This window comes from Xenopus laevis, chromosome 2L (genome assembly GCF_017654675.1).
Source record: "Xenopus laevis strain J_2021 chromosome 2L, Xenopus_laevis_v10.1, whole genome shotgun sequence".
NCBI lineage: Eukaryota > Metazoa > Chordata > Amphibia > Anura > Pipidae > Xenopus > Xenopus laevis.
In genome coordinates this window covers 9,872,737-9,933,684 of record NC_054373.1, presented here as the reverse complement: position 1 = coordinate 9,933,684, position 60,948 = coordinate 9,872,737, and the positions used below count along the sequence as shown (strand labels likewise).

Here is a 60,948-nt window from a genome sequence, read left to right as displayed (position 1 = left end):
TTTTTCGTTCGAATCGTTCGAATCGAAGTCGAAGGTCGTAGTCGAAGGTCGAAGTAGCCCATTCGATGGTCGAAGTACCCAAAAAATACTTCGAAATTCAAAGTATTTTTCATTCGAATCCTTCACTCGAGCTTAGTGAATCGGCCCCTTGACTCCAAATAGGTTGTAGGAGGTCCCCCATAGGCTAAAACAGCAATTCGGCAAATTTTATATGGCGAATGGTCAAATTCGAATTTTTAAAGAGAAAGTACATAATAAATTTTGATATTGGAATTTATGAATTTTTTTCAAATTCAAATCGAATTTGGACTATTCCCTAGTCGGTGTACACAAAAAATAGCTTGAAATTCTAATTTTTTTACATTTTTCGAAAATTCACCTCAACCTAGTCCCACTCAACACTCCTTGGTGGAGCCTGTGCTTCTCAGATAAATAGCCCTGAGTATCTAACACTCCTTGAGTGACCTATGAAAGTGAGTTAGCCTATCACTAACTAGACCTTACCTATCTAGGCTCCACTTCACTCTTCCTGCCTGCTCAGGTAAGGGGACTGGCAAAATGGACCCTGAGCACATCTGCTCAGCTTATATATTATGACACAGTGCCACCTAGTGGCTAAACTCAGGAAAGATAGGTTTATGCTGTGAAGAAGAGTCTAGCTCCTGTCAGAGCCGTTTTTGGGTAAGGAGCTGCCTGATGGCATGGCAACTGGTGTTTGGGCTATCTGTGCATCAATCAAGGAGAATCCTAATTTGAAAAAATGGGCAGGCAGTTTTGACCCGGGCAACCCCTTCTGAATACCGGGCTTTCTAGGTTAAAACAGGACTAGTGGCAACCATTTTCACATAATATGTATAATGTAATTTTTTCACCACACAGTGACGTGCAGTGATATTTCTTACCTTCATCTGTAAATATATCCATTCTAAGAATACAGTCACGTTCCCATATACCCCAGGTATATTGGCCTGACCACAATCAAATCCCCAGCTGGCATCTCCAACAAGCCACCAACGAGCGTTTGTGAAGGTTACTAAAGGTCCTCCATTATCTCCCTATTGATATAAATCAGATAATGCAGAAACTATGTTATTGTGCAAGTATTTGTTTTTTAATTTTTGAACTTGTAAAGAGGCACCATTTATTTTATATTTCCCAGTGGACAAAAAGTGGCAGTACTTAGAAGACTCCACAAGCAAGCCCTCTAATTAGAGGTGGATTGAATAACTGCCATAGCCTATTAAATATTCTATGCTTTCTAAGCTTCAGGATCACATTGAGCAGAAAGTCTTATACCTCAAATAACTAAAACTTTTTATTCAAATTAGTAAACAATTAGCCTCTCGATTGTGCATTGTATCAAGCAGTTAAAACATTACTCTGTCTAGAACATGTTATCTGTAAATACAGACAAGGTTTAAAGCACAAAAAACATTTTACCTTTTTCTCTATCATGCACCTTAAAGTTAAGGTAAGTTATATTTATTGAGTCAGAGGGTACCAATTTGTTATGAATCACTAGGTGAATACATTTTTTTGGGGTGGTTCCCTGGCCACGGTATATTCTGTGGGAGCACTGTGCCATAATTTCTCAATGTGTCCACACCCAGGGCACAAATGAGCATTCACCCCCAAATCTCACCCCAACTGGCCTTCAGGTTGGGTACCCTTAGCTCAAAAAAGGTTACATAAATATAGTATATAGAAACATTGGGGTAACAGTCACCCTGCTATAGTTCCAGGGGTACCCAGGGCACAGATAAACACTCACCCCAAATCTCCCCCTAACTGGCCTTCAGGCTGGGCCCCCTTAGCTCATAACAAGGTTAGAGAGATATAGAAACATTGGGGTAACATTCACCCTGCTATAGTTCCAGGGGTACCTGGGGCAGGAAATGCTGCTATAAAAATCTTATACTGATAATTCTTAGAGCCCTTTTGTTAAAGGAATTGTTCAGTGTGAAAATAAAAACTGGGTAAATGGATAGCCTGTGCAAAATAAAAAATGTATCTAATATAGTTAGTTAGGCAAACATGTAATATATAAAGCCTGGGGTGACTGGATGTGTAACATAATAGCCAGAACACTACTTCCTGCTTTGCAGCTCTCTTGGTATCCACTGACCAGGAAGCAACCAATCAGTGATTGAGTGATGGGGGGGGCACATGGGGCATAACTGTTGCTTTTGAATCTGAGCTGAATGCTGAGGATCAATTACAAACTCACTGAACAGTTATGTCCCATGTGGCCCCCCTTATAGTCGCTGACTAACTCAGAGTTAGAGAGCTGAAAAGCAGGAAGTAGTGTTCTGGCTATTATGTTAGACATCCAGTCACTCCAGCCTTTATACATTACATTTTTGGCTAACTAACTATATTAGATACATTTTTTAATTTGCACAGCCTATCTATTTACCCAGTTTTTATTTTTACACTGAACAATTCCTTTAAGATGTGTACTAATGGGTGGCTCTCATGTCATGTGACATGATCTTTGTCTGCTAATGCAGAAGTGCTAATTAGGTTAGGCTAGAAGCAAGACAAGCATGGTGCCTGTGTGCAGTTTCTCCTCTGTCTAAAACAAAGCTGGAAGCCCACGTGAGATTGAACTACACTACAGCAACAGAGGACAATTCTGACATTTCCAGCTGAAAATCAGAAAATGATTATTTCTGTCAATAGAATAAAATGAAATATGTTACATAATGATTATTTCTTACATGATGTATGATACGCCCCTAATAAATATAAATATGTTATAGTTTATTGCAAACTGGGATGAATTTACCTGGCAAGTATCTCTTACTTCTGAAAGATAACCAGCACATAGCATTGAAGATGTTATTCTTCCATTATGTAAATTACTATAATTACATTTGTTTGAGTCAACTACTAGTACTTGTGCATATCTCAGGTATGTAGACGTGCTACCTGTAATTAAAAAAATAAGTAAACACAGCATATTTGACAAGTTTAGGAGACAATACCTGTAAATGATAAAGATATTAGACGTCACTGAGGGGTTCTGTGACCATATAAAGGCGCAAGGCTGGAGGCTGAGTTATACAGGGAAATCTGAGTATCACTCATGTATTATAAGGGATAATGTACCCCCTACTGTAAATGATAAGGATATTAGAAGTCACTGAGGGGTTGTTCTGTGACCATATAAAGACACAAGGCTGCAGGCTGAGTTATACAGGGAACTCTGAGTATCACTCATGTATTATAAGGGATAATGTACCCCCTACTGTAAATGATAAGGATATTAGAAGTCACTGAGGGGTTGTTCTGTGACCATATAAAGACACAAGGCTGCAGGCTGAGTTATACAGGGAACTCTGAGTATCACTCATGTATTATAAGGGATAATGTACCCCCTACTGTAAATGATAAGGATATTAGAAGTCACTGAGGGGTTGTTCTGTGACCATATAAAGGCACAAGGCTGCAGGCTGAGTTATACAGGGAACTCTGAGTATCACTCATGTATTATAAGGGATAATGTACCCCCTACTGTAAATGATAAGGATATTAGATGTCACTGAGGGGTTGTTCTGTGACCATATAAAGGCACAAGGCTGCAGGCTGAGTTATACAGGGAACTCTGAGTATCACTCATGTATTATAAGGGATAATGTACCCCCTACTGTAAATGATAAGGATATTAGAAGTCACTGAGGGGTTGTTTTGTGACCATATAAAGGCGCAAGGCTGGAGGCTGAGTTATACAGGGAAATCTGAGTATCACTCATGTATTATAAGGGATAATGTACCCCCTACTGTAAATGATAAGGATATTAGAAGTCACTGAGGGGTTGTTCTGTGACCATATAAAGGCACAAGGCTGCAGGCTGAGTTATACAGGGAACTCTGAGTATCAGTCATGTATTATAAGGGATAATGTACCCCCTATTGTAAATGATAAGGATATTAGATGTCACTGAGGGGTTCTGTGACCATATAAAGGCGCAAGGCTGGAGGCTGAGTTATACAGGGAAATCTGAGTATCACTCATGTATTATAAGGGATAATGTACCCCCTACTGTAAATGATAAGGATATTAGAAGTCACTGAGGGGTTGTTCTGGGACCATATAAAGGCACAAGGCTGCAGGCTGAGTTATACAGGGAACTCTGAGTATCGCTCATGTATTATAAGGGATAATGTACCCCCTACTGTAAATGATAAGGATATTAGAAGTCACTGAGGGGTTCTGTGACCATGTAAAGGCGCAAGGCTGGAGGCTAAGTTAACTACAAATATATCCAAGATATATGCCCCAAGGCTCAATTTATAGTTAAAATATACATTTTTATTTCAATTTACATAAAAAATGGTACATACTGACCCATGAAATAAAACTTTGGAAATTAATTTTAACTGTGGGATAGACAGATTACCCGAAGCATGGATTCTAGAATGGCCTATTTTCACCCTTATCATAGAAACTGCTGTCCCTGTCTCAATGAGTCATGGAACATAGAGTAACTGACTTCACTAAGGTTATATTTATATACTTATTTTGTTGGCACCTTTTTTGTAAAATGCCTGCAAAAGTAAACTCGAACACCACTGTCAAAATTGCAAATGTTAAGAGATCTGCACTCTACAAGTAAAGTCTTTAACACACAGCGAGTCATTTACTGTGACCCTAGATGCAACTGAAAAAAAGGGTACAAAAGCAAAATTGCCTGCCCTAAGGCCCATCTATGTTCCCTAACTTAAAGGCATTCTGTCATTATTTTTATGATTAATATTTATTTCTAAATTACATTGTTTATACTGCAAATAATTCACTCTACAATATAAAATTTAATTCCTGAACCAACAAGTGTATTTTTTTAGTTGTAATATTGGTGTGTAGGTGCATCTCAGGTCATTTTGCCTGGTCATGTGCTTTCAGAAAGAACCAGCACTTTAGGATGGAACTGCTTTCTGGCAGGCTGTTGTTTCTCCTACTCAATGTAACTGAATGTGTCTCAGTGAGACCTGGATTTTACTATTGAGTGCTGTTCTTAGATCTACCAGGCAGCTGTTATCTTGTGTTAGGGAGCTGTTATCTGGTTACCTTCCCATTGTTCTGTTGTTAGGCTGCTGGGGGGGGAAAGGGAGGGGGTGATATCAATTCAACTTGCAGTAAAGCAGTAAAAAGTGACTGAAGTTTATTAGAGCACAAGTCACATGACTGGGGGCAGCTAGGAAACTGACAATATGTCTAGCCCCATGTCACATTTTCAAAATTAAATATAAAAAATCTGTTTGCTCTTTTAGAAAAAGGATTTCAGTGCAGAATTCTGCTGGAGCAGCACTATTAACTGATGCATTTTGAAAAAATAGATATCGGATAACTTTGACGTAGTTGGCCAGCTTAAATATATTGCAATATATGGACAAACAAGCCCTGTTTTGCTTAAAGGGTAAGGCATTTTTTAGTAGCAGTATGCACAAAATGTCTCAATGTCTTAAATATATTGATAATGGGTTGAGTGCAGAGGACACTTGCATTTGTCTATATATATATATATATATATATATATATATATATATATATATATATATATACATTCAAAGTCCTAACGCACACCATCCATGAGAGACTCCAATGATTAGTCACATACCTGGGTACTACGCTGAAAATAGCTGCATTATCCAATTTCCACTGACAAAAGGTGCACACCAGGATTTTTCAGTTTAAAACTCCATATTTATTAAATAGATTTAAAACAGGAACCGGCCAACGTTTCGGTCTTTTTCTAAGACCTTTATCAAGACCCTGTTCACAGTAAAACATCAGTGTTTAAATACCTAAACACATGACACTCACCCCTTTGTGCACGCCCACATGATTATGTGAAAAAAGGAAACACCTGCACCAAAAAAGAGCAGAGAAGAATTAAGCACATTGTGGCAAGTATGTACAGATTGCATGAACACTTCAATATAAGCAGAGAATAAATACATTGAGGATATAGATTTTTGCAACTTTGTATCCAAACCGTTAGCGTTGCTCAAGGAAGCATAAGTAGGAGCAGTATTCATTTAAGCCTAAAGGGGCTATAGTGTTTAATTTGCTTATCCAGAACACTTCCCGCTGAAGTAATATTTTAGACCTGTCACCCCCACGTTTCAGGGGTGGAATATGGTCAATAGCTATATACTTAAAAGTGGGTAATCTGTGATTCAGTTCCAAAAAATGCTTTGCAACAGGTTTGTTGGTGGTCCCGTCCCTAAATGCTGTACTGATGGCGGACCGATGCCCATCCATTCGTAATCTTAGGGTCTGGTCTGTCTTCCCCACATAAGCAAGACCGCAGGGACAGGTGATTAAATAAACCACATGCGTGGTAGTGCAGGTAATGTGATGTCTAATAGACAGGCGCTTGCCTGTTTGGGGAAAGATGTGCCAGGAGACATATATCTGCATGACGTACAGCATGGACAGCGAAAGCAGCCAAGCTTTAGATCACGTAACCAACCACCAGGGTTCTTTGTATAGCAGTCAATTGGGTCACTCTTAACAAGCAAATCCCACGAGGCTGGGATTGCCGCGGTCAGGAAGGCTTTGGAGGAATCTAACTCCTATGTAGGCCCTCCCATTCCTTTTGTGCTTGAATTGTTGGAGTTAGCATTAACTTTGAACTACTTTAAATTTGAAAGCAATTTCTATCTACAGGTGGCCGGAACGGCGCCCTCATATGCCAATCTGTATATGCACTTATACGAGCAAAAAATACTTATCCCCCGTTTTGGGGACAAAATGCTGTTTTTTCATCGTTATATCGATGATATGATCATCCTGTGGGGTGGATCTGCAGAGGAGTTTATGGGTATGATTAATTATTTAAATTCACTGGACAGTCCAGTTAGATTCACATGCGAAATTAACTCAAAGAAATTACATTTCCTTGATATTGAGTTATCTTTGAATGATCATGGCCTTACCTATACCCTCTTCAGAAAGCCCACCGATAAAAATGTGCTGTTACACTATGGAAGCTGCCATTCGCCCACCATGAAGCGATCCCTTCCCATCTCTCAATTTTGTAGGGTGATTCGTAATAACTCCTCAGAACAACAAACTGAATTACAGCTACGTGAGATGTGGGCTCGCTTCAAAGATCGCGGCTATCCAGACAAGGTACTGGACAAGGCCCTTGCGATAGCAAGTAATAGGTCTAGTGGTGTAAGTGAGACTAAGAAAACTAATTCGAGGCTGGTTTTCACTACCACTTACAATCCAAGCACCAGTATAGTCAACAAGGGGGTGAGGGACCATTGGAAAATTATAGAGGCAGACTCTGATTTACGTAGACTGACTTCTAGTCCCCCAATAATGTGTTATAAAAGAGGCACGAATCTTAGGGATTTGCTTGTTAAGAGTGACCCAATTGACTGCTATACAAAGAACCCTGGTGGTTGGTTACGTGATCTAAAGCTTGGCTGCTTTCGCTGTCCATGCTGTACATCATGCAGATATATGTCTCCTGGCACATCTTTCCTTCATCCCCAAACAGGCAAGCGCCTGTCTATTAGACATCACATTACCTGCACTACCACGCATGTGGTTTATTTAATCACCTGTCCCTGCGGTCTTGCTTATGTGGGGAAGACAGACCAGACCCTAAGATTACGAATGGATGGGCATCGGTCCGCCATCAGTACAGCATTTAGGGACGGGACCACCAACAAACCTGTTGCAAAGCATTTTTTGGAACTGAATCACAGATTACCCACTTTTAAGTATATAGCTATTGACCATATTCCGCCCCTGAAACGTGGGGGTGACAGGTCTAAAATATTACTTCAGCGGGAAGCGTTCTGGATACGCAAATTAAACACTATTGCTCCTTTAGGCTTAAATGAATACTGCTCCTACTTATGCTTCCTTGAGCAACGCTAATGGTTTGGATACAAAGTTGCAAAAATCTATATCCTCAATGTATTTATTCTCTGCTTATATTGAAGTGTTCATGCAATCTGTACATACTTGCCACAATGTGCTTAATTCTTCTCTGCTCTTTTTTTGGTGCAGGTGTTTCCTTTTTTCACATAATCATGTGGGCGTGCACAAAGGGGTGAGTGTCATGTTTTTAGGTATTTAAACACTGATGTTTTACTGTGAACAGGGTCTTGATAAAGGTCTTAGAAAAAGACCGAAACGTTGGCCGGTTCCTGTTTTAAATCTATTTAATAAATATGGAGTTTTAAACTGAAAAATCCTGGTGTGCACCTTTTGTCAGTGGAAATTATATATATACTGTATATATAGGGCCAAGCTTTAATTAAACCAAAATACATCAACAAATTTCTTATTTTGCTAGTTATCTGCTGAACTAAGCCCATTGATGGGAGTTATTGGTTTCCCATTAATCTTGTTCAGTTATTGGTCTCCTGTGAGTGGTTATTTATGTTAGGAGATTGGTAGATTCCTAGATCTCACTAGATGGTTGCACTGCACAAAAACATTCCCAGAACCATGCTCTCCTCGCTAGCTGATTAGAATAGGTTGGTCAGGTACCTGCAGGCAATCACCACAATAGGTTATCTAACACAGCTAATCTAAAACTGCTAGAGTAAAGCTAAAGATTAGGGATGTCGCGGACTGTTCGCCGGCGAACTTGTTCGCGCGAACATCGACCGTTCGCGTCCGCCGAATGTTCGCGAACGTAACGCAACGTTCGCCAATTTGGGTTCGCCTTAGCTGACGCTTTATTTTGCCATTTCTCCCCCAGACCAGCAGATACATGGCAGCCAATCAGGAAGCTTTCCCTCCTGGACCACCCCCACACCCCCTGGACCACTCCCCTTCCATATATAAACTGAAGCCCTGCAGCGTTTTTTCATTCTGCCTGTGTGTGCTTGGAAGAGCTAGTGTAGGGAGAGAACTGTTAGTGATTTGAGGGACAGTTGATAGTAACTTTGCTGGCTAGTAATCTACTTGATACTGCTCTGTTATTGGAGGGACAGAAGTCTGCAGGGATTTGAGGGACATTTTAGGTTAGGTAGCTTTGCTGGCTAGTAATCTACCTTCTACTGCAGTGCTCTGTATGTAGCTGCTGTGGGCAGCTGTCTGTCCTGCTGCTGATCTCTCATCTGCATCTGTTCTTCAAACCACTGCCACCTAGCTGTGTGAGCTTTTTCACATTCTGTCTAAATAGCAATAATAATACCGTCTCCAGAAACACCACCTGAGTGACGTAGTGTGATTTCTGCCCTTTACAGCACAAAACGCAGCGCTGTGTCAACAATGGATTTTTTAGAAACATATTTGCCCTTGATCCCCCTCTGGCATGCCACTGTCCAGGTCGTTGCACCCTTTAAACAACTTTAAAATCATTTTTCTGGCCAGAAATGTCTTTTCTAGCTTTTAAAATTCGCCTTCCCATTGAAGTCTATGGGGTTCGCAACGTTCGCGAACCGTTCGCATTTTTGTCCGGACGTTCGCGAACATGTTCGCGAACATTTTTTCCGATGTTCGCTACATCCCTACTAAAGATAGCCATACAGTGAAATATCCGCTTGTTTGTTGAGGTCACCAAATAAGCTAGTCTTTTCCCGATATGCCCACCTTCAGATCACAACACAGATGCTGACTTTGGTCTGAAGGTTCCAAAGTCTGCCTCGGTATGGCCACCTTGTGAATGACCACCTTAAGTTACCACCATATAATTACAGTTTTTAGACATAGAATAATGATTTTTAAATTGATTTAGGAAATCTGAGGATTATTAAAGTGAAATAATTTTTTCTTACTTGCCTCGTTGGTCCTACCCCAACCAGATATCCAACATGTGGTGTCAGCACCCCAATACATTCCATAGTTGGGTAAGCACACTGGTTGAGTGTAATCTGCAAAAAAAATAAGCTAAAATGATATGGTTTGCATTTTCTTTTTCTGCTAAGCAGTGCCAGCATTTACTATTAAGATTTAGAGCTATTATACAGGCACATATATATTAAATAGTAGGAGAAAGAGGCAGATGAATGGACTGTGAGGGTGAATAGATCAGTTTCCATGGGCAGAGATGAGGCTGCAGTGCTTGAGGACTGGGCAAAGCCACAAGCAGCAGTGAGGAAGACTCAGCACAGGTAAGTACCTTGGTGTTCTGTGAGTGAATGTGGAAGGGGCTGTTACTGAATGTAGGGATAACTCTAAGTAAAGTGTAGTTAGACAGGAAGATGAAGATGTTAAGAAGCCAGTCATAAGAGAGAGAGTGAAACCTGTTGGGGGAAAAGTGACAAATATGAATGTTCTGTTAATGCAATTGAACCTGTGAGTAACATTATGATGTTAAGGGAACACAGTACTGGGGCCCCTGGGAGCCCTACATCAGTAAGATACTTCTCAGGGGAAAGTTTGCCTGTGAGTGGAGAGGCACCATAGAACAGGCAGTCAGCAGCTCTGTAATGCCTGCATCTAGGATAGGTTGGTGTGTCCTTGATACATGCACAATGGAGTTGCATTTTTAGTGTTGGTACTGAGCAGTCAAATGCCAAACAAAACTTTTGCAATGGCCATATTGGTGCTTCCATTATTGGAAAAAATACCAGCCTTCTATATTTTTATTTTTCCTATTGATAACTTTGGCATGAAGCAACATTTTGACCGGCCAGGTAGCAACCCTATTGACACACAGGAACAATGAAAATCTGATATGAGTCTTCTTGCTGCTCCTTTGTGTGAAGGCCTACATAGTGCATTCCCTTTGGTGTCCATCTTGCTGCACCCAGCACCAGGAAGTATACAGGCAGAGGAAGCAAGTTGCCATTTTGCTATTCCAAGCTCAAAAGAAGGCTACTATTACTGTAAAAGACACTGGCATTTTTAAGGGGACAGGGCACTGTATAATATTAAAGGTCTATAACTAAGGTGATGGTACTACTGGATAGCACTGAGTTGATGAAACTAATAAAGCTTGCAGAAGAACAAGAAATAAAGAGAAGAAATGAGAAAATATAAAAGGAAGTCTTACAATATGTTTTAATAACTATACTTTTGCCAGTGCCTAAAACGAGAAACGGCTACCTAGAGGTAGAGAAAATACGCTCTGAACGGAAAACTCTAGAGAAACTAATTTCTATAACCCAAAAGCAAATTGGACCTCTTTCTGAGGTGTATACTAACAGGAGGAGGTTTGAGGAATTACAAAGAGTTTACATGTCTAAATAGCCAGTTTATTCTTTTTCATCCTTCTCTGACAGAGATAAGGTCGATAAGCTGCTATCCAAAAGGACTTCAGGTGCTCAGATAAATGCACATGAGATAAATTATGTGGATGGCAAAACTAAAAAAAGAAAACTCTTGTCTTTTTGGAGAAAGAATTTAATTTTCTCTTTTCCAAACTACATGACTACAACTTCAACTTCAATCCTCCCCAGCAGTCTGTCAGGCAAATGTGTCTGTCCAGAAAACTGGGACTTCTGCCCCTGTGCAGAGTGCTTCATTTGCCTTTGGCCAGGAGAAAGGAAAGTTTAATAAAACAGAATGTGTGTGTGCAGGTGGGTGCGAGTGTTAGTGTGAAAGGAGAAGCCACTTTTATGCAGTGTGTAAGGGATTGTTTTTAAAGTATATTTCTAATAAATGATGTTATACTATTTTAGATTTATATCTTTCTGTAGGGACCCATAGGGTTAATTCCCTTCCGGTCGGAGCCTTATGGTGCAGAAACCCTGTTTGGGACTAACTACAGGGTTTCCTAAGGGGCAGAGCCCTTGTGTTGGTGCACCATGGCTGATCCCAAAGGAAGCCACAAGGTGTCGCTGTGCACCACTATGAAAGGAGATTGCCATGTGCTCACAGCCATTACTGCTGGAGGATTTCTGCTGACTGTACTTCACTAAGGAGATAGTGATTTCAACTGCCACTATGTAGAAGCAGGAGGCCTCTGAGGCTGGGGAAGGCGACCCCATGCCTGGGAGCAAGACCAGGAAGGTCGAAAGCTCCAGATCTCCAAAACTGAACTGTGTGTGCTCATGCTATAAGCAGTGCTGGGAGCTCTAGTTCAGCAATGGATTTATAGAAGCTGCATTTATGGGTAGGGATGGGCAAATTTGACCCCTTTCGTTTCGGCAAAAATTCGCCGGCAGCAAAATGTCGCGGACGCCCATTAAAGTCTATGTGCGTCAAAAAATTTTAGTCGCGTGGCAAATTTTTTTTTTGACACCACAAGTCTATGGGTGGGTCTATGGGTGTCATTTCTGCGGTGAAACAAGGTGAAACAATTAGCCCATCCCTATTTATGGGATAAAGATTCTCATGACTGTGGATGTCTGTTTCCACTCTGTGTGAGCCTGCCAGCTCTATGTGTGAGCCCTCGGGTGAGTCTGCCTGGGGAGAATAGAGGAAAGGGTAAGGATCCAGTGGGGGTTCTATGGTGTCACAGACTTTTTGTGTGCCTGCCATGAGGGAGCCAGTACCTAACCGGAGGGAAAGATATTTTGGGCAGCTAGCGCTGCCTGGGACCAATTGTGCTCATTTGGGAATAAGGGGACTGAGACTTTGATGTGCCAATGAGTAGTGCGGGACTTTGCCTGGCATGGAGGGCCAGGATGGGACTAGCACAGGGAGCCTTTGCTATTTAAACAGCAAGCGACTGCCTCCTATGTTTTTTTATATCACTTGTCTCTCTCTGCAGGGAAAAAACTCTGTCAGGGGAAATTTAAAACATATGCTTTTCAACAACTTTTCCAAGGGGTATAAAGTTACAAAATACTTGATTTCATTGCAAATAATAATACTGTGCGTTTGTGCCAACGTGATTGTATGCATAACTGATTTTGCCAAACAAATTTAATTGCCTTTTATGAGAAGGTGAGCAACAACCTTAACTCTGGGATGGCAGTGAGTGTGATCTACTTAGACTTTGCTAAAGTATTTGATACAGTGCCACACAGAAGCTTACTGTTTAAATTATGAAATGTTGGCCTGGAATAAAGTATTTGTACCTGGATAGAGAATTCAATGGGTTTTAAAGAAAATTTTTACATGCGACAATTTATTACGCAGGTGACACTCCAAATCTATTAAGGTCAACGGGTGTTTTTTCTTATGGTGATTTGTCTCTGCGACTTTTTTTGTCACTGCAAATTTTTCCGCAGTGAACTTTTCTGCAGTTTCGTAAAGCAAATCCATGACCGGCAAAGAAATTCACTCATTACTAATGGTAAATGGAACATTTTCTAATCAGAGTGGAGTACTACAGGGCTCTGTACTTTTTAACTTGTTTATTAATGACCTGGAGGAGGGCATTGAAAGAACTATTAAAAGTTTCTATTTTTGCTGATGATACACAATTGTTGATAAATGCAGGTTATGCACTTTGGGAAAAATAATATAAATGCAAGTTATATACTAAATGGCAGTGTGTTGGGAGTTTCCTTAAATGAGAAGGATCTTGGGGTTTTGGTAGATAACAAGTTGTCTAATTCTGGGCAGTGTCATTCTGTGGCTACTAAAGCAAATAAAGTTCTGTCTTGTATAAAAAAGGGCATTAACTCAAGGGATGAAAACATAATTATACCTCTTTATAGGTCCCTGGTGAGGCCTCATCTGGAGTATGGGGGCAGTTTTGGACTCCAGTCCTTAAGAGGGATATAAATGAGCTGGAGAGAGTGCAGAGACTAAGTGCAACTAAACTGGTTAGAGGGAGGGAAGAGTTAAATTATGAGGGGAGACTGACAAGGTTGGGGCTGTTCTCTGGAAAAAAAGCGCTTGCGAGGGGACATGATTAGACTTTACAAGTACATTAGAGGACATTATAGACAAATAACAGGGGACCTTTTTGTTTTCCTCATAAAAAGGATCATTGCACCAGAGGAAAACTTCACAGGATGTTAGTTATCCAACATAAAGGTTTGTTAATTTGGTTTGGTCTTTTATTTTGAAATAAAGAAAAATTCCTATATATTAGGCACCTGTCTAGCACCAACTCCTATTATTGAAGGGAATTGAGAGCTGAGCTATTTCTTCAAATCCTTGCATTCTGATTTGTTTATTTTAAGTTTCCATGTAAACCAGCACAGTTTAACGGTATATCTACAAGTAACCCACTTGTATGTGTGTCTGTGTATATATATATATATATATATATATATATATATATATATATATATATATATATATATATATATATATATAAATTTGATCTTGCTGTTGGGTTTGGCATTGTTTGAACTGCAGAGATTGGTTCTTGCCAATCATTTCGGTGCCGAAGAATTCTTACTATCAAATGTTATTTCATCTTGGAGCTTCATTATGGCTATGTCATTATCATAAGACTTATAAACAGGGTGTGTAAATATTGTTTGCACCAACAAGCCACTGGTGTCACTGTAACTTGGCAGGGTCAATGTCCCAGAGAAAACCTTCCAGTCTGAAGCAGTTGGACCTAATAGAAAAATAGGAAATTATATAATGCTTGCATTGCAAAATTATATCACAAACAATAAATACATTTTAATGAAAAATGTAACCCACAACAGTGGGCCAAAATACATCAGCACCAAGTACAGTCCCACTGCCCCTCACATTTAGTATCATAGAGGTAATACAGTTGAGGGGACCACTCTGTGATTGAATAACCACTCAAATGATCCCATTGCTACTGGTGGCTCAGATTATAAACAAATAGCCAGACATCACTAAGCAATACTATCTAATTCAAAAGGACTTTGGCAATACTGAAACCAAGAATTCTCTGTCATCCCATTGACATTACAAAATCCCTATTTGTTTCAACTTGAGGTCCACTTTCTGACTCAACCCAACCAATTCAATTTTTCTGGTTAAAGTTATCCTAGTCAAAGTACAAGTGGGTATTTTTGCTTTTTACTGTATGTTGGGCTATTAAAGGAAAACTCCAGGTTTGCAAAAAGCTACACTGTATTTGCATAAAGGAAGAATTATTTGCATTAAGGAATCATTTTTATTACAGGTATAGAATCAGTTATCTGGAAACCCATCATCCAGAAATCTGCGAATTACAGAAAGGCCATCTCCCATAGACTCCATTTTATCCAAATAATCCAAAGTTTTAAACATGATTTCATTTTTCTATGTAAAAATAAAACAGTAGCTTGTACTATTATTAATCCTTATTGGAAGCAAAACCAGCCTATTGGGTTTATTTAATGTTTACATGATTTTCTAGTAAACTTAAGGTATGAAGATTGAAATTATGGAAAGATCCATTATCAGGAAAGCTCCAGGTCCTGAGCATTCTAGAGAAGAGGTCCCGTACGTGTATTTTATTAATTCCATTAATGACATATTGCATTAGCTATAACAGGGCCCGTTTACTAAAGTTTGTAAAAATTGTCTATATCCCATCACCCATTATCGCTGACAATATATTGTTCTTTTGTTTGGCTCCTGGGGGGGAAAAGGGAGGGGGGTGATATCACTCCAACTTGCAGTACAGCAGTAAAGAGTGATTGAAGTTTATCAGAGCACAAGTCACATGACTTGGGGCAGCTGGGAAATTGACAATATGTCTAGTCCCATGTCAGATTTCAAAATTGAATATAAAAAAAATCTGTTTGCTCTTTTGAGAAATGGATTTCAGTGCAGAATTCTGCTGGAGCAGCACTATTAACTGATTCATTTTGAAAAAAATAGTTTTCCCCATGACAGTATCCCTTTAAGTATGCTGCCATGGCAGCTGGGTTGTCTGGGGAATGCCTGCCAGAGTGGGGCAATGGGACAGTGCTAATGCCTCTCTGGGTCCCAGGAGGTAAGGTTGAGTGAGGCCATTTGATCCTACTTGCCCATCCAGGTGCAGTGCATATGTGTGGCCGGCATGGTGGTGGCCCGTTCACTTAGTAGAGTAATTGGTTAGGCAAGCATTCCCGTTGGGTTAATGTTATACTACAGTTACATGTTGTTTATATTGATGTTGTTAATAAAGCTTCACTGAGGAAGGGCCATTTGGGTATGAACTACCTTGCAATAAAAGTTGGGATTACCCTGTTTGAAGCACAATAATGTACTGTTGATCCATTTTAATAAAGCTGCTACCTTTAAACTCCATCCTAGGCTCCAAGAGTTGTAATCATTATGTTGGGCTTAACGCTGCCCAGGTCATTCTATTTTGGTAATGTCAGATTGCCATTATTTAAATAATGTAATAGTACTTTGAGGTGTGTGAGCCAATAGGCAGTAGTGCATTTATACAACCAGTTTTGGGTGTTCTTAACAATATTTGTGCTTACAAATCAGAACAACTTACCCATCTACACAATGAGCTGCAGTTACTATCCATTTTGGTGAAATGATGGACCCGCCACAAAATTCTCCTTTTCTGTGCTGTAGATTCACTTGCCAGGGCCAGTTTCCCAATGAAGCAATGGATCCTCCTGTTATTCGGCTGGTTACACTTTTATATGCAACACCACAATCTGCAGGTAAATTAATAATAAAAAAAATCACATCAACCCAATCCTATCTAAACTCACCCAAACTCCTTCTCAGGTCTGTCAAAAGGGGTTGTAAACCCAAAATACACAATTATAGATGTAAGAAAACGCCAATGAGAATTCTACTGATGAAAAACGTAATTATAAATACAAAAGAACTGACAAATAAGAATACTGATTCCCAGTATCATGGAAGCCATCTTGCCGTTATCTCACATATAGAGATAATCATGTCATTTTTTTCTTCATTATATGACACTGGAATCAAACATGGGGATAAAGGACAGACTTGTTAAGTGCTGGGAAACTGGGCTTAAAGTTTCCAACTTCAGTTTCAGGAACAAAGAACATGGAGCCAGATTTAAACAGATCAACTGGGATTCTCATTGGAGGATTTTTTGCATTTTAAAGCAGTCGCTGGCTGTGGAGATTTGGGGACATTTTTGGAAAATATTTATTGTGCAATATTGCTAAAATAATACAACCCTGATGTTGCTGGACTACAGCTCCCAGCACGCCTCAGCCTTTATTATATGTTACATTATTCTGGGATTTGTAGTCCAGCAACAACTGAGTAAAGTTTGGTTGGGCAGTGCAGTACAGAGCAGTAGAGTTTGCTAACGCTTTAAGAGTAAAAAAAAGGTTGCTTTGTCTAGGGGAGGCACATAGGTGTCCATTAATCTTTCAGATGTGTTAGTTAGGTAGCACAGGTGGGTGAATGTTGCAAAGGAGGCCTGTATGCAGGGTTGGACTGGGTCTGTGGGACATGCTGCCTGTATGGCTGCAGAGAGGTATGAATTGCAGCGCATAGCCCTGGATGCAAGTGTTGAGTGAATGGGCACTAAGGGACAATATTTTGTGCCCCTTGCACTTACTCTTCACATAACAAGTCTATATCCCCAGGTACTGCCGACTCCCTCCTATTTAGGGAGGTACCTATTTCATGATCAGGTGAAAATAAATCATATGAGTGAAACTTTGTATTTTTAAATTGCCCAGTGTAGGTTTGGGTTATCTTGGCTGTATTCTATGGTATTCATTCAAATCTGAATCTAGCAAAAAAACAAAAAACAAATCAAATGCTGGATTCAATGCATCCCTAAATATGCAATGAATGTCCATTGAAGTTTTAACACTTACCTATACATCTTAAAGACACCACATAGCCAAATAAACACGAATTGCTGAAAATAAAGGCAGACCATTTTTTTTATTATAATTCATTAGCTATAGAAGAACTTGGACAGCTTGCAAGTCACATTAAATGCAGAACGCACGTTTACTTTCAGTTAATAGTGACTATTGGGTTAATGCTCATTTAGAAATATTAAGGGTTAAAGGGCACTTTATGCACAGTATGTATCTAACACCACACTGCAAGGTGTAGGATCAGAATTCTGAACAACGGCAAACGGTAACAAAACAACAGGCGCAATTACTATAAGCATTAAAGAAATTTGCAAATATTACACAATAGAACACAATGCTTGGGACCTGGGACTTTCTGGATTGTTTCATGTTTAAAATCTACTCAGATGTATTTAAACATTAAGTGGTATAACAAATGAATGGCTGAATCAGCATTCTGGGTAAGGATTGTTTGGATAATATATCCCTTGTGTATCTATATTAATTCATCCATGTTTAATTGATCCTAAGAACAAGTTGAAAAATTGGGATTTTCTATTTAAGTACCTTAAATGACAAGTCAAGTCAACTGCAATGGATGGTAGTAATGTGTTAGGCACCCCCAGTTAATATAATCACTTACCTTAGAAATGAATATGTGTGTTAGATATTGCTATAGGAGGAGGCATAATAAAGTTTAGATAAATACCTGTATTCCATGCCTGTATAAAATTTGCTGGTCAGCAATCCTGTCTTCAGTTTGAAATATCCATTAGGGGCAAATCTGAATAACAGTGTATTATATCCTTTATAGGATTGCCTGAAGAAGAGACCAAACAAACGTGTCTGGATTAATGGAACACTGGTAGATATACAGGGGGATCAGTGAATTGCTGGAATCTACGGTGGACAATACAATAGGTAGACACTATGGACAATTAAAAGGAAATAAAAGGAAGGATTCCGCCCAGGGTGTAGTCTTCAGAGAGTTAGGTCTCCTAAGTACAGACACTAGGGAGCATGTTTACTAACATAGAGAGATAAATATCTGGAGAGATTCCTGGAGATGTTTACCCATAGCAACCAATCAGATTCTTGCTTTTGTTTTATTATTTATAGATGGCAGTTTAAATCTAATTGCTGATTGGTTGCCATGGGCAACATCTCCAGTAATCTCTCAAGATATTTATCTCTAATGTTAGTAAAAATGCCCCTAGATGCCTTAGCCAGACAGGGCTAGATAGTATGGGTAGCTGGTTCCCCAACAAGAAGGCAGAGGCTAAGTAGCCATGGTTCTACCACAGATATGGGGCAAAGTGTGAAAGAGGGACAGTGTGGACAAACCAGGCCAGAGGTGAAGAAATTCCTACCCGGAAAGGTCAGGGGGAGCACTGGCGAGGTGTTAAGCTGGCTGAAGCAGGGAGGTGGCACAAAAGAAAAGTCCTGGCTGGGGCTAAATGGAGGGTTTTAGACTGTATGACGGACAGCTTGACCAGAAGGTGATGCTAGGAAATCCTTAGCTGGGTTCGCAAGTCCAGTAAAATGCTGGAATCGTACTTGGTAAAACCTGCATGAAGGAACATTTGACCAGATTGTGATGATGATATGGAGCAGGGATTCCCAACCTTTTGAACCCATGAGCAACATTCAGAAGTAAAAGGAGTTGGGGAGCAACACTAGCATGAAAAATGTTCTTGGGGTGCCAAATAAGTGCTGGGATTGGCCATTTGGTAGCCCCATGTGGATTGTCAGCCTACATTGAGGCTCTGTTTGGCATTACACCTGTATTTTATACAACCAAAGCTTGCCTCCAAGCCTGGAATTCAATATAAGCACCTGCTTTGAAGCCACTGGGAGCAACATCCAAGAGGTTGGAGAACAACATGTTGCTATTGGTTGGGGATCACTGGTATGGAGAGTGAGTACTGTATGCTTCTTAACTAATAAAACATTTTTGGTTCAAGTTTATTGGTGTACTGTGCCTTTAAGTGTTGGACAGGGCCCTTACAAGCTGAGGTTTCCTTGTCTAAGTTACCAGTAAAGCCCTAACTTTTATAAATGAGCAAAAAAATATGAATACCCTTTAAAATAACTTGTGTTAAGGTATTTCACTAGAACGTTAATTAACAGGGGCATGTTTCTTTTTAATTGTCCATAGTGTCTGCCTATTGTATTGTTCATCATGGATTCCAGTATTGTTCCTTTAAGCAAGTAATATATTTTTCTGTTAGCCATGCAACCTGTGGATTTTATATTTTAAATCTATTTAAATGTATGATCTGTTCACTTTAAATTCTGCACTCAATGGTATCATTTCCTAAATGAAAAATGCATTGTGCAAATTTTTTCCTAACCCCCTCCTTATATATAAAAGTGTGTTTCCAAAGTTCATGAAAAATGTAAAGTAATTTAAAATGTTGATGATAGAAGTACAAAGCTACACAAAGCTACATAAGTGGCAAAAATGTTCACTAATATTGTAATATGATCACCCAAGCAAACAACCATGAGATTTGCATCATGGATCAAAATTTGGATGGGTACTACTTCTCACAGCTGGGCTGTTATAAGAAAGTCCTAACACTCCTACTCAAAGCAGTCCAACGCATATTGACAACTTGAAATATACCTCTGTTTGGTCACTAGAGGACTCCAGCATGCTACCATAATGTTTACTAGACTCTACTCCCAAGTTCACTAATATAGTTTCTAAAACTTGAAATATGCATCAGCTTTGATAAATGTGTTAGTTTGTTATGTTTTTTTCCTGACAAGCAGGAAATCTTTGATAATGGAAAAGTTTTAAAGCAGTACATATATGTATTGTTTAATTATTATTTATTAACAGATATAGCGGTTGAACAGACTGAGCAGGATGTGCTGACCAAGGTGTTTGCAGGTAAGGCTTTCCAGCATTTTGAAGGTGAAATCAAGGAGAGAGAATTTACAGTGGATATTAAAGATTCAGTTTTACAACTTAACAAGAATACAATAAAGGAGTTAAGAATGGCATAAAATCATTGAGAGCCGTAAGAGGGCCAAGGGAAAGGAAAATAGATAAATGAACACAGATTGTCATTCCAGGAGCCCTCAATACAACATAAGTTTAGGACATCAATATGTTATTAGTGGGAAGAATTTGAGCCCACTATGGAATTCCTTCTGTCCCATACAGTATGTCCTCAAACATATCCCTGCATCAAGGTGAGCACCTTGCCTCAGGCAGCAGTGAGCGGCCAGTTACACGGGGTGGCAAAAAGCTGCATCTTCTAACTTTAAGGGGCAGATTTATTAAGCTCGAGTGAATTTTCGAAGTTAAAAAAGTTCAAAATTCGAAGTAATTTTTTGAATGCTTTGACCATCGAATAGGATACTACGACTTCGAATTTACTTCAACTTCGATTCGAAGTAAAAATCGTTTGAATATTCGACCATTCGATAATCAAAGTACTGTCTCTTTAAAAAAAAACTTCGACTTCATACTTCGCCAAATTAAAGCTATCGAAGTGCAATGTTAGCCTATGGGGACCTTCCACAGCACTTTCTTCGTTTTTTTTTGATCGAATAGAAATCCTTTGATCGATCGCTAAAAATCGTTCGAATTATTCTATTCGAACTATTCAATCGTTCGATCATACGATTTCTATTTGATCGTTCGATCGTTCAAATACGCAACAAATCCTTTGATTTCGATATTCGAAGTCGAAGGATTTCAATTCGAGAGTCGAATTTCGAAGTTTTTTGAACTTCGAAATTCGACCCTTAGTAAATCTGCCCCTAAGAGTCTAACTTCCGGGTTTTAAACCGGAAATTCGGCTCCCTAGTGCAGAGAGAGCTATTGCGCTCAATACACTAGCAATGCTGCCCCCCTTAGACCCGCTCCAACGCAAATAAGTGCAGGGGGTAGTGCTGCCTGCATCCACTAACAAGATAAACAATGAGTATGAGCAAGAGTACCTTATTGATACCTTATTAAGTCAAAATTTTTAAATAAAATATTTGTTATGCCCACCACATAGCTGATCTGCTCTGTAGCTCTGATGAGGAATGTCATACATGATATAGTTGCTAAATTATTATTCCTGAACTGCTCAATATCCTGGTTTTTGGAATTGGTGGGTCATCATTCATGTACTAAATAAAATTTGTTTTGAATCATTTTATTGATACTTCTACGCATGTTCAACCCTGCCAGGCGCATTCATGAAAGCACTGTAAAATGCTCATACTTTATAAATACAAGGTATAATAGTATAGGAGCTGTACTATAAATATGATAGAAAATACTTCAGTCATGTACAATATTTTACCGATTGTATCCAATGTCCTGGCAGGCAAACCTCCCATAGTCATCAGTCCAATCATCAGCGCAAACGGGCAGCCATGTTGACTTTAATGTAGAATAGACCTGCAGTTGGAAGTCTGCTCCATACAATCTCACTGGAAGAGAAAGTAGTGATCAATCGATTTATTACTTCATGGTAATTAACAGCATTCTAGATGTGTATAAGACTTGCACATCATCACTCACAGCAAGACATTTCATCCTCTCCGTTGGGACAATTGACTGTTCCATCACACCACTGGGATGAGAAGATACAATGCACAGACGAGCCACATCTCTTTTCACATGGTATTGTCACCCCTGTTGGTTGTGTTGTTGTTACTACAAGTAAAGAAGCAGATACAGTATATACAAATTATTAACACTTGTTTTGAGCTAAGAAAGACTCTAACAAATGTTGGACCTCAAAAGAGAAGCTTCATAAACAAAACAAGTCTAAAACTAAAAAGACTAAACCAGTCTAATCGGCTACCTCTGCAAAAAAATATGTCTGTTTCATATTACAGTAATGGGTTTTTTAAACTGGGTGCTCACTAGTACTTTGTACTGTAACAGGTCTTACCCAGGCTGCAACTCCCGGTAGGCACATGTTACCCAGGACTTTTTTCACTAAAGTGGGCCCTTGCTTAACTATTGGAGAAAGGGTCAACCACACTGTGTCTCCACCAGAATACAAATTTTTCAAACTAATTCTGGTCACCAGTGGTTCTTTATAAACAGATGGACTCTTTATTGACAGATGACACACTTTAGGAATTTTGGATGCTGATTGAATGGTACAAAATACTCGGTAAATACTCACAATTTCATGTTTAGTGTTCACAACACCCCAGAGGTAGTATTGCCTTGGTGCACAATCCCCATTTTAGGCAAATCTCACCATGGTCGCACACTCCAAGGATCTCTCTTTCCTTGATCCTTACCCTTCAGTCCCTATTCTGGTAACCTTGTCACTGCAGGGTACAAACCATCCCGGCCTCCTTGTTGGATCCTCTGGTTGCTCTATTAACTACTCTGATCCTGCCTTTCACTCCTGAAGCAACTCTAACAAAACTGGTTGTGCACTTCATCTATACTTTAACTTTCCTCTGTTCCAGGCACTATGAAGCCCCACACCACATCCTCCATCAATTGGGGAGACCGAAGAGCATGTTTGCAGTGCTTTTTGTCACCTAGGGGAAACCTAATACCTTACACTCTAATGGGCCTATTCCCTTTCCCAACTCAAACTAGGGCCCAATCAAGATACAATTATAGATCCACAGGATATGGAAAAAAAACAAATAACAGAACCTAGAGCAATATTGCTAATATTCAGTGCAGTCACCAGGGTGTCTCAACACAAATATGTGTGTGTCTTGAACCATAGAAAGTCAATGTAATTAGGGTCCAACCTAGCTGGCTAATAACCCTCCTGGGGAAACAAACAGAACTAAAGATTTACAAAACCTTTACTCTTCTACATTAACTTTAAAGTGGAACTAAAGCCTAAATAAGAAAATGGCTAGAAACGCCCTATTTTGTATACTATAGAAACATTCTGAAATATTGCACCAGCCTATAGATGAAGAAGTTTAATAAAAGTAACGATTCATGACTTCCAAATTGTTCACAGGGGTCGCCATCTTGTGACTTTGTTAGGTCAGGTTTTGAGTGTTTGTAGGTCATGCACATGCTCAGTGTGCTCTGTGCTGTGGCTGGAATGCTAAGCTTTGAGATTGTTGTAAATGATCTGTACAGGTAAGTGACTGTCTATCCAGAATGCTTGGGACCCTGAAGTTTTCTGGATAATGGATCTTTCCGTAATTTGGATCTCCATACCTTAAGGCAATAGTAAATTACGCCTTATGAGTTTTCTGTTTTAAATGACTTCGTTCAAGAATCTGATTTGTCAAATAAATGTTTATTTAATAGAAGTGAGCCAAGTAGTACTAGGTAGAGTCTTTTATGTATGCTGCATAAACAATCTCAGAGGTAGCTTGTCGGTAATTGTTTTTGCCTGATTTTAAAAAAAACAGAAAACATCACACAACACTTGCTCCTAAATAACCCAACAGAAGTTGGAGTCAAAAGTGGTGATAAATGAGAAAAACAAAAAAAGACAAAATAATATAATGCCTGATCACCCAGCAGATGTAGTATGGACTAACGCATATAAGGAATTCAGATATGTGTAATTATTTAGGTGTGTTAATGTATATCAATTTATTTCATGGTAATTAACAACAATCTAATCTAATCTAGTGTAAGATTTGCCCATCATCACTCACAGCAGGACATTTCATCTTCTCCCTTGGGACAATCGACTGTTCCATCACACCACTGTGATGAGAAGATACAATCTTCAGACAAGCCACATCGCGTTTCACAAACTGGTGCCACATTTCTTGTTACTAAGTGAAAAGAAGCAATTATATAGCACATTTTTGTATTTAACAAAAAGCTGATAATCATGTTAAGGAATAATAAATACCCCACAGAGTTATTTCGAACTAACTGCAGTGATAGTACATTTATAAATACTAAAGCACTAGCACTATTTGGTCTTAAATGTCTAGCAGCAACTACCCCAGAAAGCGGTACCGACAGATCCTCCTCTCCCTCAGTTTTCTCTTCATGGATGGGGACAGGTCACAACAGATTAGGGAGATGTTCATTTGTATAATATGCTGTCGTTTAAAGGGACACTAAACCCAAATATAAAGGTATCCCACTGCTCCCCCTTGTTTTCTATAGAGGTTGAGAAAAAATGTAATTACACAAGGAAACCAATTCACCAATGATACTTCTAATGACCAAAAACTGTTTTTAATGTTTCCAACTCCAGTTGCAGGAACAAAGAACATGGAGCCAGATTTACACTGATCAGATGGGATTCTCATTGGACTTTTTTTGGTATTTCTTTGCATTTCAATGCTGCCATGGGCTGTGGAGAGCTGGGGGGAAGTTTTATTGAGCAATATTGCTTTAAGAATACAACCCTGATGTTGCTGGACTACAGCTCCAAGCATGCCTCATATATCATTATTTTTTTGTTACATTATAGAGTAAAGTGTAGTTGAATAGTTCAGTGTAGAAGGGTTTAGTGTCCCTTTAAACACAGTTTCCCAACACTGAACAAGTCTGTCCTTTATCCTCATGTTTGATTCCAGTGTTATATAATGAAGAAACAATAATCTCTGTATGTAAGATAACAGCAAGATGCCTGACATAGTACTGGGAATCAGCATTCTCATTGGTCTGTTCTCTTGCATCTGTAATGAAGTTTTTGGTCAATAGAATACGCATTGGTGAATTGGTTTCCATGTGTGATTATGTTTTTTCTAAATTTCAGTAGAGAAATAAGGGGTGCAGCAGGACACCTTTATGGTTGGGTTAAGTGTCCCTTTAATGACCCGTTGGAAGATATGATGTTGCGTGATGACTTTTTTTTGTCACAGCAAATTTTTGCCGCAGTTTCGTGAAAAAATTTGCAGATGGCGAAATTTTGCTGCAAATCCATGACTGGCAAAAAAATTGTCTCATCACTACAAGTCACTATAGTGAAGATAATTGTGGGATAGCCTTATAGTTGGGTTAAAACCCATGTAACTATTTGTACTTATTTGAATACCCAGTTCATTGGCCCATAAGTTGATGATCATATACTGCCTCGCTGTAACATAGTGCTTTGCAGGGGGAGGTCCTTCCTCTTTGGATTGCAGAAGTTGATCTGGGTGCATGTTCATTGAGTCAACAAGGCCCCAAAAGTGTTAGGCCCTAAAGGGACAACCCCTTTAAAGAAGTCGGGGAACAGGGACCCCCATGAGGTTAGCTAGTGTACAGGATAGCCACTGTTATAGCACTCTCTAGGAGAGTGAGTCAGTGAGCATTAGTTACTAAGAGCAGCTTTGAGCTCCACCAAGGAGGATATAAGGGAGAAGCTCTCTCCCAGGCTCTGCTTTGCCTGTAGTGAAGGGACCACAGTACTGACAAGGGAAGCAGGTTATTGTTTCATTCCTGTTCCATCTGCTGTAGGGGATCCAGTCCACATGAGGTACTGACAACCTGGAAGGTGTATACTTTTATCTCCCCCTACATATATATATATATATATATATATATATATATATATATATATATATATATATATATATATATATATATATATATATATATATATATATATATATATATATATATATATTTATATTAATATATAATAAAATGTAATATAAATAAATGTGCCTCTATAGCAATGCTTTTAGATAACATAGATAAAAAAACAAATGATTAATAAAACCTCTCTTACCAAAATACCAGATAATTAATCCAACAGCTGTAGATACTGCACCACCTCCTCCAACAGCAACATAAATCTTTGTATTTCCTTTAAAAAAAAAGGTTACACTGTTATTAGTCAAAAATAATTGACACAGAAAGCTTCTTCTTCCAATAATTTATTTAAAAGAATCACCACTGAATTGCTTTTTTGTTTGTTAAATTCTTTGCAGTGCACACAGTTGAGGGAAATCAGGATCCTGGAACTTGCTTAATGCGCATTTAAATCTGAAGGATCAACATTATTTAACTGAGAACATTTATGCCACTGACTCACTAGGAAATTAGTCAACCCACAATTAAGCTCATCTAGCGCAGGAAACTAATCTCCTCTGTTTTCCCAGTGGAAATAATCTAAATTTCCAGTGGGAAAACATATGAGTTATCTTGTGATTTACAGCAAAACTGATTTACATTATTGCCTTTGGGAAAGCATTTAGAGGATATTTAGTTGCCCACATTAGAAAAAAATAATTGAAGGGTGACTAACATCTTCATGTGGCACTAACCCTGCCTACATTGCCATTGTTTAGGCAGTTTTATGTTGTCCAATTCACACATGCATTAGATCCAATATCCACCACAGTTTTTTCAACCAGATAATCCATTACATGGAAATAGAGTTCTCTTTTGATTTATAATAACCGCTAAGCAATTAAGCCATATTTTACCATTTCCCTCAAATGTAAAAATGTAGGCACTTTCAAGTCATCCATGTGTGATGTCATGTATGTCTATGAACAAATAAACAAGACTGTAACATCTTTTCTAGGGACTTTCTTGAATGCTTTGCATTAAAGGGGTTGTAAACCCAACCATATTCTATCCCACTGGGTCCCCTAGATTTCTGTAGAAGACATTGCTGAAAACTGTAATTATAGATGCAAGAAAATTCACCAATGAGAATTCTACTGATCAAAAACTTCTTTATAAATGCAAAAGAACTGACAAATAAGAATTCAGATTCCCAGCTTCATGTCAGGCATCTTGCTCTCCTGCTACATAGAGATTATTGTGCCATTTTTTTTCATTTCATTATATTGGAATCAAACATGGGGATAAAGGACAGAAGTGCTCAGTGCTGGAAAACTGGTCTTAAAGCTTCCAACTCCAATTGCAGGAACAAAGAACAGATCAGGTGGGATTTGTAAAGAACATGGAGCCGGATTAAACAGATCATCTGAGATTCTCATTGGAAGATTTGTTTGCATTTTAAAGTTGTAGCTGGCTGTGGATATTTGGGGAAAAGTTTTAATGAGCAATATTGCTTTAAGAAAATAACCATGATGTTGCTGGACTACAGCTCCCAGCATGTGTCAACCTTCATTATATGTTAATGTATGCTGGGATATGTAGTCCAGCCACAAATGAGTAGTTTGGATAAGCAGTGCAGTTCAGCAGGGTTTACCACCCGCTTTGCCAATTAAAAATCATGTAATACTGCATCTAGTGGTATTTAACAATCCAGACTAGTGATGGGCGATGATGATTTGCGAAACGGCACCGGCGGCATTTTTTTTGACGCCGACGAATTTTCGCCAGCGAATTTTCACGGCGGTGAATCTCGCAAATAGGCGCCTGGCAAATAAATTCGCCCATCACTAATCCAGACCATAGCAAATGTGCAAGTTGTTGAACCCCTGGTTATTAGTGACCATAATATTATGACTAAAGTGTACTTGAACACAGTGTGGTGCAGTGCAGCAGGGTTTAATGCCCCTTTAAGAAAATAGGAATTTTTTATACTCACCGTTTCTGTTTCCTGGTCACCTTCCATGGCAGCATTCACCAAGGAATTACCCTCCTAATGATGTCAGGCTTTAGGCTAAGATGAGTGAGTAGGGGTGTGGCTCTCATTTTTAACTTGTTATGGGGAGGTCCTGTCCATTGGCCCGGAGGGAGATTAACCCATTGGTGAATGCTGCCATGGAGTATAAACTATATCCAGTATTCCTAGTCACCCGTGGCAAGCATTCACCAACGGGAATTCCAAAGCTCAAGAAAAAGGGGGGGGGGCACACAGATTGCATAACAAAATAACTGCGTTATTCAGAAATGTATAACTGATTGCAAGACCTTCCTCCCAAATCTAGCTTCTTGGGAGGCAAGGACATCCAGTCTATAATGTTTGATGAATGTGTTGACTGATGTCAACTTTGCCACTCTGCAGATTGCTTCAACGCTCTGGTGGAATGGCCTTTTAATCCCTGGGGAACCTCCCTGCCTGCCGGACATCTTGCCCACTTTACTACTTGTATAGTCGAAGACATTAAGCCCAGAATTTTTAAACACTGATCGACCTTTGAAGTCTTATATTGCCTGAAGTATTTTTTGTTGTTTCTGAATGGGAAGATTCACCAAATTCTTCTCTGTCTGAAAATATGTCCCTAGAAAAGGCAGTGACCTTGACCAATTTAGGTGACTCTTTTCTATGTTGATTATCCATCCGTGTATCTGTAAAAATTGCAGCACCCTTTCTGTGTGCTGCTTTGCTTCTTCCCTTGAACTAGCTGTTACCAAGATATTGTCCAGATAATGAAAGATTGATATTCCTTCTTTCCTTAACTATCAGGGTGACAAGGACTTTTGTGAAGACTCTTGGAGATTGTGACAGCCCGAAAGGTAGGCATTTAAGCTGCACATGAACCTCGCCTACTGCGAACTACAGATATTTTCTGTGGTCTCGACAGATTGGCACTTGGAAATATGCATCCTTCAGCTCTATATTTGTGAGCCAATCCCGACTGAGATGGCTTGAATGATGAACGCTAAAGACTCCATCTTGAATTTTTTCTTTTCCAAGAACTTGTTTAATTTTCTCATATCCAATACTGGTCTGGAGGGTTTTTGTACTAGGAAAAGCCTTGAATAGAATCCCTATCTTCTTTCTTGCGCCGGGACTATCTCTACTGCTTTTGAGATGAACAGCTGATTTATATATTCCTGAACCAGATTCTGACTCTCTTTTGCATTTCGGAACGAAGAAACTAGAAAATAATCCCTTCTTGGAATTGTTGAAAACTAGTGTTGCAAACCCATCGGTCTTGTACACTTCTGGTCCAGACTTGAGTAAATAGGGTTAACCTTGCTTATATTTCTGTCTGGACCAAGTTATCCTCTTTGTTGCTGTCCTGTAGAAGGAGGAAGAGAAAAAAACGTAATCTTTTTTTCAAATTACTTCTGGCCCCTGGCCGCCCAGATCTCCAGGATGATTGCCTTGAATATTCATTCCCTGGTTTGTATTGCTTTAATGATCTAAAAGATCTATCTTTATCTCTGAAATATGGTGCCTCATATCTGCCTTGTTTGCTTTTTCTCTCTTGAGGAAGAAAGACACTTTTCCCTCCCGAGAACTTCTTGATAATGGCGTCCAAACAGCATTTCCCCCTTAAAGGGAAGTTGGCATAAATTAGTTTTTTTGAGGCTGCATCAGCTGCCCAAGGTTTCAGCCACAGTGCTCTCCTTGCTGCCACAGAGAGTGCCACAGATCTAGCCATGGAATGCACTTAATCGACTGAAGGTTCTGACATAAAGTCAGTCGCCAATTTGCAGTCTGTCAGCATTTCCAACAACTTCAGCCTCTTGACATTGGATGAAATAGCTTCCTCTATATTTAAGAGCCATACTTTTTCTGCTCTAGAAACTGATGTCAGAGCCACCGCTGGTCTGCATGCTGTTCCTGCTGCCTCAAAAGGATTTTTTTAAATTAAACTCCATCTTTTTTTTTTCATAGGCTCCCTAAAGACTGCTGCATCATCAACTGCTAATGTTTTCCTAGCAAGCCTCACTACAGCCCAATCTATTTTGGGAGGAGAATCCCAAAATTTTGCATCCTCCTCTTCGAAGGGGTACTTCTTCTGAAATGTCCCCATCGCTTGAGGTCTTTTCTGAGTTTTCTTCCACTCTGAAGTGATTATTTCATTAATTGAGGCATGCTTTGGAAAACATGATGATCTCTTTTTCAAGGAAGGAAAAAGTTTATCCGCCGAAGATAACTTGTAAGATTCTGTGGGAAATATTAAGGTCAAGGGTTCAATTACAGCCACATTAAAATTTGGACTCATCTTCAGACTCAAGTTCTCCTTCTTCCGAGACTAAAGAAGAGTGTACTTAAGACATATCAGACAATTCACCTTCTGAAACGTCCGGCAATGATTCAGTTTGTCTGGAGTATGAATGCCTTGGTCTCTTTTTAGAGCTAGCTACTTCCTGAAACCCCTGCAACACTGCCTTGATTGCCTTGAGAAACTGAAGTTGTTTGGTCTTCCTGAACTGACGAAGGAGTACTTTTCTCAGGTATCTTATCTTTTTTCTCTTAGGCAGGAAGGCTATATAATCAAAATTAAACAGTATTAGAACTGTAACATGGCTACGCAGTTCTCACTCTCTTTGTCCATAAAAAGATATTGTCTTACCTTCTCTCCTTAGGATGAGTTGCTTCGTCCGGCATACCAGAATCCATGCTTGTGCTTTTCTCTGCAACAGTATACTAATGTGGCAGGACCACAGCAAATGACCTCCACAGGAAGTCTCGCCTCTTTATAAAAGGCATAAACTTTGTCTGCATATAAAAAATGTTTACCCTATATCAAGGGTCAATACTTAATAAACACATGCTCTGGGCTCATGACATAATTTTGGCACCAAAAGAACACGTCTATGTTCACACGAAAGCTGCATGCATAGCTTTGCCCTCAGGCAAAATGGCGTTTTGAACATATCCTGCTTCCATTTGGTATTGCTTCCTATATGACTTGTATCAGGATGACCGAGCAGAGCTCCTACTTTCTCCCGCACTGCCACTGTCTTTGCGTTGCCTCAGCCGTGTCCATGCCAACTGCCAACTTCATCTGCTGTAGACAATTGACATCACTTCTGGGTTTCGCTCATACCACTCTGGAATCCAACGGCCAAGCTCTGCAGCATCGCCAACCTAACCCGATCTGCGGGAGGTAACGGCTTGGCCCCAATGGCTACCTCCTTGCAACCAACAGGCCCTCCATAACCAACCCCTGTAAGGGTAGTTTTCGGACTTCCAGCCATGGAGGAAGGTCGGGGAGACCGAGAGCGACCCCCCCCTGCTGGGTATCAAAAAGGCACTGACCACTGTGCCTGTTTTTATCCATCAGCCTCTGGACAGGACAAAAAAGGCGAGTGAGTAGGGGTAGCCCTTCAAAAGGCTTGCCAGGAGTGACTAGGAAATCTTTTCCTATGCTTTTCTATGAAAGGGCTTTTATTCATAAATAAATCACTTACTTGAAGAAAAAAATAATATCATGTTTACTTCTTGATGCCCTGCTAAAAGCTCTACCGAACATTCAGGGGGAATGGATAGTGGTGGCACAGGCTTATCTGGAATGATATAAGGAACAAAATCAACCATGGCGTCTGCAAAGAATGATGAGAATTCTGTAAAAGCTTAAATACAAAATTTATATTGCAAATTATTGCTACAATGTTTAATATTGTAAATGCAACACAATATTTAGCACAGCAATACACAAGAGAAAATATATCTATAAGGATGACTCTTGTAACATTTGAGCTTACATTTTTTAGTCTGAAGATGTTACATGAACCATGTAGAATTAGCAATTGTTTCCTCTTTTACATTTGCATATTCTCTAGTGTTTTTCAATATAGTATTATTTTCTACACTGTAGTGCTAGATTCTTCTTTTACAGTATAAGCATTGAATACATATGGATTCTTCCCTCTTATATCCTATTTTTTGCTATAATACTTGTTTTATTCCTAGAAACAATTTGCTAAGTATACTTGGAATAGATACATTTGGAGTTGGATGTGCTGCTTACAATACATGAATGTCTACTCAGAGTTCCCTCTGCCTTGTGCCTTTATATGGTCACAGAACCCCTCAGTGACTTCTAATATCACTCATGTATTATAAGGGATAATGTTCCCCCTACTGTAATTGATAAGGATATTAGAAGTCACCATTTAGAAGGACATTAGGGGGCACATTTACAAAGCTCGAGTGAAGGATTCGAATTAAAAAAACTTCGAATTTCGAAGAGTTTTTTGGGCTACTTCGACCATCGAATGGGCTACTGCGACTACGACTTCGACTACGAATCGAACGATTCGAACTAAAAATCGTTCCACTATTCGACCATTCGATAGTCGAAGTACTGTCTCTTTAAGAAAAACTTCGACCCCCTAGTTCGGCAGCTAAAAGCTACCGAACTCAATGTTAGCCTATGGGGAAGGTCCCCATAGGCTTGCCTGTGTTTTTTTGATCGAAGGATATTCCTTCGATCGTTGGATTAAAATCCTTCGAATCGAACGAATAATCCTTCGATCGTTCGATCGTAGGATTTGCGCTAAATCGTTCAACTTCGATATTCGAAGTCGAACGATTTTAGTTCCTAGTCGAATATCGAGGGTTAATTAACCCTCGATATTCGACTCTTGATCAATCGGCCCCTAGAAGTCATCATTTACAGTAGGGGGTACATTATCCCTTATAATACATGAGTGATACTCAGAGTTCCCTGTCTAACTCAGCCTGCAGCCTTGTGCCTTTATATAGTCACAGAACAACCCCTCAGTGACTTCTAATATCCTTATCATTTACAGTAGGAGGTACATTATCCCTTATAATACATGAATGATACTCAGAGTTCCCTGTAAAACTCAGCCTGCAACCTTGTGCCTTTATATGGTCACAGAACAACCCCTCAGTGACTTCTAATATCCTTATCATTTACAGTAGGAGGTACATTATCCCTTATAATACATGAGTGATACTCAGAGTTCTCTGTATAACTCAGCCTGCAGCCTTGTGCCTTTATATGGTCACAGAACAACCCCTCAGTGACTTCTAATATCCTTATCATTTACAGTAGGGGGTACATTATCCCTTATAATACATGAGTAATACTCAGAGTTCCCTGTATAACTCAGCCTGCAGCCTTGTGCCTTTATATAGTCACAAATCCCCTCAGTGACTTCTAATATCCTTATCATTTACAGCAGGGGGTACATTATCCCTTATAATACATGAGTGATACTCAGAGTTCCCTGTCTAACTCAGCCTGCAGCCTTGTGCCTTTATATAGTCACAGAACTACCCCTCAGTGACTTCTAATATCCTTATCATTTACGGCAGGGGGTACATTATCCCTTATAATACATGAGTGATACTCAGAGTTCCTTGTATAACTCAGCCTGCAGCCTTGTGCCTTTATATGGTCACAGAACAACCCCTCAGTGACTTCTAATATCCTTATCATTTACAGTAGGGGGTACATTATCCCTTATAATACATGAGTGATACTCAGAGTTCCCTGTATAACTCAGCCTGCAGCCTTGTGCCTTTATATGGTCACAGAACAACCCCTCAGTGACTTCTAATATCCTTATCATTTACAGTAGGGGGTACATTATCCCTTATAATACACGAGTGATACTCAGAGTTCCCTGTACAACTCAGCCTGCAGCCTTGTGCCTTTATATGGTCACAGAACAACCCCTCAGTGACTTCTAATATCCTTATCATTTACAGTAGGGGGTACATTATCCCTTATAATACATGAGTGATACTCAGAGTTCCCTGTATAACTCAGCCTGCAGCCTTGTGTCTTTATATGGTCACAGAACAACCCCTCAGTGACTTCTAATATCCTTATCATTTACAGTAGGGGTGCATTATCCCTTATAATACATGAGTAATATTTAGAGGTCCCTGGATAACAAGACTTGCACTGCCAGGAAACCTGGGGATGAAAGTGACATGTTCTTCATGGTGGTCACCTAAGTACTGCACAAGTAAAAGACTGTCCCCTACCCTGTTTGAACTCTTGCCATTACAAGGCTTATCCCAGAAAGGCCTGTATACTGTACAAAATAATTACAAACCCCTGTTTTGCATCAGGTTGCAAACATTCCTATAAGCAAAAGTGGGAGAACATTTTGGGGCATGAAATATTGATAATGATTTTAGAAATGCTAAATGTGGGGTCACTTGCACCAAACAAAATTAGAACATATATAAGATATTAATGTTCTGGTACCTTATTGCTGCATAAACTCTTTCCTGCCACATCACAAACATGTTAGACAAGATGCAATGTTCCGGGAACTTTGCAACATTTGTTTTTTGACTGCCCTCCAATTCAACCATTTTGGGAAGTAGGATGCCTCACATGTGACTGGAAAAACAGACTTTTCTCGTATGGAAACCTTTTGAAGGGCTACCCAAGCAGACGTAGAAACTGGTCAATAATGTTCTGACTTCAGTATGAGTTTCATTCTGTTCCAAATGGAAGTCCAGAACCATCCCTACCAGAACAGAAATTTACCATAGTGCAGCGTCAACAAAATTTGAATACAATATTGTTCTTACTCAAAACAAAATAGCCCAGCACTTAAAAATCATTTTTGAATGTGTTTCAAGAGCAAGAAAATGCATTTATAAAATGGAATAAAAGGCAGATGCAACGAAACGCAATCCTGAATCCTCATGAGTAGAACCAGGTAGAATATACAGGTATGGGACCTGTTATGGTACCTGGGGTTTTCTGGAGAATGGATTTTTCCGTAATTTTGGTCTTTATACTTTAAGGGGCCGATTCACTAAGGGTCAAATATCGAGGGTTAATTAACCCTCGATATTCGACTAGGAATTAAAATCCTTCGACTTCGAATATCGAAGTCGAAGGATTTAGCGCAGATAGTTCGATCGAACGATCGAAGGAATATCCTTTGATCAAAAAAAGTTAGGCAAGCCGATGGGGACCTTCCCCATAGGCTAACATTGACTTCGGTAGCTTTTAGATGGCGAACTAGGGGGTCGAAGTATTTTTTTTAAAGAGACAGTACTTCGACTATCGAATGGTCGAATAGTCAAATGTTTTTTACTTAGAATCCTTCGATTTGAAGTCGTAGTCATAGTCGAAGGTCGAAGTAGCCCATTCGATGGTCGAAGTAGCCCAAAAAAAACTTCGAAATTCGAAGTTTTTTACATTCGAATCCTTCATTTGAAGTTAGTGAATCGGCCCCTAAGTCTATTAGAAAATAATGAAAACACTAAATAAACCAAATAGGCTGGTTTTGCCTCCAATAAAGAATAATTATACTTAGTTGGGATCAAGAACAAGCTACTGTTTTATTATTACAGAGAATAAGGAAATCATTTTTAAAAATTTGGAGTTGATGGGAGACTTAATTCAGCCTTAATTCAGAGCTTTCTGGATAATGGGTTTCTGAATAACAGATCCCATGCCTGTACTGGATATAATTGTTATAATTTAAAATTAGCTAATACACTCAAAGCTACATCTCAAATGCATGTATATATATATATATATATATATATATATATATATATATATATATATAGATAGATAGATATATAACAATGCCCATATGTAGGAACCCTAAAGGGTGAGCTGGCCCCTCTTATTGTGTTTATTGCACAATGCTGTGTGCACAGGTAGAGCTACATAAATAAAAATATACATACATAAAGCATAGTAACAAGTATTGTCTGTTCATACCTGGATCTGATTCTTTTCTATCCGTTCCTTCAGGGCATTGATATTGAGAAGATAAAGAGAGACAGAATACTGAGCATCTGTAGATACCAAGTACAATAAAGTTGTATTTATCAGTAGTGGCAGGCTTTGGTATGAGGAAAACATCAATATAAATTTAAACAAAAACATTACAAGGTGCAATCCAGTTTTCAAGCCCATACAGACCATCATTTACCATAAACTGGGCTGAGAAGAGGGGGTTATAAAGTAACATTTATCATAACTCATAACATATAACTCATAAAACAACAAAATTACACCTATTCACTGGAGTCAGTGGTTTGCATGGAGAATGGGCAACCCTGTCTCCAAAATAAAGGGCACCCGAAGCCTCAGTGCTGCTGCAAATGATGAGTTTGAAGAGTTTCCTTGTGCTTGTTTATCTGTAGTATGCACCCCATCTACTATCTGCAGAGTGCATAAAAGTGGGCTCAGGTTATAGTGCAACTCTAGGCTAGGGTGCTTAAATGCAGAACCTTGCATTTATCATTTTTTGCCCTATATTTTTACAGGCGATTGAAAATATCTCTGTATATATACATTATACAACCTTTTTAACCCATCAGTCACATTCAAATGCAAACATATTTTGGGAGCAACACAAGCATGAAAAATTTCCTGGGAATACCAAATAAGGGCTGTGATTGGCCATTTGGTAGTCTCTATGTGGAATGTCAGCCTACAGGAGACTCTGTTTGGCAGTACACCAGGTTTTTATACAACCAAAAATTGTCTCCAAGCCTGGAATTCAAAAATAAGCTCCTGCTTTGAGGCCACTGGGAGCAACGTCCAAGGGGTTGGTGAGCGACATGTTACTCATGAACCACTGGTTGGGGATCACTAACATTATGGGGCAGATTTCTCAAGGGTCGAATTTAGAGTTCATGGGAGTTATCTTAAACTCCCATAAACTCACATGAACTCTAAATTCGACCAACTGCAATTTATTAAAAAATCCAATTTTTGGTACTCGGGTGAATAGGATCGACTTAAACTCAAATCAAATTAGAATCAAATTCAAATTAAATTTCAGGATGGCTGTAAATAACTCCAAATTGATCCTAGGACATCCTCCATAGGCTAAAAAAGCAATTCATCAGGTTTAAGGTGGCAAATAGTCGAATTTGAGTTCTTGAAGGGCCAGTGTATGATAAATCTCAAAAAATGATTTCAATTTTTTTTTAAAAAACTCAAATCTATTTTTAACAATTCCCTAGTCGAATTTCACAGTTTTGGCCATAAAAAACTTGACTGTCAGGAAGGCTGCAAACAACTCCAAATTGATCCCAGGACATCCTCCATAGATTAAAGCAGCAATTTGGCAGGTTTAAGGTGGTGAATAGTAGAATTTGAGTTCTTGAAAGGCCAGTGTATAATAAATCTTACAAATCGAATTTGAATTTTTAAAAAAAAACTTGAATCGAATTTTAACAATTCACTCGTTGAATTTCACAGTTTTAGCCATAAAAAAATGAAAAAATTCAAATTCAAAATTTGAATTTTCACTTCCACCCTTAATAAATCTGTCCCTATGCATTCGCTGTTATTCTAAAATAATTGCATGTTATTACAGGAGCCATCTCACTCTAACTATATATAGGGCTTTAGCTTAGCAAATGCCAAGTTAACTAGACTGATATGATTGGGATTATGCTGGATACATATCTAAACACTGTATATAAACTCAGCCTCACTCAGTAATTTACTTTAAGACTTTGGTCAGTTATTTTGGAGAGAATACTCTAAAACAGGTTCTGGAATATGAAAAGACAGGCAGGATACTGTCAGACAACAGAAACCATATACTCAATCCCAGATACCAACATCAGAGACTCACCCACAACACATACCATTAGTTGAGCTCATTGCAGCCACAGAATTAAGAACAATCATATAACAGTAGAAGAAGAAGAACAACTCTTACTAAAAGTCTTAGCCAAATTACCTCCCTCTAACCTTACTACACAAGAGAGGAGGGCGCTCAAATCTCTTAGTAAGGATCCAAACATCCAGACTATCACCACAACATGAGCACACTACCCAGTGATAGTAATACATATGAACCTTTAAGGAGAGACCCAACAAAGAGTTAGAAGAAAAAGGTTATAGACTGCTTAAAACAACTTAAAAAGGAGGAAGCCATCAATATAGTCATGTACCACCACCTACACCCAAGAGAAGCCACCCCATGCATATACAGACTCCACAAGATATAGAAGGAAGGAGTCCCACTCAGCAGCATCAGCCCAGTAACTTACAACATACTTGGCTAACATCTTAGTCCCATTGGTAGACGGAACAGTGCACCACATTCAGGATGTCAAAGAGTTTGTCACCAAAATCCAAGGAGTCAAACTAGAGGCAAAAGAGACAATGGTGTAATATAATGCCACTATATTGTTCAGATGTATACCTAACACAGAGGCAATTGAAACCATAAGAAGTTACGGTCAGAGCAGTGGAGCTCACAGGGGCATCTTCAGCGCTTCAGGAATCTCCAGTTCTCGTAACGGTGCATGTGCAGTTGTAGCAATATTCCTGTCCCGAACAACTGGGCATGCGCTAAAAGCCACGGAAATTGCTGAAGGGACCCTAAGATTACCGAAGCGCTGGAAGATGGCGCCGGTCAGATCTGCTGCGATGACTCTGCAACGAGGGGTAATTACCAGCTTAGGGGCATTTACTTGTGTAAACACCTGTGTGGGGGGAACAGGGAGGGGGGACTATGGCGGGTAGGGGTTTTTATTAGCAAGGGGGTTTAGTTCTCCTTTAAGAATACAATCCTTTTAGAGGGGTTGTAAACCTTGCTGCACTGCACAGCTCAACCAAACTTTACTTGAGTTTTTGCTGGACTACAAATCTCAGAATAATGTAACATATAATGAAGGTTGAAGTGTTAAGGAGCTGTAGTACAGCAACATCAGGGTTGTATTCTTAAAGCAATATTGCTCAATAGAACCTTTTCCCAAATCTCCAAAGCCAGCGACTGCTTTAAAATGCAAAATAATCCTCCAATGAGAATCCCAGCTGATCTGTGTAAATCAGGCTCCATGTTCTCTGTTTCTGAAACAGGAGTTGGAAGCTTTAAGCCCAGTTTCCCAGAACTGAACAAGTCTGTCCTTTATCCCCATGTTTAATTCCAGTGTCATATAATGAAGAAAATTTATACATAATTATCTTTATATGTAAGTTAACAGCAAGATGCCTGTCATGGTGCTGGGAAATAAGCATTCTCATTGGTCAATTCTTTTGCATTTATAATTGAGTTTTTGATCAGTAGAATTCTCATTCGGGATTTTTTTTACATCTATAATTACATTTTTCAGCAACTTCTATAGAAAACTAGGGGGTGCTGTGTGATGGTTTCATGGCTGGGTTTATAGCTCCTGTAATAAGATGTCCAGTGTCTGTTGATAAATTCAGCCTACAGCATGACTCTGACACCATCACATTTCAATATAGGTGCATACAATATAATTGAGTTTTTTTAATTTCTTCTTATGGCTTTTATATGTGTAACATGAAACATTAAGGCCAAATTATTATTGAAATATTACAGAAAGACTTCAAGCAGTTCAACTTTGGGCAAGCATAATATCCAAGGCTACGGTGATACTAAAATCTACAATGAGTATAGTTATTGGTTTATATATATCATTTATGTGAGTGTATGAAGGGGTCAGTGTGAGTGTGTGTGTGGATGCTGGGTTTTCATTTGGAGGAGTTGAACTTGATGGACTTTGGTCTTTTTTCAACCCAACATAACTATGTAACTGATTTTATGGTTTCTCATAACTCATTCCAACTGTCCTTGAGATGTCTTGATTTATTGACCTGAACAGAGATTGCATTTACTGGAAAGAAAATGGTAGTGAGGAAACAGGTTACATAGTTACATAGTTAAATTAAAAAAAGACAAAGTCCATCAAGTTCAACCCCTCCAAATGAAACCCAGCATCCATACACACACCCCTCCCTACTTTTAATTAAATTCTATATACCCATATCTATACTAACTATAGAGTTTAGTATCACAATAGCCTTTGATATTATTTCTATCCAAGAAATCATCCAAGCCCCTCTTATAGTCATTAACTGAATCAGCATCACAACATCACCCGGCAGTGCATTCCCCAACCTCACTGTCCTGACTGTGAAGAACCCTCTACGTTGCTTCAAATGAAAGTTCTTTTCTTCTAGTCTAAAGGGGAGGCCTCTGGTACGTGATCCACTTTATGGGTAAAAAGGTCCCCTGCTATTTGTCTATAATGTTCTCTAATGTACTTGTAAAGTCTAATCATGTCCCCTCGCAAGCGCCTTTTTTCCAGAAAAAACAACCCCAACCTTGTCAGTCTCCCCTCATAATTTAACTCTTCCCTCCCTCTAACCAGTTTAGTTGCACTTAGTCTCTGCACTCTCTCCAGCTCATTTATATCCCTCTTAAGGACTGGAGTCCAAAACTGCCCCCATACTCCAGATGAGGCCTCACCAGGGACCTATAAAGAGGCAGAATTATGTTTTCATCCCTTGAGTTAATGCCCTTTTTTATACAAGACAGAACTTTATTTGCTTTAGTAGCCACACAATGACTCTGCCCAGAATTTCGTGTTAACTACGTGTTATGTACAAAAACCCCTTCTCATTTAAATAATCTCCGAACACACTGGCATTTAGTGTATAACTTGTATTTATATTATTTTTGCCAAAATGCATAACCTGCATTTATCAACATTGAACCTCATTTTCCAGTTTGCTGCCCAGTTTTCCAACTTAGACAAATCACTCAATTTAGTATCATCAAATCACTCAATTTAGTATCATCAGCAAAAATAGAACCAGTCAATGGCCACCTCCAGGTCATTAATAAACAAGTTGAAAAGCAAGGGACCTAGTACAGAGCCCTGCGGTACTCCACTAACAACACTGGTCCACCACAAAGCTTGGGGAAGACAGGGTCTCGTTTTTTAAAACAGTCCTATGCTATGTTTGAGGGCTAGCTAACCTAAAAAAACACAAATTGAGTTTCACAATTGAGCTTTGTCAAGGCGAAGCGGGGAAAGAGTAATGACACCGTGGATAATCCAATAAATTAAGGAACAGTGCGCAATGGTCTTCCATCCAATTAAAATATATTCTTTATTAAATTTATTTAAAAACATCAACAAAAGTCACCAAGGAAGAACAATAAAAACATCATGTGCAATTTCTTCTTGACACGTTTCCTGGTTTGTTACCACTTCATCAGAGGCTGTAGTGCATGTGCTGAATCACATCTATCCTGAAAGAGAAGAATACAAATTCCCCAATAGCTTCTTAGTTATTCTGGAAACATTTATTGGTACTGAAAAATGCTGATAAAATTATAGGAAATCACTCCAGGTAAGAACAGGTAAAGGTAATGGCCAGTAATTTTAGGTCTTTTTTATTTTTAGCCTTTTATTGTAGGGCTTTAACAGTTAGAAATATGACTCCTATAAAAGAACTGCAATTAGTATTTAAAAATAATTAAGAATTTGTGTGTATATAGGGGTTTGTATTAAAAAGACAAAAAAAGTGCTACTTCATTAAGGGTGCCCAGTGAAGATAGAATTTGTTAACTGTGTTTAAAGTAAATTCTTCTAATAATATTTATAAATATTTTTTATAAGTAAGATAGGTGCCTAATATATCAAGAGTACATGAAAAATAAGGGTTACTGTTTCCTTTCACAACAGAAATAGGGAACAGTACCATTACAAAATACATCAATATTTTTTACCTTTTTATGTTTTTGATTAGTTTATAAAATTCTGATATTATAATATTATAGGAGCTGATCTAAATATACAATTACTGAGGGTTAAAGACAAATTCCTGCAATGTAATAAACATTTTTATTCTCATACAGTCACTGCTACGTGTTAAATGAAGGGAAAGCAAAAGAAGCATTTCTTGGAAGATGCAATTCAGAATGGGATAGGCTAGTAATGTGCTTTTATTTGTATTACTGGGTTGTCTTTGACCTCTTTCCTCTATTTCTTACCTATTTCGTTATATCTTCTTATTTCCAGTAAAGGTAACTCTGTTCAGGGCTGTGAATCAAGATGTTTCTATGTTTCAGTAGGGACAGCTGGGAAGAGTTTTGATGGCATCAATTCATGAGCAGTTGGGAGGAGAGTGATGATGCCGTGGATAATCCAGAAGAAACCTGGCACAATGATCCTCCATCCAATTAAAATATATTCTTTAATAAACTCATTTAATACCATCAAACAAAATTCACCATGGAAGCAAAATATGGAGCATAATGTAAAGGGAAACCTTAACCTACACGTAGGGGAACATTTACTAAGCTCGAGTGAAAAAAACTTAAATTTCGAAGTATTCTTTTGGGTACTTCAACCATCGAATAGGCTACTACGACCTTCGTCTTCGTTTCGAACGATTCAAACTAAAAATCGTTCGACTATTCGATCATTCGATAGTCGAAGTACTGTCTCTTTAAAAAATCCTTCGATTACATACTTCAGCAGTTTAAACCTACCGAGGTACAATGTTAGCCTATGGGGACCTTTCCCAGCACTTTTATAGCCTTTTTTTGATCGAAGAAAAATCCTTTGATCGATCGCTTAAAATCGTTCGAATCGTTTTCGATATTTGAATTCGAAGGATTTAACTTCGAGGGTCGAATTTGAGGGTTAATTAACCCTCGATATTCGAACCTTGATAAATGTGCCCCCTAATTTACAATCAAATGAAAATTATTTGTATTACAAACATCTACAACTCATTAAATACATCACATACAGTTCTACTGTCTAGAGAACCCCTAATCCAGAAACATTTGAGATGCATATCATAATTAGATATATTAAACTAAATCAGTAGAATTCATATAAGAAACAGTTTCGTTCTCTGTACATTGCAACAGTCACTATTACTACCTTGGAGCTATTAAATGAATAAATAAATAATTAACACATTTATAATAAAATTTTAGTTAATACTAGCACCTAAGATTTAATACAGAAAACAATTTCATTTTTTCTATATTCAAGCAGCTTCTCTGCAGATGAGAATTTTTTCTATATTTATCTTTATTTAGCACTATTATACCTATACCTATAATTTGGAGCACAGTATTTATTTGTCCACAATGAGACTCAATCAGCGATTAAATGTAGAAGGATGGATCAGGCTGTAGCTAAGCATTTTGTAGAAGCAGGACATGCTGTACATCAGTTAAAATTTCAGATTGTGGATGCAGTCCCAAGGAAGAGAAGTAAAAAAATGTTTGTATAAGGAGGCATAGTGGATCCGGAAATTGGATAGTTTATCTCCTAATGGCTTAAAAATGGAATATGATCTGTTTCCTATTTTTAGATAATTTATCTGTTTTATATATGGTCTTTTATATCTCTTTTTTTTACAGTTGTTATGAGATTTCAATTGGCTTCATGTGAAATGGGGACTTCTAAGTGAAATTGTAACAGATAAGGGAAGTCTTTGTACCACAAATGGATATATTTTTTTGTGTGTTATTGTTAAAGTAACACTAGGTGGTGCTGTATCAAAGTAGTATAAAAGGAGATCCTGCCCACTTGAATGTTATCTTCATAAAGAGCCGTGACAGGCTTGAAACGTTGCTGTTACTGTTGCTCTGCTAATGAGAATAAAGGTTTTTTAATGAGTGTGCAATGCTGCCTATCATCTACAAGTAATTCCAAGTGTGGAAGGACATTGGGTAAGAGTAGAGAAAGGTGTGTGCTACCTGAATTTGTTTGGATTTCCCCATGAGACTCCAGACAATGTTTCGAAATTGCAGAATCATTATCGTTCCGTGCAGCACCATTAATATGTTCCATGTTTTTTGAATTGTTTTGTTTTGCCAGTACAATTTCCATAATACTTTGTATCATACACTTCAGAGTCAGATGTTACATATAGTTACAAGCATTACACCTCACCTGACCACAACCATAGAAACCATGTCCATCCAGCCATATACCTGATGTATGATTGGAGTTACTAACAAAAGCACTAGAGGAGATTATTTTACCAATAGTACAGTCCCATCTAAAAGTAAGCACAGGAATAGGTCTAACACCCTAAGAAAAGGGTTTTGTAATAAAATCCCCCAATGACAGTTAATTGTTCTCTTTAAAGTAGAAGGAAAGCTACAGAGTCAGTTTATCAACAATATATTAGCCACAATAGTGCAAGCTAGAAAGCTATATTTGTTCTGTAAAATGCATTACCATGTCTGAGTAAACAGCTCTAGAAGCTTTCTGTTTGTTTAGGATAGCAGCTGCCATATTAGCTTGATGTGACTTCACTTCCTGCCTGAGTCTCTTCCTGAGCTATGGGCTCAGATTACAGCAGAGAGGGGAGGAGGGAGAAGGGAGGGGGAGAGAGAAGCAAACTGAGCATGCTCAAGCCCTAGCCCTGGTGGTTTAAGCTGAAAACAGGAAGTCTGATACAGAAGCCCATGAGTACACAATAGAAGGAAAGAAATGTGGTGTTTCTTTTGACAGCGGACTCAGAGCAGCATTACTTTGAGGGTTTACTGGTGTATTTATATAAACCTTTCTGATAAAACTTACTTAGTTTTAACATTTCCTTCTCCTTTAATTTATAAGTGTCCAATGAATAGGTGGTGATGAGTCTTAGAGGATTCCTACCTCCTTTTCTCTGGGACTCATCTCGCCTATTCTTCAGCAGCTCTCCAGATTGCAATTTGTATTTAAAGAGTTGTACATTTTTTTTAATACAAATATTTTTCATGTGATTGTAAATTAGGTGTAGGTTCAGATTTCCCTTTACATTGTGCTCCATATTTGCTCCCATGGTGAATTTTGTTTGGTTTTAAATTAATTTATTAAAGAATATATTTTAATTGGATGGAAGATCATTGTGCCAGGTTTCTACTGGATTATCCATGGCATCATCACTCTCCTCCCAACTGCTCATGAATTGATGCCATCAAAACTCTTCCCAGCTGTCCTTACTGAGGTAGAAACATCTTGATTCACAGCCCTGAACAGAGTTACCATTTACTGGAAATAAAAAGGTATACAAGAAATAGGTAAGAAATATGGGAAAGAGGTTAAAGGAGAAGGAAACCCTAAAAATTAATGTGACTAAAAACGCCATGTTTTATATACTGAACTTATTGCACGAGGCTAAAGTTTCAGCTTGTCAATAGCAGCAATGATCCAGGACTTCAAACTTGTCACAGGGGGTCACCATCTTGGAAAGTGTCTGTGACACTCACATGCTCAGTGGGCTCTGATTGGCTGTTGAGAAGCTAAGCTTAGGGCTCCTCACTAATTATCCAGCAGAAAATGAGCTTCCCCTGTAATATAAGCTGATGCTACAGGTTTGCTGATTATTAAATTCTGATGCTAATTGCACTGGTTTCTGTGCTGCCATTTAGTAATTATCTGTATTAATTACAAATCAGCCTTATATTGTGACATTTCTATTCTATGTGTACTGTATATTGTGAGTGGGTCCCTAAGCTCAGTAAGTGACAGCAGCACAGAGCATGTGCAGTGAATCAGCAGAAAAGAAGATGGGGAGCTACTGGGGCATCTTTGGAGACACAGATCTTTACTGCTAAAGGGCTGTGGTTGCCTTGGGCTGGTACAGAAGCATAAAACATAATGTACAACATTACAAGCTACTTCTTTAGTTTTACTTTCTTTGTCCTTTGAAGACAAACCAGTAATACAAATAAAAGCACATTACTAGCCTATCCCATTCTGAATTGCATCTTCCAAGAAACGTTTATTTCGCTTTCTCTTCATCTAACACGTAGCAGTGACTGTATGAGAATAAAAATGTTTATTACATTGCAGGTATTTTTCTTTAACCCTCAGTAATTGTATATTAAACTTGCATGTTAAACTTCCCCTTAGCATAGAAGTCATAGAAGAACATGGACAAATACAAGAGTCCTCTGCAACCCATTATCAATATATTTAAGACATTGAGACATTTTGTGCATACAGCTACTAAAAAATGCCTTACCCCTTAAATAAAACAGGGATTGTTTGTCCATATATTGCAATATATTTAAGCTGGTCAACTACGTCAAAGTCATTCCATATCTGGCCAAGTCCTACGCTCAATTTGTCTTAAATATATTGATAATATTTAAACAGCATGTAAAAAATAGCTCCTCTCCTGGTAAACATTTATAATGGAATTTGGAGGGGGGACTCTCTTCCTGAATCCATGAGAGAAACACTCATTATTCTGATTCCTAAACTGGGCAAGGACCCTCTCGAGTGCGCCTCATATCAGGCCAATATCACTCAAAAATGTTGGCGCAAAAATTCTGGCAAAAGTTTTAGCGATGCGGCTAGCACCTCACATGGCCTTTGTGATTTCGCTGGACCAAACAGGAACATTTCTGTAGTGCATGACAACAAGGGGGAAAGGGTAATAGCCTCTCTGGATAACGAGAAGGCTTTTGATTCGGTAGAGTGGGACTATGTATGGGCCACAATGAGGTGGGTGGGAGTACCCCCAGAATTTATTGCATGGGTGCAAGTGTAGTACCACTTGCCAGTGGCCAAGCTCAGGACTAATATTTTAATATCAAAAGCCATACCAATAGGAAGGGGAACTAGGCAAGGTTGCCCTCTGTCTCCCCTTGTCTTTGCAATTGCGATAGAACCCATGGCTTGTCGTATAAAGATCTCGCAGGAAATAGAGGGACTAAGAGCTCTTCTTTATTTACCCAATGTACACAGGGCACTGGCTGGGGCATTAACAATCATTAACACACATACAACCTATTCTGGCCTTAAAATTAACTGGTCTAAATCAGTGATTTTCCCCATAGACCCTTCCCCTACCTGACAAGCCCTCAAGCATTCATGGCCTACAATGGGTCGAGACCTTTAAGAACCTAGGGATTTGGATTCACGCTGACCTTACCCAGTTCATGGATTTGAATGTTCAACCCATACTAAGATACATAGGGGAAAAAAATAGGCTTGGACGCATCTCCCTCTTTTTAGGTAGAATCAATTTATTTAAAATGATAATAGTACCTAAACTCACGTATGTGTTCAGGCAATCCCCAAAAATGATTCCAAGCTCAATTTTAACAAAGTATTTTAACAAAGTTAAGAAACCTTATGATTACCTTATTTTGGAACGGGGCCCCTCCGAGAGTGGCCCTACAACTTCCAATCACGCAGGGGGGCCTAGCTGCTCCCAACCTTTATTGGTATTTCCTTGCAGCGCAGTTGGTGATGGCGAGAAATTGGGTTATCTCGTCGCAAACACATGCAGCAACACTTCTTGAGGCACAGCTAGCGGGGTCGCTGGAGGGTTTAAAAAACCTACTGTACAGAGGAACCTCAAATACCAAAAATACCTCTCCTCTAATGAAGGCATGGCAAGTGGTTCTAAAATTATACCCCAAACCACAACAATCCTGCGCGGAATTTTCTCCACTTTGGTGCAACCCCAAATTACAGCATCTTAGCACCCACCGATATTGGCGCAACACAATATAAAATACTTGGCTGACATTATGGTCGAGTGAAAGATAATGACATTCCAGGACCTGAAACAAAACTAGACCCTTCCCAACAATATTTATTTTTTAGATACTTACAGCTGAGACACGTGGTTGACACACAATTTCAAAATGTATCAATAGACACCTCTCCCAGAAGTATTGAGTTAAGCATTAGAAAGACGACCCTCAGCAAACCTCTTTCAGCCTTCTATGCCTAGTTGTCTCAGGCAGGGAGTGCCTCTCTTAACAAACTGTTAAATAAATGGCAAAGGGATATTCCCTGGATTACTGCAGAGGACTGGGAGGATATCTTGGAAGCTGCCTTTGAAGGTATCATCTGCAGTAAAGATAAAATGACACAGCTGAACTACCTTCATAGGGTATAGTTTACCCCACATAGGCTCCACAAAATGAACTCAAATATAAAAGATGAATGTCCCAGATGCTCAGGTTCCCCAGCAGAGTTTATGCATATGCAAAGTTTTTGGAGGGAGGTAACACAGCTGATTAGAACGAAAACTGATATCCCCTTACCAATGGACCCCAAGGTATTATTACTAAATCAAGTGGCTGAAATATCCCCGAAAAGAGCACAGAGAACACTAATAACTATTATGTGCATATATGCAAAAAAGATGATTTCAGTGAAGTGGAAATTAAGAAATGGGCCGACAGTGCAAGATTGGGAGCAGGCAACTGAGAAATCACTACCAATGTATAAAATAACATATATGAGAAGGGGCTGCTCGGAGAAATTTATCAAGGTGTGGGCGCCATGGACAGATGATGACCCAGACTTAGCTGCACCCTGAGATCTGATGCTCCGGGGAGGCAGTGCTCCCCTCCAGGGTCCTGATCAATTAAGGTACAATTGGGTTTGCACTCCTAAGGTTACCCTTTAGAATATTTTCTAAGTAACAAATGGTACATTTAATATGCTTTATTCTCCAATGACATTGTATATGTAAATGACAGCATCACTCAGGTTAATGATTGTTAAGTTATGTTTGTTTTATTTAAAAATGTACAACAAAAATGTAATGGCTACATATATGTTTGTAATTATTATTTGTTGTGCAATTAAAAATATGAATCGTTAAAAAAAAAAAAAAAAAGTTGATGCATGGGTGACTCAGGAGGCAATTTAAAAAAAGACTAGAACAGGTGAAGGTAAAAGTTTTGTACCAGATGGCATTTGTCCAAAGGTAAATTTAAACAAGAAGGGGTAGGACCCTTAGTATCAGAGGGAGGTCAATTTGTTCATGAGAGCAGGGGAAAATCAGAGATTCTACACTATCTTTTATCTGTCCACATAACTTACGAACCAGCTAATGCAGGTTTCCTTTATTTTATTAGACACAATTCTAATAATATAAGTATTGATGCATGGGTGACTCAGGAGGCAATTTAAAAAATACTAGAACATGTGAAGGTAAATGTGTACCAGATGGCATTTGTCCATGGGTACTAAAGAAGCTTAGATCTAGGATTACCAAACATATTTAATCAATCATTCAGGATTTTTTGAAGTCTGGCATGGTGCAGAGAGATAAGAAAAGTGCTGTATTAGCCTGAAAAGCATAGGCATGTCAGTGATAGAAAAGCTTTTGGAGGGGGTAATAAGGGATAAGATACTGTAGTACATTTCAAAACACAATTGTATGAGTTTGTGCCAGTATAGTTTCATCTTGGCAGAATAATTGCCTTCTATGTGGAAGTGAGCAGAATCTGAAATTCTGGGATGGCAGTGAATGTGATCTACTTAGACTTTGCTAAAGCATTTGATACAGTGCCACACAGAAGGTTACTGGTTAATTTAAGGAATGTTGGCCTGGAACATAGTATTTGTACCTGGATAGAGAACTGGCTGAAGAATAGAAAATATTCTAACTGGACCAGTGTTGTTAGTGGAGTACCGCAGGGCTCTGTACTTGGTCCTTTGCTTTTCAACTTGTTTATTAATGACCTGGAGGTGGCCATTGAAAGTACTGTTTCTATTTTTGCAGATGATACTAAATTGTGCAGCATTATAGGTTCCATGCAGGATGCTGCCACTTTGCAGAGTGATTTGTCTAAACTGGAAAACTGGTCAGTCAACTGTCCATAAGAAGGATAATAATGAGCTGCAGAGAGTGCAAAGACATGCAATTAAGGGGGTCGGAAGATTTAAACTATGAGGTGAAGCTTTCAAGGTTGGGGTTGTTTTCTTTAGAGGAATGGTCTTGTGAGTGGACATTATTACTCTTTACAAGTACATAAGAGGATATACAAGGATCTTTCCTCCTTACAAAGATAAAAGTATGAGGCCATCCATTTAGACCTGAAGATCAGAACTTTCAGTTAAAGTAGTGGAGGGTGTTCTTCATGCTAAGGTACTGATATACACAGATATTTGAGTGCATAGATAGGAGAAAGGCCACTATAAGTATGTCGATATATGTGCACTGGGGTTCATGAGGAGAGGTTGAACATGAGGAATGTTTGCCTTTTATCATCCCAAATTAACGAAAGTGGAATTTACTGGAAATAAGATGAGATTAAATCAAGCAAACAGGTTAGAAATATAGGGAAAAGGTTAAAAACCAATAATGCAAATTACTATCTTATCCGATTCCTGAATTGCAATTTACAAGAAATGTTACTTTTGCTTTCTCTTTATCTCACACGTAGCAGTGACTGTATGAGAATAAAAATGTTTATTACATTGCAGGAATTTTTCTTTAACCCTCAGTAGTTGTATATTAAACTTCCCCTTAACATAGAAGTCTTTATTGAAATCTCTTGGCAGCTCTTTAAAGGGGTAGTAAACCCTGCTGCACGGCACTGCTCAACCAAACTTTACGTAGTTGTTGCTGGACTACAAATCCCAGAATAATGTAACAAATCATGAAGGTTGAGGCATTCTGGGAGGTGTAGTCCAGCAACATTAGGATTGTGTTCTTAAAGTAATATTGTACAATAAAACTTTTCCAAAACTTTTCAACAAGTCTTCACTGCCAGCGACTGCTTTAAAATGCAAAAAACACTCCAATGAGAATCCCAGCAGATCTGTGTAAATCTGGCTCCATGTTCTTTGTTCCTGAAACTGGAATTGGAAGCTTTAAGCCCAGTTTCCCAGCACTGAACAAGTCTGTCCTTTATCCCCCATGTTTGATTCCAATGTCATATAATGTAAGATGTATACAGATGAAGCCACTTGGATTTGTGAGATAAATGCGTCATGACTCATGGTTAATTGAAGAAACTGCGTTATCTAAAGTCATCTTAACTCATTTAATGCATTTAACCTTTCCATTAGCATACCAAAGCACCATTGTGAACAATGGTGAATGCCTTAATTAGATGGGATGTTGTGACGCAGTTTTCTGTGTTAAATGAGATAAATGGGATATCTGTGTTTAGTTATTCTGTGTCAAACAGACAAACCAAAGTGGCTGCATCTGTATAAGATAACTGCAAGATGCCCGACATCGTGCTGGATCAACATTTTCATTGGTCAGTTCTTTTGCATTTCTAATTAAGTTTTAGATCAGTAGAATTCTCATTGGTGAATTTACACCGTTATTTATAATTTGCATCCATTATTATGGTTTTCAGCAACTTCCATAGAAAATTAGGGGTGGGACGGCTTTATGGCTGCATTTACATCCACTTTAAGGGGACACTAAACCCAACCATAAAGATGTCCCACTATAACCCTAGTGCTCTATAGAAGTTGAGAAAAATCTTAATTACTCATGGAAACCAATTCACCTATGAGAATTCTACTGACCAAAAACTTCATTACAGATGCAAGGGAATCAACCAATGAGAATGCTGATTCCCAGCACTATGTCATACATCTTGCTGTTATCTTACGTTCAGAGATTCTTATGTCATTTTGTTTTATTTCATTATATGACACTGGAATCAAACATGGGGATAAAGGACAGACTTGTTCAGTGCTGGGGAACTGTGCAACCCTGCTGCACTGCAGTGTACTGCTCAACCAAACTTTACTCAGTTATTACTGGACAATAAATCCCAGAATAATGTAACATATAATGAAATTGAATGAATTCTGGGAGCTGTAGTCCAGCAACATCAGGGTTGTATTCTTAAAGCAATATTTTACAATAAAAGTTTTCCAACAATTCCCCTAAATCTCCACAGCCAGCGAATGCTTTAAAATGCAAAAAACCCTCCAATGCGAATCCCAGCTGATCCGGCTCCATGTTCTTTGTTCCTGCAACTGGAGTTGGAAGCTTTAAGCCCAGTTTCCCAGCATTGAACAAGTCTGCCCTTTATCCCCATGTTTGATTCCAGTGTCATATAATGATCATATAATGATGAAAAACTAATGTCAAGGGCATGGTACTAGTGCTCATATTTCCTAAGTGCTAATATCTCACAAGTGCTAGGAAATGGTAATTAAACAAGTATATCTCTTCTCACTCCTACAGGTAATTCTGCTCATCTATAGACTGCTATATACACCACTATATTTTGCAACTCCTGTAAACTGCTTAATTTTTGTTAATTTTGCTCATATCTATCTGTAAACCCCAATAACTTTTGTCTGTTAGGCCCACTCTGATTTAGTACTTGTGATAAATATCTCAAAGACACATTTGTGTCCACTGCCTTTTGATCACTGGCTAATTGATTTAGTAGTCAATTGGGCTTTGGTTTTTCTCCATTAGCTGTATATAAATTCAGGCCCAGCATAGGGGATGGCACTATTATTTCCTTTCATCTGACGTCCCAGCCATCATATAAGGTGATTTTAATTTACCCGTTAACAATATTAATAACTCTGCTGTCTCTAAATTTCTTTCGCTAGCATCCTCCCTAGGTTTATCTCTGTGCTCAGAATCCCCCTCTCACACCAATGGTTTCTCTCTGGATCATATATTTACCAGATTCTGTTAAATTTACAATTGGAATCTGGCTATATCTGTCTACTACAGTGCATTCACCACCACTCTTAATGAGCTTGTTCCTGACAAAACTAAATGCTCTAGACCCAAACCACTTCATCCTTGGCATACTGCTCATACAAAAGCTCTCCAAAGGCAATCAAGTGCACTTAAGCATCTCTGACGCAAATCCCACTTAGAATCAGACTTTTAGAGCTGCAAATCAGCCCTGCAGATTCCCCTTCCCCACTCCCTCAGTGCACATCTGTCTCTGCTCAAGATATTGCTGAGCACTTCAGAGACAAAATTGACACCATCAGAAGTGACATTACACTATTTAACCCCCTAGACATTCACCACCCTCCCTCCACACTCCCCAGTCTCTCCTGTGCTCTTTCTACCCTGTGACTTATGAGGCAGTCTCAAAACCTTTGGCTTCTTCTCACCTTACTACCTCACTTGATCCCATTCCTTCCAAACTTCTCCACAATGCCAATCCCTCTCTAATCAAAGCCTTAACTCATCAATTTAATCTCTTGTGTTTAACTGGTATCTTTCCTTCTCAACTAAAACATGCTCTTGTCACCCCCGTTCTGAAAAAACCCTCTTTTGACCCCTCCAATCTTGATAACTTCTGACCTAGCTCTCCGCTATTTCCTCCTTCTACAAAAGAATCAAATTGTGTGGTTTACAATACTACCTCTATGCTGAAAATACTATCTCTCCTCTCCAGATCTCAACCCAGAACTCTTAACTTGGATCTCCTCCTGTCTGTCTGCTATCTCTACTTAGATGTCATAACACTACCTTAAAGGGCACCTATCTCAGCCAAAATCAAACACATATTAACAATCTGAACAGTGCAATCTAAACACGTTTAATCAAACTACATATACAGTTTTTTTTTAATAATCCCTTACTTTGTCAAATAAGCTCTTTCACTGAGGGAGTCCATACTGTGACAGTAACATGCTAGTACTGGTGAATGGCTGGAACACTGACTTATTTCCAGTTTTCTCTGTGGTCAGACAAGGCTGCCCTCTGTCATTTCTGCTTTTTTTGTTTGTTGCATAGAGTTTTTTGCAGAGTGTATCTAACAGAATACAGAGATCAGAGGGATCACATCACCAGGACTTTCCAGATCCCAGATCAAGTGTTCACTACACTATGGACGATGTGGCCATCTTCTGTGCTGATTAGCCATCTGTGAGAGTGTTTATCCAGACCTATGAGGACAAATGTTCACTGGAGAGGACAAGAATTCTGTTGGCAGCTTCATGTCTCATTTTTTAACTAAACACAAAGTCAATACAGGGGAGGCAGGTATATGGCACTGGCCCAGCCACACGCCAGCAATGAATCCAATTAATGAAAAAATAGCCGATACCTGTTTTTACTGCAAACGGGGTGATCCCAAAGTTTATTCCATGGTGCTCACAATCAATTGAAGTGTTGTGAGCACCATGGAATAAAATTTGGGATCACCCCGTTTGCAGTAAAAACAGGTATCGACTATTTTTTCATTAATTGGATTCATTTTTATAACTCCCACTCTGGGGTGTGCAGGGGTGGGACATGTGGGACAGCTACCACCATTATAACTTACATACCCCTTGGTTTAACCTGGATGTTAGCAAGTTTGCAAAGAAAAAACAACTGGATGGAGTCAAGGCCAACTTGTGGAAACCAAATCCAATTAGATCTGAGCCTAGGATTTGTTGGAGTCTATTTCAGGGCTCCCATCTGTCACAGCAAAAGCAGACTTACAAAGAAGCACAAGGACATTGCATGAATGGCTATCCAAGACTCCCCCTGAGAACCTTCATAAGTGCCTGTAACCTGTGCATATAACAGCATTGCCCCCACTGCATCATTCAAGAGGAAACTTTATTGCACATTTTATGGGATTGCCAACTTGCACAGGCTCTGCTAGTTTCCTGGAAAATGAAATTAGAGCTATGCAATGTTTTTTGGATTGTTTCAGGGCACCCATATAGAAGGGGCAATCATGAAAGCCATGCACTTGATGAAATATGTTAAGGACATTTTATCTCATTCTAAGGAAAGAGAAGATGAACAACCAAACTGCATTGGGTCTATTCACAGCCTGCTCTGGGACTTTAACACTCACAATAGCATAGAGGAAGAAGAAACTTTAAACCCCTGTCCTTCTCCTTTCCTCATTGTTCTTTTTAAGTGGAAAATAACATTTTGAGACAGTCGACTCCACTACCTCTTCCAATCCAATCCCCTTGACCTCCTTGCTCTATTGTTGTATAGAAATTATATTGAAAAGTGTTCTGTGAACAATGTATATGTAAAGCCTATAAATACTGTATATAATAAAGCCTACTTTTTCAGTAAAGAAATAAACCCATTTCATATTTAAAAACCACTGGGGCCCTTTATTGCTTAAAGCTAATAAATAACTGCCATTTGCACAGATCCTGCATATAGAGAGACATGATGTCTGGTGATTTTAATAGAGTGAGCTCTGATACATCTTCTAGGCAAAAGGAGCCCCCCTATAAGATATATTGGATCTAACTGAATATCCTACACCCAACTGCTGCATGAAGAGAAATTGAAGAGAAATAGCTGCAGATAAACTTATTTCAGAAACAGTACTGAATTTTTAATTGATTATATTTAGACAACTTTTTATTTCAGTATGCTGAAGCTTATATTAAATACATATGTAGGCTAACTTTATTCATTCCAAACACTTTACTTGTATTTTTTAAAGGAAACATTACAACATGAAATATGTATTTTTTCATTGTATCATACAATTGCAAAAGTGTTCTAAATATAAGTAATATACATCCTATGATTTTTTCAGAATCTGTATTCTTTTCATTACTGTAGTAAGCTATGGAAAGATGTTATAGAATAACTTGTTGCCACATACTGTACATTTAGAGTATATTGTAGTTTCTAAACCTCACCAAAATATTCTAAATATCCAGTTGCATCAGTACCACTAACACTGGTTCACCTTCAGAATGTGACTACAACTTTTTAAAAGAACCCCTTTATGATTCAGATGGGTAGTGGATGAAACAATAGAGGAACAGATGAATAAATTGTGTACCTGAAAAAATGCATTGGGCTTTTTTTTAAATAGTAGGCCCATTGCAAAATAGTTTCCACCTAATCACTTTCCATAACTAAACCCTCAAGTGATTTCACAGCTGAGAAATATAATTGGTATGACTCAAATTCATATTTTTCTAACATATAGACAAGAGTCCTCTGCACTCAACCCATTATCAATATATTTAAGACATTGAGACATTTTGTGCTACTGCTACTGAAAAATGCCTTACCCTTTAAACAAAACAGGGATTTATATAGTCAGGTGATCCCACTGGTGTCTAATAAAAGGGCAGCCAAGTTTGGGAGTTTTACTTTGAAAGCAGCAAGTAAGTTGCAGGTAAAACTTAGTCCCTTTGTAAAATGTATAATGAAGCAATAGAATTCTTAATGAATCAGATAAAATTGAGCGTAGGACTGGCCAGATATGGAATGACTGTGACGTAGTTGGCCAGCTTAAATATATTGCAATATATGGACAAACAATCCCTGTTTTGTTTAAAGGGTAAGGCATTTTTCAGTAGCAGTATGCACAAAATGTCTCTGTCTTAAACATATTGATAATGGGTTGAGTGCAGAGGATTCTTGTATTTGTCTATATGTATTTTGTGGTCACAGCCTCAATGCAGCCCAGCCTAATGGTTTTAAAAATTAGTGGTGAGCACAACTTTCCCTTGTTTGTTACATTTTTCTAACATACCATAAAGACAAATGAAAAACTTGAAAGGTGGCCAGAGCATTACAAAGCCCAAAGTGCATAACCAAGTGATCAAAATATCTACATCTAGTTCTTAAAGTTTTCTATTTGTCACCGTGGTGAATAAAGCTCAGGTTATAACCCCTCCTGAAATATAGTTTAATAAAAAATAAAAGCTTCTTCTCAGTCATCAAGTAAAAAAAGGCAAAGAATATCTCTTTTTGACAATAAACCAACTCAGTTCTCTGTAATTAACACAAGGACTTACAGTTAGTGCCATAATTTATCATAGGAGCATTAGTAGGATGAATGACAAACCTTCAAGTTGTTAAAATTTTGGTATGGAAAAATTAAAAACCCTATCTCTGGAGATTTTAGCAGTAGACAAAAGATCAATGGGACAATCATTCAGTGCAACAAGTTTAATGGCCTCCTTGAGAATGCCTGTGAAATCAGGAAAGGAAAAAGGGAGTAAAATAAGGATAGTAGAATCAGAAAAAGGAGGGTGGTTATCTCCTTCAACAGGCCTTCTACCAAAGTTCTTAGAATAGGTTAGAAAAGATGATGCTCCTTTACTCTAGTCAGTTATTCTTAACATGGAAACCCCAAAATCACATAAAAGGCTAAGAAAGATTGGCATTACAGATGAAGCCACTTGGATTTGTGAGATAAATGCGTCATGACTCATGGTTAATTGAAGAAACTGCGTTATCTAAAGTCATCTTAACTCATTTAATGCATTTAACCTTTCCATTAGCATACCAAAGCACCATTGTGAACAATGGTGAATGCCTTAATTAGATGGGATGTTGTGACGCAGTTTTCTGTGTTAAATGAGATAAATGGGATATCTGTGTTTAGTTATTCTGTGTCAAACAGACAAACCAAAGTGGCTGCATCTGTATATATTTTTGAAATACAATTTTTTAAGAATAAAGAAAATAAGGACATCTTCAATTTCAGAGCACACCGGACCAGACGAAAGAGAAGAGTCATCAGCAACTTCTACAGACAAGAGATGGTGCTTAGGATAGAGAGAAACAGTGCCCATTGAACCAGTTCAGAGCTCCTGAAATGATCACAGCCATCTGCTCAATTTGGTTATTTCCCTGTTGTAAAGAAATGGGCAATGTTACATTTTTACAAAGGGAGGAAAAGTAAAACAATATCTATCAAACTCAGGGAAGTGAACAGAAGAAGCAGCAGGAGACTTATTTTAGGGTTTCTTCTGACAAGTTACACCAAAATAGCCCCCCTCACCATAATATAGGCAGAGACCTTTCTGCTTATAGTGTTGTTATTCTGCCACAGAGATAGGCCTCCACTTAAAGGGGATGTAAACAAGTCATAACGCCATCCCACAGCATCCCCTAGTTTTCCTTAGAAGTTGCCAAAAATGGTAATTATAGATGCATGAATATTTACCAATGAGAATCAAAAAAATCATTATAAATGTAAAAAAGCGGACAAAAAAACAAATGTTCAATCCCGCCACCATGTCAGACATCTTGCTCTTATTTTACATACAGAGATTATTGTGTCATTTTTTTTTCATTACATGACACTGGATTAAGACATGGGGATAAAGGACAGACTTGTTCAGTGCTGGGAAACTGGGCTTAAAACTCCCAACTAGTGATGGGCGAATTTGCGCCGGTTCGCTTCGCCGGAAAATTCGCGCCTGGCGAATAAATTCGCCCATCACTACTTCCAACTCCAGTTGTAGGAACAAAGAACATGGAGCCAGATTTACACAGATCAGCCGGGATTCTCATTGGAGGATTTTTTGCAGTTTAAAGCAGTCGCTACTGTGGAGATTTGTGGAAAAGTTTAGGAAAAGTTTTATTATGGAAGAATACATCCCTGATGGGTTTACTCCCCATTTAAAGGGCATCTATCAGTGTAATATAATTTCCCCCACTGGAGGTATGGGTTAACAGACCCCAAATTCTGGTTGGAGGACGCAATACCATTTTAGTGATACGTCACCCTCACCAGGAGGGACCTTCTGCTTCAAATGGCTATGTTGGGACACAATCATGCAAATAATGCTTAGAGGCACATTTATCAAGGGTCGAATTTTGAATTCATGTTTTTTTTCAACTCCCTTCAATTTGATTGAATTCGAAATTCGACTAGAGGAAATTTATTTAAGAAATCGAATTTTTAAAACTCGGATAAATTTTACCAATCGAAAACGCAAATCGACTTTGATTCGAATTATAGAAAACCCCCCCAAAAAAACTTGAGTGTTAGGAAGGCTACAAACATCTCCAAATTGATCCCTGGACCTCTCCCATTGACGTATACAGTAATTCGGCAAGTTTTAGGTGGCAAATAGTCTAATTTGAATTCTTAAATTGCCAGAGTAGCTACATGCATATACAAGATAATCTTCCAATGAGAATCCCACCAAACCTGTTTACTCCAACAATGAACTAGAGGGGTTGGATCTATTAAAAAAAGGAAGAAATAATCCTTCCCTGGCTAAGGGATAGACTTAAACCCTGCAGATTAGTGTTACACTCCAACTGTGGGATGTTTTCTTAGAACAATACCAAACTTATGTGAGGATTGCCCACATGAAATGTTGTATTCTGTATACTGAACACAAACATTCTGAACTTAACTGCACCAGCCTAGTGGTTGGGAAGTCTCATAAAAGCACTGGTGTATGCTTTCATAATTGTCCACAGGAGGTAACCATCTTTTGATGGCCGGTAGCCATGCACATGCTCAGTGTGCTCTGGGCTGCTGTTGGGAGGCAGATATTTCTGATATGCCCACCTTGAACCAGGAGATATGATGCTGATCTGATTGTTTAGCTCTCCAGACAATTGACTTAATCACAATGATGACCCGTTGGGTCTTACAAAATTGTTAAACCTGCCTGCTCAACATCTGGATGATTTTTGGTCAGCAATCAGTCGAAGGGCCCCATACATGGTCAATTAGCTACCAACGTTGCCCATGTATGGCCATTTTTAGACAACCAGGTGAAACACCCCACTCAAGCCCTCCAACTTTTTCTTTTATCTTCTCTTTCTTTCTCCACACTTCTCTTCTTTTCTTCTTAAAATAACAAATATAAAGATTTTTTTAAATAACCTGCCTCTATGGCAGTGCTTTTAGATTACACAGATGAATAACATAAATCATTACTAAAGCTTCTCTTACCAAATTGCCAGCCAAGTATTCCACAAATCAGCCACAATACTAGACATGATGTTATCCAGCCAGCCTTCTTCCTTCCTTAACAGAGAAAGCAACAGTGGCATAAAAAATGTTCTTCTTAGGGTTCAACAGTTATTCTTTATTTTAATCATTCGTTAATTAACAATACAACAGAATCATATATAACAATGTGGCTAGTGGCTACATTTGTAGTTGAACAATTGTTTACAAAATAATGAATAGGTAATACATGTTTAGGTATACATACAGTTTTTTGTATTTATGAATATAAATGTATTTCTAAATTAAATCTTCTTATAAAGACTAAATAAGTATTTAGTGTCTCGAAATGGGCTAACTCATGGGTGAATTTCACCACATGAGTGGGACAATCTGAGGGCAGTGATGATTTAGAGCATGGCCGTGACCCAACCTTGTGTGGGCCCCCAACATGAAAGGTTGCCTGATGTTCACACAAGTAATCCCCCCTGCATTGTTCACACTTGTAACATCTCTATTGTTCACACCCTAAAGCCCTGTACTGTTCTCACCTGAGACCCAGACTGAAACTGCCCACATTGGTCATCTGTTCACACTCATAAAAACTGCTGATGGGGCACCAGCACTGTGTCATTGAATCTAGTACATCTTAGAGTGGTCCTGATGGTTTTCCCTGTCTCCTGCTCTGTTCTGCCTGCCCTATGCTCCCTGTGTGTGCCATACTCTGCCTGCCCTATGCTCCCAGTGTGTGCCATACCCTGTCTGCCCTATGTTCCCTGTGTGTACCATACTCTGCCTGCCCTGTGCTCCTTGTATGTGCCATACTCTGCCTGCCCTATGCTCTCTGTGTGTGCCATACTCTGCCTGCCCTATGCTCCCTGTGTGTGCCATACTCTGCCTGCCCTATGCTCCTTGTGTGTGCCATACTCTGCCTGCCCTATGCTCTCTGTATTTGCCATGCTCTGCCTGCCCTATGCTCCTTGTGTGTACCACACTCTGTACCATACTCTGCCTGCCCTATGCTCTCTGTATGTGCCATACTCTGCCTGCCCTATGCTCCCTGTGTGTACCATACTGTGCCTGCACTATGCTCCTTGTGTGTGCCATACTCTGCCTGCCCTATGCTCTCTGTATGTGCCATACACTGCCTGCCCTATGCTCCTTGTGTGTGCCATACTCTGCCTGCCCTATGCTCTCTGTATGTGCCATACTCTGCCTGCCCTATGCTCTCTGTGTGTGCCATACTCTGCCTGCCCTATGCTCCCTGTATGTGTCATACTCTGCCTGCCCTATGCTCCCTGTGTGTGCCATACTCTGCCTGCCCTATGCTCCCTGTATGTGCCATACTATGCCTGCTCTTTTCTACTTGCATGTTCCATTCTCTGCCTGCCCTATTGTTCTTGGGTGTGCCTTACCCTGCCTGTGCATGCCATACTCTGCATGTGTGTACCATACTCTGCCTGTGTGTGCCATACTCTGCCTGTGTGTGCCCTGCTCTGCCTGTGTGTGCCTTACTCTGCCTGTTTATGCCCTGCTCTACCTATTAGCATTTGTAAATTATTGTTAGGGGCCCCTAATGTGTTAATCATGTGCTGTATTATCCACAGGGGAAGAGAGAGGCATATGGAATTAAGGGTATGTCTTAACATGACTTAACTTTTTTCACATATGAGTGATGAGTGAAATCCCTGCAGTGAGCACCAACCATTGCCTGCCCTTTTCTCCTTGTGTGTTCCATACTCTGCCTGCCCTATGGTTCTTGGGTGTGCCTCATTCTACCTGTGCGTGCCTTACTC

At 39.0% G+C, this 60,948-nt stretch overlaps 1 protein-coding gene across 1 annotated transcript; it reads right to left on the bottom strand.

Moving 5' to 3' along the window:
• Positions 1 to 809: 809 nt before the first annotated feature.
• Positions 810 to 31,252, bottom strand: tmprss2.9.L (transmembrane serine protease 2 gene 9 L homeolog). The gene is made up of 12 exons (XM_041581164.1): positions 31,102 to 31,252; positions 26,181 to 26,258; positions 24,160 to 24,282; positions 22,076 to 22,210; positions 21,855 to 21,984; positions 18,254 to 18,364; positions 17,557 to 17,600; positions 16,227 to 16,398; positions 14,226 to 14,389; positions 9,757 to 9,852; positions 2,789 to 2,931; positions 810 to 1,055 (listed from the first exon to the last, which is right to left on the bottom strand). Exons 1-12 carry the CDS (start codon positions 31,250 to 31,252, stop codon positions 810 to 812), a joined length of 1,593 nt encoding a protein of 530 aa, XP_041437098.1.
• Between the last annotated feature and the right edge of the window lie 29,696 nt (positions 31,253 to 60,948).

Coding starts and splice junctions, on each gene's coding strand:
- tmprss2.9.L (XM_041581164.1), bottom strand. CDS start 31,252: ATGGCTGGAAGTCCGAAAACTACCCTTACAGGGGTTGGTTATGGAGGG. Junction 9,853..14,225: donor AGATGAAATAACATTTGATA/GTAAGAATTCTT, acceptor TTTTTTTTGCAG/ATTACACTCAACCAGTGTGC. Junction 1,056..2,788: donor AAGTAAGAGATACTTGCCAG/GTAAATTCATCC, acceptor TTATATCAATAG/GGAGATAATGGAGGACCTTT.